Consider the following 72,089-nt stretch of genomic DNA (forward strand, 5'->3'; position numbering starts at 1 on the left):
GTGGACATTTCTCAAGCAGTGTAACAATGCAAAGTGAATGCTATTTAAAGCTCACCAATCATACAGGTGTTCACAGACAATTAGATAATGTACATTGTGCAATACATAGTTTTACAAAACATGAATAACAATCAAAAAGTGCATTTATAGTGCAATGTGCAAAAGTGCCTCAATTGATGAAAAGATATTAATCTCCGCTTAAACACCATTAATATCCAGTAATGTCCTATAATTTCAAATCAGCAGCAGCTATATTAACATATAAATGAGCATGACTCACTACATAGTAACCATTGTAAATGCACCATGTATCGGCGTCTCACACTGTGCAATGCGCAGGACCAGAAGTGCAACATGTAAACATCACATTAATCCCACTCATGCGCACTAGCACACTATCAGTGTCGGCGCCATCTTTAATGGGGGAAAGAAATCCAGCGCAAGTCTGTGTGCATCTTTTTTTTTATAAAAAATAGCATCATCTGACATCATTCAGATATAATGTATAGGCGCACCAATAATAGATAGCACAACAAATCAAAATAAGTTCAATAAAGAAAATAATAAAAAGATGAATGCAATGCCATTTTTGTAGCTTATAGCAAAAGGGACTCACGGTAAGTAGATTCATCCATGTAGGTAATGGAAACACCTCCCATTGGCTGGGATAGGCAACCTACACTTAAATTGGGGAAGAGAAGTGGTGAACCTCGCTAAAGGCCCCACACTCCACCTGTCCCAAAGAAATGGATATTCACCACAAAACAAAAAATAAAGAATAAATAAAAAATGCATAAAAAATATCATAGAAATAACAAAAGAAAATTTTAAACCAGATTTTGCGCATATAAGGCTGGTTTCACATTAGCGCATTTTCAGCGCGCGCACGGCCGGGGGTAGCTCCGCCCCCGAGCCGGCTCTCTGCCCGGCGTGCCCGCCCCTTCCTTGTAGCGCCGCCTCCTAGCGGACAGCGGCGCCTGCGATCGGCGCACCCTATCTTTAGCATAGGGTGCGCCGATCGTGCGCAGGCCGTGCGCTAGTTGCGCTTTGACCTGCGCTGCGCACTTTTGACGGTGCGCCGTGCGCGCCAAAATCCGAAAAGTTTGATTTTGGCGCGCACGGCGCACCGTCAAAAGTGCGCAGCGCAGGTCAAAGCGCAACTAGCGCACGGCCTGCGCACGATCGGCGCACCCTATGCTAAAGATAGGGTGCGCCGATCGCAGGCGCCGCTGTCCGCTAGGAGGCGGCGCTACAAGGAAGGGGCGGGCACGCCGGGAAGAGAGCCGGCTCGGGGGCGGAGCTACCCCCGGCCGTGCCCGCGCTGAAAATGTGCTAATGTGAAACCGGCCTAACATGTTTTTATTGAGAAATACATAAATTTTGTTTTCGTTCAAAAGGGGAGTCATGCATTCCAATATCAGTCTGCTGCCGCATGATCTGAAAAAAGCAAAATTACTAATAAAATAAATAACTTAAAAATACAACCCAGTATCATAAAGAAGAGAAACAGTAGCTCATAGGAGAATCTATTACAATTGGCTTATAGAGTAATCTGTAGCTTATAATTGACATTTAAACCAAAAGGTTTTAGTGTGTTTAATTTGTTAATCCATTGTAGCTCCCTAATCTTCAATAATTTAATTCTATCTCCCCCTCTTCTGAAAGGTGGAATATAGTCTATCACTCTAAACGTCAGATCCTTTGCCACATGTTTAAAATCTGAAAAATGTTTGGATACCGGTAGATCTTTTCTCTTTTCTAATGCTATGTCTATGTTGATTTAATCTCACTTTCAGCTCACAAGTGGTTTCACCCACATAGTACAAATTACATGTACATTTTAAAAGATAAATGACAAATTCCTAAGAACACTTCAAAAAATAATTTATTTTAATTTCCTTATTAATATGACTTGCGCTGGATTTCTTTCCCCCATTAAAGATGGTGCCAACACTGATAGTGTGCTAGTGCGCATGAGTGGGATTAATATGATGTTTACATGTTGGACTTCTGGTCCTGCGCACTGCACAGTGTGAGACGCCGATACATGGCATGATTACAATGGTTACTATGGGGTGAGTCATGCTCATTCATATGTTAATACAGCTACTACTGATTTGAAATTATAGGACCCTAGCTGAAGAGCCCGGCGTTGCCTGGGCATAGTAACCAACTGTGGTTAGTTATAACAAATTATAATGATTATATTGCACATAAAAACCGTGCATCTAATCCTATCCTGTGTGATACTGACTGCTGAGCCGTGTATCTAATCCTATTCTGTGTGATACTGACTGCTGAGCCGTGGATCTAATACTATTCTGTGTGATACTGTGTGCTGAGCTGCGTATCTAATCCTCTCCTGTGTGATACTGTCTGCTGAGCCGTGCATCTATTCCTTGCTCTGTGATACTGACTGCTGAACTGTCTATCTAATCCTATTCTGTGTGATACTGACTGCTGAGCTGTGTATCTAATCCTATCCAGTGTATACTGACTGCTGAGCTGTGTATCTAATCCTATTCTGTTTGATATGTGACACCCTAGAGTCCGGTTGTCACAGTGACATCATGCTTGGAGGCAGAAAGGGACCCCCATGCCAGGTAATAGATTTAATCACAATTTCCTGCTGCAGGTCAGAAAAGGGAGAAGCCTTATAAATTCTGGCCAGCAGAGGGGGTTGGTGAGTCAGCTAGAAATCAGCTGAGGGCGTTGTCATGGAAACGAAACAGCTGTTAGCTGTGAGGAGAAATGATAATGACAGTTAAACGTGAGGACGTGAGGTAAAGAGATCAGATGAAGACAGGCAGCTGATCTGTGAAGAGGGAAAGGACAAGAGCAGAGTCTAAGAGACTCTAGGGAAGCTAAAATACTGCATATAGCAGACCCCTGAGTGAAGCGCTAATAAAGAGAAAAGGGAAATCAGAGACCTAGGCTGACAGGAACTGTACGCCCTGATAGCCGAATCTGAAAGTACAGGGGATTGTAAATTCCTGTGCACATTGAACACCTGAGGGCACGTCAGCGGATAAGGAGCCCAGGGCCGATGGTGAAGAGAATGGTACCCGTGGAATAGGCTCACGCTGACAGCCATACAGGTTAGTGAAACCATCACAAATAGTGAGTCGCAGCATAATTATATACAGCGGACACCCACACACTTAGCGCAGAAAGGAAGGTCCTAAATCCCCACCTGGCAAGGTTGATCCCCTGAATGCCTCCAGGCGAGCTGGACTCATTCCATCACCTGTATGTGGTATTCCGGACTGCAACCTATTACCAGTAAAAGGTAAAGAAACTGCACCTCTCTGTGTCTTTCTCTCATTTATCTGCACCCCAACGTTTACAGCCATTTTTACTATTTATTTAACATCTTTGCCCTGGGACTACAGCCCTACTTGTGGAGGGCTACAACATCATAGCTGCGCCCAACATCCATCCCAGAGAAGCAACACCGCAGTGCTGGTCACCTCTGACTAGAATACCACAGGTGGCGTCACGTATTTCACCATCTAATAACTTTATTTTCATTTTTACCACATAAATACCACACAACTTTCCCCTATTGTATTACTGGATGCCTCTGGGCCACGGACCGGGTCGCCGCCACCGTGACACCATCCCACATGGAAGTCAATGGGCCCAGTACCGAGTACCCCCAGGCCCTGCGGGGTGCTCCAGATACTGACTGCTGAGCCGTGTATCTAATCCTATCCTGTGTGATACTGACTGCTGGGCCATGTGTCTAATCCTCTCCTTTGTGATACTGACTGCTAAGCTGTGCATCTAATCCTATCCTGTGTGATACTGGGTTCCCCCTGCAGTCTGTGTCAGAGGGTGGTCTGTGTTGGCACGGTAATGAAATGTGTTATTTCCAGCTTTACAGAAGGACAATAACACCATAGAAATGATAAGAATAATAGGCCTCAGTTACCACAACTGTATACAAAGAAATCATCCAAAAAGAGAAAAAAGCCATGCTTAATATGTAATAATCTTTATTGAAACATGATAAAAAAGTGAATATAAAAATTAATATAGTTATTAAAAGTGAGGGCACTTCAAAAAATACCACATCAAGGGTATTATGCACAGAAAAATACAAAATGTATATGCAAAAAATACTGGAAACAATGCCAAGAAGCAAATGTAAGTGCATCAAGACTGTTATATGTTTAAATAAATGCCAATGCATTCCATTAAAAGTATAAAATAGGAGCACAAAGTTTGCATATGTGAGTAATGAAGATTGAAGTGTGATGCAATTAACATACACAAATGAAAAACAAGTAAATAATGAAATCCCCTTAAGCTTTTACACAGAAGTAAATAATAATAATAATAATAATAATTTTTATTTATATAGCGCCAACATATTCCGCAGCACTTTACAATTAAGCGGGGACATGTACAGACAATAAATTCAATACAAGTTAAGACAATTCAAACAATGACATTAGGAGTGAGGTCCCTGCTCGCAAGCTTACAATCTACAAGGAAATGGGGGGACACAGTAGGTGAGAAATGCTTGTTAATTCAGGTCTGGCAATTATAATAGGGATTTTCATATAAAGCTGCATGATCCGGTCATCAGCCCGTGTGTTTAAGTGCAATAGACAAGTATCAAGTGCAGTTATGTGCATGAAGGGTGTGGAGACAGATGAATAGTAGGGTGCAGATTCAGAATAATATTTGGAAGGAGGGAACAGGGCAAAGTTAGCTTGCTGAGTAGTTGATGTGATAGGCTTCTTTGAAGAGATGGGTTTTCAAAGCGCGCTTGAATAGGTCAGGGCTAGGTATCAGTCTGATCGTCTGGGGAAGTGCATTCCAGAGAGCTGGAGCAGCACGAGAGAAGTCTTGGAGACGGAGGTGCGAGGTTCGGATTACGGGGGATGTTAGTCTTAGGTCATTTGTAGAACGGAGGGCACGTGTAGGGCGATAGACAGAGATGAGAGAGGAGATATAAGGCGGTGCAGAACAGTGGAGAGCTTTATGGGTGAGAGAGATGAGTTTATACTGGACCCTGTAGCGAATAGGTAGCCAGTGTAATGACTGGCATAAGATGGAGGCATCGGTGAAGCGGCTGGACAGAAATATGACCCTGGCTGCCGCATTCAAGATGGATTGGAGAGGAGAAAGTTTGGTAAGAGGGAGACCGATCAGAAGAGAGTTGCAGTAGTCCAGACGAGAATGAATAAGAGCGACAGTAAGAGTCTTAGCAGTTTCAAAGGTGAGAAAAGGTCGGATTCTGGAGATGTTTTTAAGATGCAGGTGACAAGAGCGACTGAGTGATCGGATGTAGGGAGTAAAGGAAAGTTCAGTGTCGAATATGACCCCAAGACAGCGGGCATGCTGCTTGGGAGTTATGGTTGAACCCTCCAGGGTTATTTCGATGTTAGGTAGAGTGAGGTTAGTAGAGGGGAGAAACACAAGAAGTTCAGTTTTAGAGAGATTTAGTTTCAGATAGAGGGAGGACATGATGCTAGAGACAGCAGACAGACAATCCTTGGTATTTTGAATTAGGGTAGGGGTGATGTCAGGGGAAGAAGTGTATAATTGGGTGTCATCAGCATAGAGATGATACTGGAACCCAAATCTGCTGATTGTTTGTCCAATAGGGGCAGTGTATAAAGAGAAGAGGAGAGGGCCTAGGACTGAGCCCTGCGGGACCCCGATAGTAAGGGGACGAGAAGAGGAAGAGGAGCCGGAAAAAGATACAGTGAAGGAGCGGTCAGAGAGGTAGGAGGAGAACCAGGAGAGGGCTGTGTCCTTGAGGCCTATAGAGCGGAGCATAGTGAGGAGGAGCTGGTGATCCACAGTGTCAAATGCGGCAGAGAGATCCAGGAGAATCAGCAGGGAGCAATGACCTTTCGATTTAGCTGTTATTAAATCATTAGAGACTTTAGTGAGGGCAGTTTCAGTAGAGTGTAAAGAGCGGAAACCAGATTGTAAGGGGTCGAGAAGAGAGTTATCTGAGAGATAGCGGATTAGACGGGAGTGGACCAGGCGTTCCAGGAGTTTAGAGATGAAGGGAAGGTTAGAGACAGGTCTGTAGTTAGCAGTGCAGTTCTGGTCCAGGGATGGCTTTTTAAGTAAAGGGGTTATGATGGCATGTTTAAATGAGGAGGGAAATATACCTGAAGAAAGAGAGAGGTTAAATATTTTAGTCAGGTGAGTGGTGACCACTGGTGAGAGAGACTGCAGGAGCTGTGAAGGAATAGGGTCACTGTTGCAGGTTGTAGGCCGAGCAGAAGTGAGGAGCTTGGAAACTTCTTCTTCTGAAACAGGCTCAAAGATGTCTAGTGAGCTTGAGGTGCGGCAGAGAAGGGGATCCAGGCACTGAGGAGATAGGGCTGAGATATCCTGATGGATGTGGTTGATTTTTTCTAGGAAATAAGTGGCTAGATCCTCACCGCTGAGGTTGGTGATGGGGGCCTGTACTTTAGGTTTCAGGAGGGAGTTTAAGGTTTCAAAAAGTCGTCTTGGGTTGTTGGATAGTGAGGTGATGAGGGTGGTGAAGTAGGATTGTTTGGCCAGATGAAGGGCAGAGTTATAGGTTTTGAGCATGAACTTATAGTGGATGAAGTCTTCTGCTAAGAGAGATTTTCTCCACTGCCGCTCTGCACACCTCGAGCAGCGCTGAAGAAAGCGTGTTTGCGTTGTGTGCCAGGGCTGCCGTTGTCTGTGTCGGGTCTTTCTGCGTATAGAAGGTGCTGCTTCATCTAGGGCATTCTTCAGTGTATTATTGAAGTGTGACAATGCTATGTCTGGACAGGAGAGGGTGGAGATGGGGGCTAAAGATGTGTGGAGATTGTCCCTAAGCTGTTGGGTATTAATGGTACGTGTATTCCGATAAGTGTGGTAAGTGGGGGTGTCCCGGGTGAGGAGACAATTCTTGACAGAGAAGGAAAGAAGGTTGTGGTCCGAGAGCGGGAGAGGTGAATTAGTAAAGTTGTGCAGCGAGCCGGGGCGGGAGAAAACCAGGTCCAAAGTATTCCCGTCCTCATGTGTAGGAGAATAAGTAAACTGTGAGAGGCCGAATGAAGAAGTTAGAGAAAGAAGATGAGAGGCAGACTGGGAGAGCGGATCATTGATGGGGATGTTAAAGTCTCCCATGATGAGGGTGGGGATGTCACAGGACAGAAAGTGAGTAAGCCAGGTGGTGAAGTGGTCTAGAAACTGGCGGGAGGAGCCTGGAGGGCGATAAACGACCGCCACTCGTAAGGAGAAGGGCTTAAAGAGTCTGATGGCGTGGACTTCAAAGGAAGGAAATGTAAGTGATGGAACCGGGGGGATGACCTGGAAAGCACATTGTGATGAAAGGAGCAAACCAACACCTCCACCCTGTCTGTTCTCAGGTCTGGGGGTATGTGAAAATTTCAGCCCACCAAACGAGAGAGAGGCAGCAGCGGTGGTGTCTGAATGCTGGATCCAGGTTTCTGTAATAGCCAGAAGGTTAAGGGAATTAGAGAGAAAAAGATCGTGAATGTAAGTCAGTTTGTTACACACAGACCGTGCATTCCAGAGAGCACATTGGTAAGTGAGAGGAGAAGGCATGCACTGAATGTTAATAAGATTAGCAGGGTTTCTATATGCAGCTGGAGGAGAGTAATGTATGCTGGTGGAGGGAGGCCCAGGGTTGGGGGAGATGTCACCTGCAACTATTAAAAGGAGAAAAAACAGAAAAAGCAGGTGGTGGGATGATTTGTATGAACGTTTTGAGTGCTGCATGGAGGTTTTGGATGGTTTGGTGTGGGTAAGAAATGTCAATAGAGCCTCAGAGTTAAACATGGGAGAGGGGAAAAGGGAGGGGTGGATATGCAGAGAGTGCACAGAATGTGTAAAAGGGCAGGCGAGTTGTTAAAAAGCAGAAGTGAAGACAAATAAGCAGCAGGTTAATATGATCAATGCATACGTAGTACGACTGACCAAGAAGCAAGCGTGCATGAAAAACTTATGCACCTTACCTGTCTCCTGCCCAACTGCATTGTCTAACTGCAAAACACTTTATCCTGTTGCACTTAATCTGTTGCACGCGTAAGCCCGCACGCGTGCTATCCCAGCCAGAGCTAAATATATATGAAATGAAATGTCTGCTAGCTTCAGCCACCAAAAGGCCACAATCAGTAATTAACCAATTAGCACAAGGCCAGAGCAGGCATTACTATGCAGGGTAAATAACTAACGCTGGACAAGGCCATCAAACTGAGAAAGGGAGAAAAGAAAAAAAACAAAAAAAAAACAAAAAAAAAAAAAAAAAAAACACCTTTCTACACTTCAAAGCAGAAACCAAATAGATAAAAAATAAAGACCCACCACAGGAGTGATGGAATGAAATACCATAAAAATATCTGGCACTATATGATGCAGTTCACACTTGTCAGACAGCATACATGGATGATGGAATGAAATACCATAAAAATATCTGGCACTATATGATGCAGTTCACACTTGTCAGACAGCATACATGGATGATGGAATGAAATACCATAAAAATATCTGGCACTATATGATGCAGTTCACACTTGTCAGACAGCATACATGGATGATGGAATGAAATACCATAAAAATATCTGGCACTATATGATGCAGTTCACACTTGTCAGACAGAATACATGGATGATGGAATGAAATACCATAAAAATATCTGGCACTATATGATGCAGTTCACACTTGTCAGACAGCATACATGGATGATGGAATGAAATACCATAAAAATATCTGGCACTATATGATGCAGTTCACACTTGTCAGACAGCATACATGGATGATGGAATGAAATACCTGTGTGAAGAAGAGAAGAGAGGAACATCAGCTTCAATGCATTGTCTAACTGCAAAACACTTTATCCTGTTGCACTTAATCTGTTGCACGCGTAAGCCCGCACGCGTGCTATCCCAGCCAGAGCTAAATATATATAAAGTAAAGTAAAGTACTATAAACAAATCACTTAGCATAAGCAGATGTAAATGGATGGGGAGCTACATAACCAGTGTGTGCTAATGCAAAAATAAGGCGGCAGCTAACCCTAAAAGAACATGTCCAAGCAAAAAGTGAATGAAAATTATCAGTGCATATTACCTCAGGAAGCGGATGGAAGGACCCCGACGCGCGTTTCGCGGCAGCTTTATCAAGGGGTGCCCCACACTTTGCTATAGCTCCCCTGATGAGTATAATTTAACCAAACGCGTCGGGAGACGCAACCTACAAGGCAGGCACACCTGGTATCATCCACCATGAATGTGTGGTAACTAGAGTTGAGCGACTTTTGGTTTTTTAGGGTCGCGTTTCGTTTCGTGAAACCCGACTTTTCCAAAAGTCGGGTCGAGCAAGATCGTCCGATTATAGGGAAAAGTCGGGGTCGTCCCGAAACACGAAACCCAATGTAAGTCAATGGGGAATAAAAGTCGGCAGTGAGAGGAGGACAGGAAACACACCAACAGTGCCCATTTGAATGCCAAAAGCATCAATTCTTCTTACTTAAGCTTGTCAACCTTAATTAACTTCATAATACAAGTTAAGCACTGAAAAATGGGGGTTATTTGGCTACAGACTGTGGGGGGGAGGGCTGGCTCCAGGTTTTCATGTGCCCTGGGCGAAAGAGCGCCCCTTTAACACATACCACAACTCATCATGCTCCGATACGGCAGAGAAATAGCGGTATAGTACAATGAAAAATACCACACTTTTTACATCTCATGACGAGGCCCATCTATTTCTCCATACAGAATCATTGGTCCCATATAATGTTTGAAACAGTATATGATGAGCTCCACATAATGCTACAGTATATGTTGGTCCCCATGGATGAAGCTCTACTGTCTTATGGGCCCAAATAATGCTCCAAACATAATGGGCCCCATTTCTAATGCTCTAGTGTATAATGGGCCCTGTAAATGCTGCTCCAGTGTCTGATGTCCACCTTTGGAATGTTCCAGTGTATGGTGGGCCCCATCTATCATTCTCAGACGGTGTTAGGCCCAGTATGGATTGCACGTGATTGCACAAAGGTTAGAAAGGGTACCGTATTCCCAGATAACATGTATGGATAGCGTACACATTCAAAATATATGTCTCAGGAGGCAGGCTCAGACGGTGTTAGGCCCAGTATGGATTGCACGTGATTGCACAAAGGTTAGAAAGGGTACCGTATCCCCAGATAACATGTATGGATAGCGTACACATTCAAAATATATGTCTCAGGAGGCAGGCTCAGACGGTGTTAGGCCCAGTATGGATTGCACGTGATTGCACAAAGGTTAGAAAGGGTACCGTATTCCCAGATAACATGTATGGATAGCGTACACATTCAAAATATATGTCTCAGGAGGCAGGCTCAGACGGTGTTAGGCCCAGTATGGATTGCACGTGATTGCACAAAGGTTAGAAAGGGTACCGTATCCCCAGATAACATGTATGGATAGCGTACACATTGAAAATATATGTCTCAGGAGGCAGGCTCAGACGGTGTTAGGCCCAGTATGGATTGCACGTGATTGCACAAAGGTTAGAAAGGGTACCGTATCCCCAGATAACATGTATGGATAGCGTACACATTCAAAATATATGTCTCAGGAGGCAGGCTCAGACGGTGTTAGGCCCAGTATGGATTGCACGTGATTGCACAAAGGTTAGAAAGGGTACCGTATCCCCAGATAACATGTATGGATAGCGTACACATTCAAAATATATGTCTCAGGAGGCAGGCTCAGACGGTGTTAGGCCCAGTATGGATTGCACGTGATTGCACAAAGGTTAGAAAGGGTACCGTATCCCCAGATAACGTATGGATAGCGTACACCGTCAAAATATATGTCTCAGGAGGCAGGCTCAGACGGTGTTAGGCCCAGTATGGATTGCACGTGATTGCACAAAGGTTAGAAAGGGTACCGTATCCCCGGATAACATGTATGGATAGCGTACACATTCAAAATATATGTCTCAGGAGGCAGGCTCAGACGGTGTTAGGCCCAGTATGGATTGCACGTGATTGCACAAAGGTTAGAAAGGGTACCGTATCCCCGGATAACATGTATGGATAGCGTACACATTCAAAATATATGTCTCAGGAGGCAGGCTCAGACGGTGTTAGGCCCAGTATGGATTGCACGTGATTGCACAAAGGTTAGAAAGGGTACGTATCCCCAGATAACATGTATGGATAGCGTACACATTCAAAATATATGTCTCAGGAGGCAGGCTCAGACGGTGTTAGGCCCAGTATGGATTGCACGTGATTGCACAAAGGTTAGAAAGGGTACCGTATCCCCGGATAACATGTATGGATAGCGTACACATTCAAAATATATGTCTCAGGAGGCAGGCTCAGACGGTGTTAGGCCCAGTATGGATTGCACGTGATTGCACAAAGGTTAGAAAGGGTACCGTATCCCCGGATAACATGTATGGATAGCGTACACATTCAAAATATATGTCTATACATCAGGAGGCAGGCTCAGACGGTGTCAGGCACAGTATGGATTTGACGGCCCAGATTACACAGCGGAGGAGCAGGGAGAGGTAAAGATTGCAAATGCTGGGGCCCTGCCCAAGCAAGGGGGGCCCACTCGTGGGCGTCGGTACTGGCACTGGGCCCCTCATAGTACAGCGGTGTGTCTGACGGCGGGTGTGCACCACCACCGTCAGAGACACTTGATTGCACTATGAGGGACCCTGTGCCAGTGCCCGCGCCCAAGAGTCGGCCTACCCACCTGTCCAGGGCAACGGCACTCGCACGGTGTCGTGCGCTAGGTGGTGATGCCGGCCATGGGGGGGAGGCAGCACAGTTAGGGAGTTTTAGAAAGTGGCATATGTTGTTGTTGGACATTCAGCTGATGCAAAAGGCGAAATAGGTGAAGTACCAGGAAGAGGTGGACCAAAGCAAGCCATTTTTCTGTCACCCTATGTGTCATCAGGGGAAGGTGGGACAAAATCCTTGGAAACCCATGCGTGGTTCATTTTAATGAAGGTTAGATCATCCACATTTTGGGTTGACAGACGGATCCTTTTTTCTGTCAGGATTGATCCAGCTGCACTGAAGACTCTATCCGATAGCACACTTGCAGCTGGGCAAGCGAGCTCCTGTAAGGCATATTGGGCCAATTCAGGCCAGGTGTCCAGTTTAGCGGCCCAATAGTCAAAGGGGAATGACCTGTGTGGGAGAACATCGATATGGGAGGAAAAGTAGTTTGTAACCATAGTTGACAACTGCTGCTGTCTCCTGTCACTTTCCATCGATGCAGTATTACCAGTTGTGTGAGCGGTATTTGAAAAATCAGTCCACAACATTGTCATGAAACCCCTGTCTCCAACGCCACTTCTGCTGTGTGCACCACGAACACCTCTGCCAAGCTGCCCCCGGCCCGTACGGCTCGTGTGAGAACCATCACCGCTGCTGTGTGCTGGGAATGCCTCAAGCAACCGATTTACCAGAGTTGCTTGTTTATTAGCCAATATTAGGTCAAGGTTCTCCTGTGGCATGATGTTTTGTAATTTGCCTTTATAGCGTGGATCCAGGATGCTGGCCAACCAGTAGTCGTCATCGTTCATCATTTTGGCAATGCGGGGGTCCCTTTTTAGGATCCGCAAGGCATAATCTGACATGTGGGCCAATGTTCCCGGTCTCAATGATGCACTGCGAGTGCTGGGTGGAGGAGCACTTTCTGGCAAATCCACATCCCTCCAGTCATGCACAAACCCTGTACCAGACCTTGCCACGCCAACATTTTTACTTGCCCCACGAGATGCATCCTCCTCCCCTAAGTAATCATCCCCATCATCATCCTCCTCCTCCTCTTCTTCCTCCACCTCGTCCAGGAGAGGTCCCTGAGCAGACAATGGCTGAATGTCATCAAGGATTCCCTCCTCCTCTTCCTCCTCATCAACATTGGCTGCAGACGCCTGCTCCTTAAGGTGCGTCAAAGTTTGCATGAGCAGACGCATAAGTGGGATGCTCATGCTTAGGATGGCGTCGTCTGCGCTTACCAGCTGTGTGCATTCCTCAAAACACTGAAGGACTTTACAAAGGTCTTTCAGCTTCGACCACTGCACACCTGTCAACTCCATGTCTCCTCTCAAAGTGCCTGGCCGTGTATCCTCCCACAAATGCATTATGGCCTGCCTCTGCTCGCACAGCCGCTCCACCATGTGCAGGGTGGAGTTCCACCTTGTTGCAATGTCGATAATGAGGCGGTGGTTGGGAAGGTGGAGCAATCGCTGCAGCTTCTGCATACGAACGGAGTGTACAGGCGACCGGCGGATGTGCGCACACAGTCTTCGCACCTTCTGGAGCAGGGCTGTTAACTCCGGATAATTTTTGAGGAAGCACTGCACCACCAGGTTCAAGGTGTGAGCCAAGCAAGGTATGTGGCTGAGTTTTGAAAGGGCTATGGCTGCCACAAAATTCCGGCCATTATCACTAACTACCTTGCCTGCCTCAAGATGTACACTGCCCAGCCATGACTCAGTTTGTCGCTTCAAGTACTCGGCCAGCACCTCGGCGGTGTGTCTGTCGCCCAAACACATCATCTGCAACACAGCCTGCTGACGCTTTCCACTAGCTGCTCGATAGGGGGACACATCGTGTGCAACAGTGGCAGCTGCAGATGGAGTGCTCGTACGACTGCGCTCTGTGGACGAGCTTTCGCTTCTGGAGGAGGAGGAGGAGGAGGAGGGTCGAACGCCTACAGCCAACTGTTTCCTATACCGTGGGCTAGGCAGCACTGTCCCACCACCGCTGTCCCCTGGGGACCCTGCATCCACCACATTAACCCAGTGCGCAGTGATGGACACGTAACGGCCCTGGCCATGCCGACTGGACCATGCATCAGTTGTGAGGTGCACCTTTCCACTCACTGACTGCTTGAGTGCATGGACAATGCGGTCTTTCACATGATGGTGGAAGGCTGGGATGGCTTTGCGAGAGAAGAAGTGGCGACTGGGTAGGTCATAGCGTGGTACTGCATAGGCCATGAGTTCGCGGAAAGCTGTGCTTTCCACCAGCTGAAAGGGCATCATCTCAAACGAGATTAGTTTGGCAATGTGGGCGTTCAAACCCAGTGTACGCGGATGAGAGACTGAGTACTTTCTTGACCTACTCATAGTGTCTGGGAGGGTGAGCTGGACTTGAGAGCTGCATATGGTGGAAGTAGCGGTGGACAGGGCGGACTGAGAGAGGGTTGATGATGGTGATGGAGTTGGTGTTCTTTCTGATGGCCTAGAATCAGTCTTTCGTTGATATAACAGTGGGATTCCCTGACTGCTGTGGTCTTGCAACGACACCTCAACATTTGCTGCTGTGCTAACTGGTGGGCTTACAGTGGGGGAAACAATGTAGCGTTGCTGACTACCTTCGTTGTGATCAGTTGCACATGTGGCACTTGAGGTTTGGTGTTGTGTCCACGCTTGCAAGTGCATGCTGGTTAAATGTCTAAGCATGCAACTGGTATTCAAATTTTTCAGATTTTTCCTTCGGCTAAAGGTCTTTGCGCACTTCTTACAGATAACCTTGGCCTGATCATGAGGATTTTGTTCAAAAAGGTGCCACACTGCACTCTTCCTACTTTGGCAGACATTTTGCGGCCTAGTACGCTGTGATCTTTTGACCCTCTGGACAAGCTGTCCAGCAACTCTTTTGATGTTTGGAACCTGTCTTTGGAGTGCTCCGGGCCTGCCAGATAACAGCTGTTGCGATGTCGATGTATGCTGTGGATGCTCCTCATCTGAGCTATTGGAAGCAGCACCCTCTTCCCCCAATGGATGTCAATCTGGGTCAACAACTGGGTCATCCATCTCCTCCTCTTCTATGTCATGTGCACCTTCCTCTGTGTCACCGTGTATGGTGGTATAGTGTGCGGGAAGGGGCACCTGAGTCTCATCAGGGTCAGAATCTGGCTCTGTACACTGCGAGGACAATGTAGTGCTCTGAGTGAATGTACCAGCAGAATCATCCATCAGCGGCTGTGCATCAGTGCACTCCATGTCAGATTCATCTTGGCCTGGGTAATTCACCATTTGACTTGATAATCCAGGCATGGTATGTGAAAACAGCTCCATGGAGTAATCAGTAGTATGGCCTGCGTCATCCTTCAATCTTGGTTGGGGTGAAGGACACAAGGAAAGGTGTGGTTCATGAACATGAGCCTCCAATGACGACTCAGTGCTTTTACTTTTTACAACTGAAGAAGAGGAGGCGATAGAGCTGGAGGCTGAGTCAGCAATGTAAGACAAAACTTTTTCCTGATGCTCTGGCTTTAAAAGCGGTTTGCCAACTCCTAGAAAACTAAGCGTTCGAGGCTTTATGTAGCCAGACGATGACGCAGGGTCAGCACCTCCTGCATTCGGTCCTATTTTGATCTTGCCACTACCATCAGATCCACCACCAACACCATCATTACCAGCTGCCAACCCCCGCCCAATTCCACGGCCTCTTCCACCAGCCTTCCTCATTTTTGGTAGAAATGTAGACAAAATCCAACAAACTATATAGTAATGTAAAACAAGATACAAGGTGTCTATAGGACAGGGGAGATTTTGAATTTCTGCAGACACTTGTGGACACTGGACACTTTTGGATTGTGTGAGGCCCACTGATATCTGAGCGCTATGTGACAGGCTCGATGGCACAGCTGTGACAAAAGTGACTAGAGGATAAGGGAGATTTTGAATCTCTGCACACACTTTTGGACACTGGATGGACACTTTTGGATTGTGTGAGGCCCACTGATATCTGAGCGCTATGTGACAGGCTCGATGGCACAGCTGTGACCAAAGTGACTAGAGGATAAGGGAGATATTGAATCTCTGCACACACTTTTGGACACTGGATGGAAACTTTTGGATTGTGTGAGGCCCACTGATATCTGAGCGCTATGTGACAGGCTCGATGGCACAGCTGTGACCAAAGTGACTAGAGGATAAGGGAGATTTTGAATCTCTGCACACACTTTTGGACACTGGACACATTTGGAATGTGTGAGGCCCACTGATATCTGAGCGCTATGTGACAGGCTCGATGGCACAGCTGTGACCAAAGTGACTAGAGGATAAGGGAGATATTGAATCTCTGCACACACTTTTGGACACTGGATGGACACTTTTGGATTGTGTGAGGCCCACTGATATCTGAGCGCTATGTGACAGGCTCGATGGCACAGCTGTGACCAAAGTGACTAGAGGATAAGGGAGATTTTGAATCTCTGCACACACTTTTGGACACTGGATGGACACTTTTGGATTGTGTGAGGCCCACTGATATCTGAGCGCTATGTGACAGGCTCGATGGCACAGCTGTGACCAAAGTGACTAGAGGATAAGGGAGATTTTGAATCTCTGCACACACTTTTGGACACTGGACACTTTTGGATTGTGTGAGGCCCACTGATATCTGAGCGCTATGTGACAGGCTCGATGGCACAGCTGTGACCAAAGTGACTAGAGGATAAGGGAGATTTTGAATCTCTGCACACACTTTTGGACACTGGACACTTTTGGATTGTGTGAGGCCCAATGAATATCTGAGCGCTATGTGACAGGCTCGATGGCACAGCTGTGACAAAAGTGACTAGAGGATAAGGGAGATTTTGAATCTCTGCACACACTTTTGGACACTGGACACTTTTGGATTGTGTGAGGCCCACTGATATCTGAGCGCTATGTGACAGGCTCGATGGCACAGCTGTGACCAAAGTGACTAGAGGATAAGGGAGATATTGAATCTCTGCACACACTTTTGGACACTGGATGGACACTTTTGGATTGTGTGAGGCCCACTGATATCTGAGCGCTATGTGACAGGCTCGATGGCACAGCTGTGACCAAAGTGACTAGAGGATAAGGGAGATTTTGAATCTCTGCACACACTTTTGGACACTGGACACTTTTGGATTGTGTGAGGCCCAATGAATATCTGAGCGCTATGTGACAGGCTCGATGGCACAGCTGTGACAAAAGTGACTAGAGGATAAGGGAGATTTTGAATCTCTGCACACACTTTTGGACACTGGATGGACACTTTTGGATTGTGTGAGGCCCACTGATATCTGAGCGCTATGTGACAGGCTCGATGGCACAGCTGTGACCAAAGTGACTAGAGGATAAGGGAGATTTTGAATCTCTGCACACACTTTTGGACACTGGACACTTTTGGATTGTGTGAGGCCCAATGAATATCTGAGCGCTATGTGACAGGCTCGATGGCACAGCTGTGACAAAAGTGACTAGAGGATAAGGGAGATTTTGAATCTCTGCACACACTTTTGGACACTGGATGGACACTTTTGGATTGTGTGAGGCCCACTGATATCTGAGCGCTATGTGACAGGCTCGATGGCACAGCTGTGACCAAAGTGACTAGAGGATAAGGGAGATTTTGAATCTCTGCACACACTTTTGGACACTGGACACTTTTGGATTGTGTGAGGCCCAATGAATATCTGAGCGCTATGTGACAGGCTCGATGGCACAGCTGTGACAAAAGTGACTAGAGGATAAGGGAGATTTTGAATCTCTGCACACACTTTTGGACACTGGATGGACACTTTTGGATTGTGTGAGGCCCACTGATATCTGAGCGCTATGTGACAGGCTCGATGGCACAGCTGTGACCAAAGTGACTAGAGGATAAGGGAGATTTTGAATCTCTGCACACACTTTTGGACACTGGACACTTTTGGATTGTGTGAGGCCCAATGAATATCTGAGCGCTATGTGACAGGCTCGATGGCACAGCTGTGACAAAAGTGACTAGAGGATAAGGGAGATTTTGAATCTCTGCACACACTTTTGGACACTGGACACTTTTGGATTGTGTGAGGCCCACTGATATCTGAGCGCTATGTGACAGGCTCGATGGCACAGCTGTGACCAAAGTGACTAGAGGATAAGGGAGATATTGAATCTCTGCACACACTTTTGGACACTGGATGGACACTTTTGGATTGTGTGAGGCCCACTGATATCTGAGCGCTATGTGACAGGCTCGATGGCACAGCTGTGACCAAAGTGACTAGAGGATAAGGGAGATTTTGAATCTCTGCACACACTTTTGGACACTGGACACTTTTGGATTGTTTGAGGCCCAATGAATATCTGAGCGCTATGTGACAGGCTCGATGGCACAGCTGTGACAAAAGTGACTAGAGGATAAGGGAGATTTTGAATCTCTGCACACACTTTTGGACACTGGATGGACACTTTTGGATTGTGTGAGGCCCACTGATATCTGAGCGCTATGTGACAGGCTCGATGGCACAGCTGTGACCAAAGTGACTAGAGGATAAGGGAGATTTTGAATCTCTGCACACACTTTTGGACACTGGATGGACACTTTTGGATTGTGTGAGGCCCACTGATATCTGAGCGCTATGTGACAGGCTCGATGGCACAGCTGTGACCAAAGTGACTAGAGGATAAGGGAGATTTTGAATCTCTGCACACACTTTTGGACACTGGACACTTTTGGATTGTGTGAGGCCCAATGAATATCTGAGCGCTATGTGACAGGCTCGATGGCACAGCTGTGACAAAAGTGACTAGAGGATAAGGGAGATTTTGAATCTCTGCACACACTTTTGGACACTGGATGGACACTTTTGGATTGTGTGAGGCCCACTGATATCTGAGCGCTATGTGACAGGCCCGATGGCACAGCTGTGACAAAAGTGACTAGAGGATAAGGGAGATTTTGAATCTCTGCACACACTTTTGGACACTGGATGGACACTTTTGGATTGTGTGAGGCCCACTGATATCTGAGCGCTATGTGACAGGCTCGATGGCACAGCTGTGACCAAAGTGACTAGAGGATAAGGGAGATTTTGAATCTTTGCACACACTTTTGGACACTGGACACTTTTGGATTGTGTGAGGCCCAATGAATATCTGAGCGCTATGTGACAGGCTCGATGGCACAGCTGTGACAAAAGTGACTAGAGGATAAGGGAGATTTTGAATCTCTGCACACACTTTTGGACACTGGATGGACACTTTTGGATTGTGTGAGGCCCACTGATATCTGAGCGCTATGTGACAGGCTCGATGGCACAGCTGTGACCAAAGTGACTAGAGGATAAGGGAGATTTTGAATCTCTGCACACACTTTTGGACACTGGATGGACACTTTTGGATTGTGTGAGGCCCACTGATATCTGAGCGCTATGTGACAGGCTCGATGGCACAGCTGTGACAAAAGTGACTAGAGGATAAGGGAGATTGGATTGCTTTTAAAAAAGCAGTTTGCGGAGCAGTGGGTAAACAGCAATGCAGGAATGTCAGGAAGCCTTAGAAGGCAGCCCAACAACCAACACCACTGATTAACCACTATATAGCCTCCCCTTGCACTGCCCACACAGTGACTGGTGTGTTGTGCAGGCCAAATTGCTAGCAGCACAAGCAGTTTTTTTGTCTTCTCAGCAGGACAAAAAAAAAATTGGGATTGCTTTTAAAAAAGCAGTTTGCGGAGCAGTGGGTAAACAGCAATGCAGGAATGTCAGGAAGTCTTAGAAGGCAGCCCAACAACCAACACCACTGATACACCACTATATAGCCTCCCCTTGCACTGCACACACAGTGACTGGTGTGTTGTGCAGGCCAAATCGCTAGCAGCAGAAGCAGTTTTTTTGTCTTCTTCCCTGCCTAACGCTCTCCCTACAGAATCAGCAGCAACCTCTCCCTATACTAAGATCGGCAGAAGTAAGATGGCGGTCGGTGTGCACGCCCTTTTATACCCCCTGTGACGCCCACCAAAGCAAGCCAATCACTTGCATGCCCTTCTGAAAGATGGTGGTGACCCGTGCCTATGTCATCACGTTGCCCACAGTGTCCGTGGATCCTGATTGGCTGAAAAAGAGCGCAAAACAAACTTTTGAACGCGACTTTGGCGCGTAAGTCGCCGACCTCGTGGCCGACCTCATCCTAGGGTCGGGTTTCGTTTCATGAAACCCGACTTTGCCAAAAGTCGGTGACTTTTGAAATTTTTCGACCCGTTTCGCTCAACTCTAGTGGTAACAATAGAGGATAGAGGAATGAATGACCTCCTCAAGACTGGGTGAGATCTAACAAGATAACAGCCACATTAGTATGTGATAACGCGGCATTGTTGTCTTTGAGCTGGTTATGGCCACTTGGAATGCTCACTGATATAGTGAGGTAGATTGGTTCCTCTAATGTGATTTGTCATAACATATTGTTTCCATCAGTGCCTTATTAGCTGCAATTTTATAAATAACATTGGCCTCCTGATATCCATTGTTTGATTCCTTTTACTAATAGCAGTGGCCATTTAGGAACTCTTTACATATGCAAATACATGTTCCATTGGTTCATTATCACTGTCTATTTGGTTCAATGGTATAATCATCTTCTATTGGCATAAGAATTGATATGTTTTCTTGGTATAGCTGTATTAGGCTGCACGATTAATTAACCATTGAAGAATTTATATGGAATATACTGTGGCCTTTTTTGATACACTACAGATAAACTATTCATTATTGCCAAGAGGCCTATACTCAATACAGGCAGGACAAACCTGCGAGTATTTTTACCTGTGTGTCTTCATGGTTTTGTGGTTTTAGTTTTTTTCACTGGGTAATCATTGTTATTTTATGAGACTTTGAATAAAAGTTATATTTTATCCATTGCTATCTACTACAATTTGCCTCCAACACTTTTCCTTTCACTTTTTCCCCATTATGTAGATAGGGGCAAAATTGTTTGGTGAATTGGAATGCGCAGGGTTAAAATTTCGCCTCACAACATAGCCTAGGACACTCTTGGGGTCCAGACGTGTGACTGTGCCAAATTTTGTGGCTGTAGCTGTGATGGTGCGGATGCCAATCCCGGACATACATACACACATACATACATTGAACTTTATATATTAGATTACTAGATATTAATGGTGTTTAAGCGGAGATTAATATCTTTTCATCAATTGAAGCACTTTTGCACATTGCACTATAAATGCACTTTTTGATTGTTATTCATGTTTTGTAAAACTATGTATTGCACAATGTACATTATCTAATTGTCTGTGAACACCTGTATGATTGGTGAGCTTTAAATAGCATTCACTTTGCATTGTTACACTGCTTGAGAAATGTCCACAACTCCCAGGACCGAAATGTCGCTGTATGGGCAACTAGCCAGATGGGCTAATAAATAGCAATTTGACTGGATTTCTTTTGGTGTGCTGCTTTCATCTTGAGGACTATATATATATATATATATATATTTTTTTTTTTTAATATACTGTACATACAGTGGGGAAAAAAAGAGTTTAGTCAGCCACCAATTGTGCAAGTTCTCCCACTTAAAAAGTGATGCCAAGTTGACACTATTTAATCATTTTTTTCAATTGTATATATTTTTTGCACATACTGTGCGTGTGTATTTTTGTGAATTAAAAAATTATTCAGACTCTGAAAGTGTGTATGTATATACAGTGGGGAAAAAAGTTTTTAGTCATCCACCAATTGTACAAGTTCCCCCACTTTAAAAGATGAGAGGCCTGTAATTGACATCATAGGTAGACCACAACTATGAGAATCAAATAAGAAAACAAATCCAGAAAATCACCTTGTCTAATTTGGCAAGATTTATTTTGCAAATAATGGTGGAAAATAAGTATTCCAATTTGCTTAACTCGAGCAACGAGCACCTGAGCATTTTAGTGCTCGCTTATCATTAGAGACAACCTATCTTGCAAATACTGTGAATATTTCCCTTAAGGGCTAATACTCACTTGAAAACCTGGCACTGCCTCTGGCACTGGGACCGGAGCATGCATCCACATGTATTTCTATGCAGCCGCACGCTCCGGTCCAAGTGCCAGGTTTTCATGCGAATATGAGCCCTGAACACTATATCCTTACCTATTCCCTAGCTCCATTGAGGCAACCAACTGCCACCAATGTACTAAATGCACTTATTTATTTACTTAGAAAATGTATATGACCAGGCGATGAAGAATCCGCTGCACCTTCAGAGGTCTTGTATGTAAAACTTCAGTTTATTGGAAATATTTAAAAGACATAAAAGAGCACTCCAGACCCACTCCTGGAGTGAGACGAGGAGGGTGAGCTGACTAATTTTTTTCTTTTTTCTTATTTCTTTACTTGGAGCCCTTTTGGGTATGTATTAGCCTCATTTAAACCCCTTTTTCTCCCTTTTTATACTTTTTTGTTCCTTAGCATTTCTTCTTATACTTGGTCAGTATGTCCTATTGTATATGTCAGATCTATAAATACCTTTTTCCATATGAGTGTGAATGACTCTCTTTCACTGATTTATAAACCTCTCTTCATGAATATCTCTTGTTGCTTACAATGTTAACCTGTGAGACGTTACCTTGTTTCCCTTTTTTACTAGATTGAAAGTTAAAGGGTGTTTTATTTATGATGCTTCTGTCACTATTCTATATTTATGTAATTGTTTGTGAATTATTGTCACCTCTGGTTTTATAGAATACACTGATCAATGTTGTTTTTACTTTTGGCGTATTTGAAAAAGACCCAAGCTCGGGTCAAAACGTTAAAGAAATCGCTTGAAACAATTTTTTGGCCTTTCCTTCACTGTATTGAAATTTACCACTGAGGTGAACTGTTGTGCAGAAGAATAAAACTGTATACTTTGAAATATCACTCTTGAGTGCGGCTGTTAACCATGTACAGAGAGCACATACAGACAAACACACACAGACAAAGAGCAACGAGCCCAATGTTAGTATATGGGAAATTCAAGCTTTTTTGCACCCTCCGGTAGGTCTTTCTAGTGTGAAAACATTGGAAATGTATGGGGAAAGTGCACAAACGACATGGAAACATCATGGGGAAGACCCCTGGAAGCATTTCTGACTTCTAGGTCACTGCTGTGACCAATGTTGTCAGAGTGTGATGCCACTTTTATAAGCGCACAGTAAAACATACAAAAACAAAATCAAAATGGATTTTACAGGGAAATATGTTAACCTCTTTCTGACATTTGATGTACTATCCTGTCCATGTGCCCTGGGCCTTAATGCCCATGGACGGCATAGTACGTCACAGCGATCAGCTGTGCTCACGGGGGCAACTTTATCAATTTTACCACACACGGAACGCTATAAACACCCCCCCAAAAGAAATTAATGAAATGCTGGTTTTTGTTCATTATGCCTCCCAAAAATCATAATAAAAAGCGATCAAAAAATGTCATGTGTCCGAAAATGGTACCAATAAAAACGTCAACTCATCCTGCAAAAAATAAGTCCCAGCATGACACTGTGGACCAAAATATGGAAAAATTATAGATCTCAAAATGTAGTGATGCAAAAACTATTTTTTGCAATAAAAAGCATATTTTAGCATGTGACAGCTGCCAAACATAAAAACCCACTATAAATAGTAAATCAAACCCCCCTTTATCACCCCTTTAGTTAGGGAAAAGTGATAAAATTTTTAAAAAATTTATTTATCTCCATTTTCCCATTAGGGTTAGGACTAGGGTTAGGGCTAGGGATGGGATTAGGGTTAGGGGTGTATTGGGGTTCGGGTTGGAGTTAGAATTGGGGTTTCCACTGTTTAGGCACATCAGGGGCTCTTCAAACGCGACATGACGTCCGATCTCAATTCCAGCCAATATTGAGTTGAAAAAGTCATGCGGCGGTATCACATTTCGTGTATTTTCTATCATATATAGTAGACCCCTCAAAATGACTTCAAATGTGATGTAGTCCCTAAAAAAAAGGTGTTGCAAAAATGAGAAATTGCTGGTTAACTTTTAACCCTTATAACTTTCTAAAAACAAATCATTTTGGTTCCAAGATTGTGCTGATGTAAAGTAGACATGTGGGAAATGTTGCTTATTAAGTATTATGTGTCCCATATGTCTGTGATTTAAGGGCATGAAAACTCAATGTTGAAAAATTGCAAAATTTTCAACATTTTCACCAAATTTCCATTTTTTCACAAATAAACGCAAGTCATATCAAAGAAATTTTGCCACGAACATGAAGTGCAATATGTCACGAGAAAACAAAGTCAGAATTAACAGGATCCATGGAAACATTCCAGAATTATTACCTCATAAAGGGACAGTGGTCAGAATTGTAAAAATTGGCCCGGTCACTAACATGCAAACCACCCTTGGGGGTAAAGGGGTTAAGGTACATCCTTTCCAGGGTAATAATTTGTTTGTAAGGCAAAAGAAATAACCCCTAAAAAATGTTCACATGCAGCGTTTTTGATGCATTTTTCAACGTTACCATTGCTTTCAACCAATACAAATGCATTTACTGGGAAATCTCATTGTAACATTTACCAACCCTAGCTGGCCATGTGGTGTGTGACACATCATCAGACACATCTTGTTTCATTTATGAAGGAGTGACTCTTAAAGTCACAAAGCCTATTTTTATAGGGGCTTCAGTCAGCATTACTATTCTTAAGAGCCATTATAAAACAGTGGGTCTCCTATACTGATATTGCCTATGCATTGAGTGGCTGGGCTGTCAAAAATTAGGACCCACCAAAATACCCCTTTAACAAGATGTTCCCATTATAAGAAAGTAGGTCTCCCATAGTGTTTGCCTATTCATTGAATGCAAGGGCTGCCTTGCCCCAAAGTTACACCCACCCCAATAACACTTGGAACAGACGTACTGGATGGCCACATGAAACCAAAGTTCCCATTATTTTTCATTTGGTACTGCCATACATCCTGTTAGCCTATGCATTGAATGCAAGGCCCGCCCTGCCACAAAGTCACATTCTCCCCAATTAGCCTTTAAACCCACAAACTGGAAGGCAACAGGAAAACCAAGTTCACATTATTCTTTTGGTACTCCCATACTGTTTCCTTAAGCATTGAATGCAAGGCCTGCCCTGCACCAAAGTTACAAGCATCCTAATAAGCCTTTGAACCAACGTAATGGAAGGCGAAGGGAAAACCCACTTCACATTATTCATTTGGTACTTCCATACTGTTTGCTTATGCACTGAAGACAAGGCCTGCCTGCACGAAAGTTACATGCACCCCAATAAGCCTTTGAACCCACGTACTGGATGACCACAGGAAAACCAAGTTCACATTATTCTTTTGGTACTGCCATACTGTTAGCCTAAGCACTGAATGCAAGGCCCACCCTGCACCAAAGTTACATGCACCCCAATAAGCCTTTGAACCCATGTACTGGATGTCCACAGGAAAACCAAGTTCACATCATACATTTTGTTCTTCCATACTGGTAGCCTATGCATTGAATGCAAGGCCCGCCTTGCCACAAAGTTACATGCACCCCAATAAGCATTTAAACCCACAAACTGGAAGGCCACAGGAAAATCAAGTTCACATTATTCTTTTGGTACTGCCATACTGTTAGCCTATGCATTGAATGCAAGACCTGCCCTGTACCAAAGCTACATGCACCCTAATAAACCTTTGAACCCACGTACTGGATGGCCACAGGAAAACCAAGTTCACATTATACATTTTGTTCTTCAATATTGTTAGCCTATGCATTGAATGCAAGGCCAGCCTTACCACAAAATTACATGCACCTCAATTACCCCTTTGAAATGACATACTCGATGGCCACACGAAAACCAAGTTCATATTATTCTTTTGGTACTGCCATACTGTTAGCCTATGCACTGAATCCAAGGTCCGCTCTGTACCAAAGTTACATTCACCCCAATAAGCCTTTGAACCCACGTACTGGATGACCACAGGAAGAATAGGCTCACATTATTCTTTTGGTTCTGCCATACTGTTAGCCTATGTATTGAATGCAAGGCCCGCCCTGCAACAAAGTTGCATGCTACCCAATAAGCCTTTGAACCCACGTACTGGATGGCCACAGGAAAACCAAGTTCACATTATTCATTTGGTTCTGCCATACTGTTAGCCTATTCACTGAATGCAAGGCCTGCCCTGTACAAAAGTTACATTCACCCCAATTATCCTTTGAACCCACGTACTGCATGGCCACAGGAAAACCAAGTTCACATTGTTCATTTGGTTCTGCCATACTGTTAGCCTATGTATTGAATGCAAGGCCTGCCAAAAATTAGGAGGCACTCTAATGACCCTTGAAAGTGACGTGGAGGAAGTCATCATAAAAAAAGTTCACATTATAATGGAGCGGGTGTCCTATACTTGGAATGTCCATACACTAAGTGTATTGGCTGACAAACATTTCCCCCTGGGGGGTTCATATTTTTTAAAATTTTTTAACAGGCATCATAAACACCCTTTCAAAAAACTAGAGTGGCAGTGGCATCATGGAACACGTTCACCCTCAAGTTTTAGTGGTGGTGGATGATGAGTATAAGGAGAAGGAGGAGGATGACATCAAATAGCCAAAATCTGGAAGCGTATACCCTTGTGTGGGTGTGAAGAGGTGCATGGGAATACACCTCCCAAAAAGACACTGTATTGGAGGTTATGTTTTGCTGTTATCATTCGGTGGTGTAGAGAAGTCTGGCCCTTTTTATAAGAGTCAGCCTGTCTGCATTTTCAGTTGACAGGCAAATGCGTTTATCAGTTATAACTCCACCAGCGGCACGAAAAACCAGCTCTGACAAAATGCTAGCTGCAGGGCAGGCCAGGACCTTCAAGGTGTAGAGAGCCAGCTCATGCTACGTGTCCAGCTTGGATACCCAATAATTAAAAGGCACAGAGGAATCACAGAGGACGTTGATACAGTCAGCAAGGTCCTCCCTCAGCATCTTCCAAAACATTCCATTCCTTGTGACATCACCCCATGCCTCTTGGCCAGGGCGATGGAAGGGACTGAGAAAACTCTCCCAGAAACTTTGCCAGTGTTCCCCTGCCTCTGCTTGATTTTAGTTGTGTCTCTCTCGCCTGTACTCCTAGGTTGTCCAACGAACTGTGACCTCTGTCACCAGCATTTTCAGATGGGAATTTTTTTAATAATTCCGCAACAAGGGCCCTCTGGTACTGCACTATTTTAATAGACCTGTCTGCTCCTGGAAGAAGAGATTGAAAGTTCTCCTTGTAGCATGAGTTTAAAAGTGTCACTGTAACTTTTCATAATGCAAGTGTCATGGAAAAGGTAGTGCAACATAATGTCAGCCATGTGTGCCAGACTGGTAACAGGCAAGCCTTCCGTGTCCTAACTAACAGGACGACTGACCATGAAGTCCTCCTCCTCTCTGTCCTCAGGCCATCCACACTGAACAGACAGTATGACAGTTGTGCTTGTAGTACCATCTATAGCACATGAAAGTAGCTCCTGTTCTTCCTCCTCCTCCTCTTCATTGTCAAACAATCCATGTTGGGATGACATGAGGCTGTTCTGTGTGTAATTACCCTGCACGCTTCCTTACTCCATGTCATCTTGCTCTGCCTACAATGCATCCTCTTTCATTTTGAGCAGAGAGCTTTTCAGAATGCAGAGAAGCGGGATGATGATGCTAATTATGGCATCATCACCGTTGACCATCTTTGTTGATTCCGCAAAGTTTTGTAGGATGGTACATATGTCTGACATCCATGTCCACTCCTGAGGTCTTATGTGTGGAGTCTGACCTGAATAATTATGGCCTTGTTGATGCTGGTAGTCAACAACTGCCCTCCTCTGCTCACAAATCCTTTCTAGCATATGCAGTGTAGAGTTCCAACGCGTGGGGGCATCACACACCAGTCAGTGAGCTGGAAGCTGAAAATGCTGCTGAAGCACGGCAAGAGCGGTGGAAGCTGGAGATGATTTTCGAAAATGGGCATACAGGCGGTGTACTTTCACAAGCAGATCCGTCAACACTGGTTAGCTTTTGATAAAACGTTAAGCACATGGACCAGGTGCCTCACCTCAGAGCCGCGATCAGGTTACGGCCATTGTTACACACACAACCAGACCTGGCTGTAGGTTCAGTGATGTGAGCCACAAATCTGCCTGCTCTTTCAGAGCTCTTCTCAACTCTTCAGCATAATGAGTTTTGTCACCTAAGCACATTAGCTTCAGTACAGCCTGTTGACGCTTGGCTTAGGCTGTGCTGCAATGCTTGCAGCTTGTGACTGATGTGCTCATTTCAGAGATGGAGGCTAAAGAGAAGGAGGAGGAGGATGGAGGTGCAGGTGCTGTCGACTGTGGGTGCAACCCTGATTGACGTAGGGCCCACACTATGTTAACCCAGTGTGCCGTCAGCAAGATGCATTCCTACCCATAAGCACTTGTCCTTGTGTCTGTGGTAAGGTGGACTTTCCCAGTATCAGCATTGTTCAGGGCATGGATAATGTTGATTGACACATGCTTGTGTAATGCCGGGACAGCACACCGGGAGAAATAGTGGCGGCTGGGGACTGAGTACCTTGTGATGGCCGCTGCCATCAGGTTGCAGAAAGCTTCCATCTCCACAAGTCTAAAAGGCAACATTTTCACCACAAGCAGATGAGTAATGTGTCAATTTAGTGCTGTGGCCTGTGGGACGTTGGCTGCGTATTTACACTGTGCTCCAATGACTGGGGTATGGACAACTGAAGGCTGTGCTGGAACAAGGACATGGTTGAGCTTGATGATGGTGGTAGTTGAGTGTGGGCAGCGACAGGTGCAGGGCAGGAGGCATCTTTGCATGCACCATGGTCAGGGGATTATCGTGCATGCACAACAGTGGAAGAAGCAGTCTTTTTACCATAGACACTGTTCCTGGAGCCTGGGGTTCAGCCCATAAAATGGGGTGCTTTGCTGCCATGTGCCTGATCATGCTAGTGGTGGTCAGGCTGATAGATTTGCTACTCCTGCTGATGCTGGCATGGCAGGTGGTGCAAATGGCCTGTTTGGTGTTATCGGCAGAGTCTTTAAAAAAACAACCATACTCGGGAAGACCTAACAGTTGTACAACCAACTTCCGTTATGTTGGTGTTACGAGGAATGGTTGCCCACGTTCTGTCTGTGGCCACGAAACTGCTTCTTCCTGCCTTTTGGGGTGCTTTGCCTCTCTCCCCCTGTGTGTTGCTGTCCTCGCTCTGCATGTCCTCCTGCCTGGTTGGGTCAGTTACTATATCATCCACCACCTCGTCTTCCACTTCTGCACCCTGGTCCTCCTCCTAACTTGCTGGCAATTATGTCTCCTCATCGTCCACCTCTTCTGACACGTTCCCACCGTTGCCTTCGTGTGACTGTTCAAATATTTGGGCATTGCTGCATACAATCTCACCTTGTCCCACTTCACGTGGCCCGAATCTAAAAATGGAAAAGTGAATAGCTCTTTGGAGTGTCCAAGTGTGGGATCAGTTGTCTCTGGGCACTTGGCATAGTGGGAGGAAGGAGAATCAAGGTGAGGAATATGCGGTCCCTACTCACAGTTTTCAGACTTGACCATGTGAAAGACAGGGTGATAGTGGTGGTCGTGGCAAACTGACCCAAAGCATTATCCACTAACCAACCAACAGCCGTTGCACACTGCGCTGATTTCAATAGGGATGTCCTGCTGCAGGCCTCTAGTAATTGGGTCATGAAGGGTGGGTGAAAAGATGTGGGTGTTTGTTGTGGCACAATTTCAGCTTGCCCACAGCCTCGGCGTCTGCATGCACAATCACCATCACGTCCACTTCCCCATTCCTTGCCACGCGCCTTGCCCATTTTCAATGAACTACAATATTTTCCACGCTCACTACAAATGGCTGAATTGGTAGCGAACTTGTGTGTGACTCGTGTGAGGGAAAACCACATTTTAAAATATCTGGACTGTAGGTAAAAATCTATTTTTAGTTATCAAACTGGTGTCAATAACTAGGATAAGACACAGCAAAAACAGTAGAATGTAGCCCTGAAATGACACAATTTGTAGGCCACAGATAGATCTGGCGTTTGACGGAGATACCAGACTGTTCAATATGTGGCCTATATTTTATAAATTTGTACCCCAAAATACTGGTAAATAGGGTAACAGACAGCAATTACAGTGGAATGTAGCCCTGAAATGCCACAATTTGTAGGCCACAGATAGGTCGGGCATCTGACGACGATAGCACACTGTTAAATGTGCTGGATTTTATTTTTGGCCACCAAAATTGTGTCAATAAGTAGGCTATGACACTACAAAAAAATTATTTGGAGGACTAAAATTGTAAAATATTTAGCGCAATGATATGCGATGCGAGTGGCGGACATAACACATTGTTAACTATAGGAACAGATGGCAGATAAATATTTTAGGCAAGCTAAATATTTTTTTGGCAGCTAAATTTTTTTGGGCAGATAAATATTTTTTGAGCAGTTAAAATTTTTTTTGCCAGACTAAATTTTTGGCAGTTAAATATTTCTTTGTCAGATAAACATTTTTTTGGCAGCAAAATGGTGTCAAATTTTTTTTATAAGACACGCCAAAAAAATACTACAGTGTTACAAAAAATGACAGAATTTTCTGTGCACTCAGATGTGATGCCTGGGATGGGCAAAGCCATTTAAAATTGCTAGATTTTCACACTGTAGTATTAAAAGGATCTGGCTGTAGTTTGCAGTTTCAACAAGCAAATGGAGAAAAAAAAGGGCTCTGGATTGCTTTGTATTAGAATAATCAGGATTGAGGGGCAAAAAACAATTATTCCTAGCCACTGATTTCTGGAGCTAGGTATATATGTAATAGGCAGCAGCAGACAGTAATGGACCCTTTTGATGTAGGCAATGTGTATATATGCACATAGACTCCCTGCCTACCTAGCACTGCAATCTTTACACCCCGTAATTAGTCCTTAGAAGAACTGTTGGTTTAGCTGGATTTGTGGATTCTATGATGGTATACCCACACTAACTAATAAATGCATAAATATGTCCCTATCTCAGCTGCAGCTCTCCCTACACTGTCTGATTCCGGATGTGACTGTGACAAGCAGGGCAGCAGCAGGTCTCTTATATACCTGATGACACTGTTCGGCCAGCCAATCACTGTAATAGCACAACAAAGATGGCTGCGGCATTATAATGCATGGCAGACAATCCCTGCATGTTGACTGGCGCTCTAAAGAGCACCAAAATTGCAGGGGGAGACCTGAGCTCCCACCGACTAATCCCAGAAATGCTCAGTGCTCGCCGAGTACCGATAGCGATACTGGGGCGAGTACCGAGTAGTGGAGAGCATGTTCGCTCTTCACTAGTTGTCGCACAAAATACTTACCAGATGTCACCAGGTGTAATCAGGATAATGCTGTAGAGTGTGGAGCGTCACTGCGGAGTGAGGAAATGCATTGGTGGCAGTGGTTTAAATAGGACACCACCACGGGTGGTTAGTGGTGTTAAAACCTGGAAATAATCAAAGTACACCAGGCCGAGGAACTGAGCAGCTCTTCCTGTGTCAGGAAAGCGGCTGTCAAACCGAGGCTTGGAATGCATGGAAGTCTACGCATGCGCGGAGTCCCTGGCCATGTTATTGTATATACTAATGGTAGAGCGCTATTTGTGGACATCTCCATGTGTGATCTAGGGGAGTGAGGCAGAGACAAAATAAAGAGTAACTGTCCACCCTATGGCATAATGAGAAGTAAAATTTACTAGAAATTAAGCTAATGTAGTGTAATGTGTGGAAAAAGAAGTGATTTTTAATAATGAATGAAAAAGCAATGGTAAAAGTGATCCAGATCATGTAATAATTATATCTTTTCCTGGTATATTGGTGGGTCATATCACTCCCCTTTGTGACACTGGAACATGTGGCACACCCCAGGCCAGGGAAAGTTCCCCACCTTTTACTTCCTAATAAGCTCTGTATGGGTTGTTTGATGAGGCTACCAATGTCAGCCCTAACTAGGTCATCCCTGATATTCCGAGGTCTCCTAATGCAAAGTCCTTTTTATATATAGCCTATACTCAACTTCTCTGAACAAAGTTTGCCATCAAAATCAAGTCTACCCAAAAACCTCATGCAGTGTTTATCTAAGCTCCATTTCCTCAAGATGGCTGGACTATCAATGGAAATAAACACTTGTACTTTGTGTCACCTCCACCTCATTGTAGGTTGTAAGCTCTGAAGAACAGGGTCATCATTATTTTTGCTTTAATTATTTGATTATTGTTAACTTTGAAACTTTTGACTGTTTTATATGAACTGCTAACTTGTAAATCTCTGCCGAACATGTTTAGGCTAAATTAATAAAGGTTATTATTAGTAGATTGAAGATGCTGAAGTTCAAGCTCTTAGCTTTGTCATGTGTAGGAGGAAACAATGATTTATGTAATCACAACTGCACAAGTGAGGGCTGGCTTCTGTGCTAACACAGGGTAGAGTAGTGTGAACACGATAAGCTGCTGGACTGTGAGAGGTGCAGGCAGAGATGTTATGGTGGATTGATAAAGTTGGGGTGTGCTTGGTATGCAAGATCAGTCTGAAACAGCAGGCATGTCCATTTCCTTAACAGCTGACGGGTTCACTCACCTTGACTATAGGGGTTAAGCAAGTGAATGTTCTGCAGCCGAAGACCTGTGTGACAGCACTTGCCATGATGTGGGAGGAGGAAGAATCATATGTAAATTGATGGGGTGGATGGTGGTTGGTGGGGCCCACTAGTCTGCATTTTAGCACAGTGAGATTCCCAGATTAACTCATGTTAATCGCGCATGTGCCAGTTCGTGCATGAAGTATTCAAATTATTGCATTTTTTAAAATATTCTCTGTCATCTTTAACAAAGATGGCAGATAATGTGATTTGTGATATGTTTAGTGATCTGAAAAATGACCCAAGCTAAGCAAGTGCAGCCCCATGAACGTTGCTTGAAGCCACAACATAACCTCCTTGTTTTCCTCATCTTTCTCTGCTGAGCTACTCAGCTGCATGCCTCTGGGTTTACACCAGTTGGGATCTACTACCTCATAGTCATCCTCTCTGTTCTCCCACTTCTTGCCCTGAGAGTTACCCTACTTTTCTTCCTACCTTGACTGCATAGAAACTTGAGGCGCATGAGGACTGTACTGTCTCTTCAGAATCTGCTCCTCCCCCCAGAGTTAACGTCATCTGATGAGGGTTTGGATTCTGCTGAAACCCTACTTCCTCAAGCCCTGGTTCTAATCGAAAAAAATATGGGCATCAGTGCTTATGATTTCCTCTTCTTGAGTCTGTGATTCTTTGTAGAACACTTCTCATGACCATGGCATAGAATGTGTGAACAGATCTGCAGACTCAGCCATCTGTAGTTCCCTACAGTCAGTTGGGCAGTTAGAAATTTGTGACACAGAGGAAAACAATCTTAATTGGGGTGCCTCCTCTGAGGACTGTACTGTGTGTGATATGGTGGAGGAAGAGGAGCAGAGGATACTTGATGCAGCGCTTGACATCTACTAGAGAACATGCCCTTTGTGGTCCTCATCTACAAAGCATACCTCTGTGCGTCTGTCAAATAAAGGTAGTGAAGTAGCCTCACATGCAACAGAAGTTGTAATAATGCTGCGCAATTGCTTACTACAGCAAAACAAATCTACTTCTCATTTCTCATATCATATCTGTCTCACAAACCTAAACAGCTATTCAATACTTTCAATTCTTTCCTTCATCCACCAGCTCCCCCTCCCTCTAATCTCATCACAGCTGAAGACTTTGTCTCATTCTTCAGGCAAAAGATTGACAATGTAAAGCAACATTTTTGATTAAAGTCCCCACAGTCCCTCCAAATAAGGACTCAACTCTCCTCTTCCAAAACCAACTTCTCCATCACAGAAGATCATCTTTCCTCTTTACTCTCCAAATCATTTCTTACCACCTGAGAGCTTGACCCAGTACCGTTCGACCTCATTCCAAACCTTTCCACAGTCTTCATCCCAAGCCTAATCCACCTCTTCAAGCTATCACTAACAACTTTTCTTCCGTTCGTGGTTTAAACAAACTTACATCACACCCATTCTCAAAAAGCCCTTCCTTGAATAATCCTCTGTGTCTAGCTATCTCCCCATGGCACTTCTCCCCTGTGCTTCCAAACTACTGGAACATGCCCATTTTGAACTCTCCTCCCACCTCTCTTGCTCCCTCTTTGACTGCTTAAAATCTGGCTTCCGACCTCACCATTCCACTAAAACTGCCCTGACTAAAGTCATCTACTAACCACCAAATACAAGCAATGCTAGTTTGTCCTCCTTTTCCTGGACCTGGCATCTGCCTTTGACACAGTAGACCATTCACTTTTACGACAGACTTTCTGATCTCTTTCCATTACAAACTTGGCCCTTTGTTGGATCTCCTCATATTGAACAGACAGGACATTCAGTGTCTCCCACTCACACACCACCTCCTCATTTTGCCCCCTATATGTCTGTGTACCCCAAGGTTCAGTTGAAGGCCTGGGCACTATGCTTCGGGTGCACGCTCCCTCCCTCTTAAAGGGACCGTGCACATCACCATAAGGAGTCCCAGCCAATAGCTAGACGACACCTTCTATTTAAAGATCTTTCTCCAATATGGAGAAATGTTGTTAGTTTGCCTTGCATGCTTGCTAGCTGTCAGGTTCCTCAAGTACGCCCATCTGCTTGTCTACCCTATACCCATCTGCTTTACCTGTATGGCTCTTCTGTCCATCTGCCGGTCCATCCAACACCTGCCAGTGCCCATCTGTTCAACACCCGGTCCAGTCTGCACCTGCCAGTGCTTCTCTGTCTAAAAACTCCTGGTTGGGTGTCCTCCATGTGTATTGCCTGTAGCAGTATGCCTCAGAGAGCTGCAGGCTTCCACTTGCTTTGAGTCAGCTACCCGCATTACTATCCTTACATTTTTCTGACAATAGTAGTCTACGAAAATGATATCAGTGTCACCTAAGTGTGGCTGAGCATAATAGCAGGTTGAGCTGTTGCATGTGATGTCGGGGCTCCCAGCACAGCAGGCCAACACTCATGCCTCACTCACCTTGTCTCAATTTGAAGTTCAACGCAAAGCAGTAAATGCTGGCCTCGACCCTGATACCTCATGCATGGCTGATTGCTGTTGTGCCATTCTAAAATTTGTACTGTGGGTGAATTGATGCCACTTTCCTGGTGTCTGCCCCCAAATTAATGTGTTTTAGCAGCTTTGGGGTCCGTTTGAAGGTTTTGTGTATGCATTAGTTATTGTCTCCTATTGACTCTATTGACATTCAGCGAACATTTGATGAATAAATGGGTGAATATTGCAAAATCCGCGATCGTAATCCAAACCGAACTTTGAAATATTCACTCATCTCTAGCTCTGACCACATGAAATAATGATCACAAACAGAGCGATGTGGTACGTGGAGTCAAGGTAAAAAATAAGAAATCAGTAGTAGTGTTGAGCGATACCACCCGATACTGAAAAATATCGTATCGGAGTGAATCGGCCGATCTAAAAAATGTATCGGGTATCGCCGATTCTGATCCCGGAAGTCCCATTCAAGTCAATGGAACTGAAATATCGGAATTAAAAAAACCCTTTCTTTCCCTGTAGGTTAATTCTACATGAAGAAACACAACTAATAATAATGTAGAATGTATTGTGGGAGGAGTAGGAGACATTAAAGCCATAGAATTTAGCCCAATCAAATGGAATAGCAGGAATTAATTTTTTTTTTTTAAAGACTTTTGGAGTTACAAAGATATTTACTATGTTAACCTCTTTTATATTTTGTCAGATATGTATGTTTCACTACTTCCATGCTCTTCACCTTCTTTTTACTTCTCCCACACTTTCTCCATCATCCTCAGCAGCATATTTTTCATCAACTTTTTCTTCACCTTATTCATCATCTTCTTCTTCTTCTTTTTCACCTTCTTCCTATTTTTTTTTTTTTTACATTCTTCATATTCTTCTTATTCAACTATTATTCTTCTTCATATTCTACTTCTTTATCTTCTTCCTATTCTTCTACTTCATCATATTCTTATTTGTGTCAGGCATTCCTGTAGTTGTAATCTATAAAAGTTTGAAGATTACACCTTCCGTTCAGCCTGTGACAACAGATTTACAACAGGATTTGTCCGCGTTCAGTTTGGCCTGCAGTAGCAGGCCTTTTCCAGGGGCACCACGAGGAGGAACGGACTCACCCCCATACACTGCTTAGTCTTCTTCTGCTTATAAATAAGATTATATCATTTGCTCTGATTTTTAGTCTTATGCTTAATGTTCTTCTGCTTTTGGTTTTTATGCTTCTTGGTCTTCGGTCTCTTGTTGTTCTGCATCTTGGTGGTTGTCTTCCTGTTCTTCGTCCTCTTAGTCATCTTCTTCAGGGTCATCTTTTAGGTATTCTTCTGTGTGGTCTTCAGGGACGTCGTCTTCAGGGTCATTGTCAGGGAGATCCAGAGTGAGAATCAAAAACCATTTCCACAAGCTTGAACTTGGAAAAGTAGCAGAAAGTACAAGAAGGCTGAGGAACTGCCGAGAACCAGCTGACGGTACTGGAACCCGGAGGGGCAGCAGAATGAACAAGAGCCAATGGCACAACCGTGGACCAGCTGACATTGCTGGAACACGGTTACTAGGCAGGAGGTACCTGTGCTCCAAAGCACTACCAAGGACCAGCAGACATTGCTGGAACTCGGATACCAAGAGGGAGGCACCTAGGCCAAAGGCACTGCCGAGAACCAACTGACGGTGCTGGAACCCAGATGAGTAGCAGAAGTTGGAAGAGCAAATGACACTAGCGAGGACCAGCTGACGGTGCTGGAACCCGGTGGGGCAGCAGAAGGAACAAGAGCCAATGGGACAACCGTGGAACAGCTGACGGTGCTGTAACACGGTTTCTAAGCAGGAGGTACCTGTGCTAAAAAGCACTACCAAGGACCAGCAGACGTTGCTGGAACTCGGATACCGAGAAGGAGGCACCTAGGCCAAAGGCTCTGCCGAGAACCAGCTGACGGTGCTGGAACCCGGATGGGTAGCAGAAGGTACCCATCATCAATAAAGTTGCAAAGCCGTGAGCAGGACGTAGTTTCCGAAACCCACAGTCCTACAGGGGGTGCTTGTCCTATTGGCACTACGGAACCAGCCTTTATTACCAGAACCCACAGCCCACATAGGAAGCACCAAAACTGCAGGCACCATAGACTCAGCTAACCCGACCGCAACACGACATGACAACGTATTGGTGGCAAAGTGACGTTGACACTACCCGGAAACAGCAGGCGTGCTGGAACCAGGCTGGGCAGGAGGGAGTGCCCGTGCCAAAGACACTTCCGAGAACCAGCTGACGGTGCTGGAACCCGGATGGGTAGCATTAGCTACAAGAGTCAATGGAACTACCGAGAACCAGCAGACGGTGCTGGAACCCAGAGTGGCAGCAGAAGGAACAACAGCCAATGGCACAACCGTGGACCAGCTGACGGTGCTGGAACACGGTTACTAAGCAGGAGGTACCTCTGCTACAAAGCACTACCAAGGACCAGCAGACGTTGCTGGAACTCGGATACCAAGAAGGAGGCACCTAGGCCAAAGGCACTGCCGAGAACCAGCTGATGGTGCTGGAACCCAGATGGGTAGCAGAAGCTACCCCTGAAAAACAATGCTGCAAGGCCATGAGCCGGCCGCAGTTACCGAAATCCACAGTCCTACAGGGGGTGCTTGTCCTATTGGCACTACGGAACCAGCCTTTATTACCAGAACCCGTAGCCCACAAAGGAAGCACCGAAACTGCAGGCACCATAGACTCGGCTAACCCGACCGTAACACGACAGGACAACGTATTGGTGGCAAAGTGACGTTGACACTACCCGGAAACAGCAGGCGTGCTGGAAACAGGCTGGGCAGGAGGGAGTGCCAGTGCCAAAGACACTTCTGAGCTGCAACTGGTGATGTTGGAGCCCAAGGGTGAATCATGCAGCAGGCTGAGGCCTACTTGGAGCGAGTTTTATATTGGTTGTACACAACTACTGATATTAACCGGGCTCCACTTAGGCCTCTGGCTCTACTGTCTCTAGTATTTCCCCTGGCCTCCAACCCCACCAGTCACTGCTCTGAAGTGGCGTGTGCACAATCCACACTTGTTCCTGTGTGACTGGGGCTCATTTACGTCAGTTGATCCACTGATGTGTGTCTGGCAAGGTCTCCTGCTCTGTCCACATTCCCACTACTAGTAATGGGAAAGGGGACAGAGCAGGAGACATTGCCGGACGCACATCAGGGAATCAATTGACGTGACTGAGCCACAGTAACTCAGGAACAAGTGTGGATTGTGCAGACGCCACTTCAGAGCAGCGACTGGCGGGGTTGGAGGCCAGGGGAAAAACTAGAGACAGTGGAGCCAGAGGCCTAAGTGGAGCATGGTTAAAAATCAGTAGTAGTGTGAGTTTGGAGGCAGCAGGAGACTTTGCCATCCACACAGCAGGGGAACAGCTGGCGCTCCTGAACCCCACAGACACCAGAGCGAGTGTTTCAATCTGTGCGGACGGCACTTCCAGGCTACAACTGACAGTGTTGTAGGCCAGGATCAATGCTCCGAGCAGGCTGAGGCCTACTTGGAGCGAGGAGAAAATACGATGTAGTGTGAGTTTGGAGGCAGCAGGAGACTTTGCCATCCACACAGCAGGGGAACAGCTGGCGTTACGGAACCCCACAGACACCGGAGCGAGTGTTTCAATCTGTCTGGACGGCACTTCCAGGCTACAACTGGCTGTGTTGTAGCCCAGGATGAAGCATGCAGCAGGCGGAGGCAAACTTGCAGCTGGTTTTATAGAGGTTGCATACTACTACTGATTGTAACCGTGCTCCACTATGGCCTCCAGCTCCCTATCTCTAGTATTTTCCCTGGCCTCCAACCCCGCCAGTTGCTGCTCTGAAGTGGCGTCTGCACAATCCACACTTGTTCCTGTGTAACTGTGGCTCAGTCACATCAGTTGATCCCATGATGTGTGTCTGACAAGGTCTCCTGCTCAGTCCTCATTCACACTACTAGTAAAGTGAATGTGGACAGAGCAGGAGACCTTGCCGGACACACATCAAGGGATTAACTGACGTGACTGAGCCCCAGTAACTCAGGAACAAGTGTGGATTGTGCATACGCCACTTCAGAGCAGCAACTGGCGGGGTTGGAGACAAGGGGAAAAACTAGAGACAGTGGAGCCGGAGGCCTAAGTGGAGCACGGTTAAAAAACAGTAGTAGTTTGCATGTGGATGGGGCAGGAGACTTTGCCATCTACACAGCAGGGGAACAGCTGGCATTACTGAACCCCACAGACACAGGAGCTAGTGTGTTTTGCTCTGTGAAGACGGCACTTCTGAACACCAACTAACGTTGTTGGAGCCCAGGATGAGGCATGGAGCAGGCTCAAGCCTGATGTTGTTGGCATGTGGAGGCAGCAGGAGACATTGCCGTCTACACAGCAGGGGAACAGCTGGCATTACTGAACCCCACTAACACAGGAGCAAGTGTGTTTTGCTCTGTGAAGATGGCACTTCTGAACACCAACTAGCGTTGTTGGAGCCCAGGATGAGGCATGGAGCAGGCTCAGGCCTGATGTTGTTGGCATGTGGAGGCAGCACTAGACTTTGCTGTCTACACAGCAGGGGAACAGCTGGCATTACTGAACCCCACTAACACAGGAGCTAGTGTGTTTTGCTCTGTGAAGATGGCACTTCTGAACACCAACTGGCGTTGCTGGAGCCCAGGATGAAGCACGGAGCAGGCTGAGGCCTGATTGTTTTGGCATGTGGAGGCAGCAGGAGACATTGCCGTTTACATAGCAGGGGAACAGCTGGCATTACTGAACCCCACTAACACAGGAGCTAGTGTGTTTTGCTCTGTGAAGACGGCACTTCTGAACACCAACTAGCGTTGTTGGAGCCCAGGATGAGGCATGGAGCAGGCTCAGGCCTGATGTTGTTGGCATGTGGAGGCAGCACTAGACTTTGCCGTCTACACAGCAGGGGAACAGCTGGCATTACTGAACCCCACTAACACAGGAGCTAGTGTGTTTTGCTCTGTGAAGATGGCACTTCTGAACACCAACTGGCGTTGTTGGAGCCCAGGATGAAGCACGGAGCAGGCTGAGGCCTGATTGTTTTGGCATGTGGAGGCAGCAGGAGACATTGCCGTCTACATAGCAGGGGAACAGCTGGCATTACTGAACCCCACTAACACAGGAGCTAGTGTGTTTTGCTCTGTGAAGACGGCACTTCTGAACACCAACTAGCGTTGTTGGAGCCCAGGATGAGGCATGGAGCAGGCTCAGGCCTGATGTTGATAGCACGTGGAGGCAGCACTAGACTTTGCCGTCTACACAGCAGGGGAACAGCTGGCATTACTGAACCCCACTAACACAGGAGCTAGTGTGTTTTGCTCTGTGAAGATGGCACTTCTGAACACCAACTGGCGTTGTTGGAGCCCAGGATGAATCACGGAGCAGGCTGAGGCCTGAATGTTTTGGCATGTGGAGGCAGCAGGAGACATTGCCATCTACACAGCAGGGGAACAGCTGGCATTACTGAACCCCACTAACACAGGAGCTAGTGTGTTTTGCTCTGTGAAGACGGCACTTCTGAACACCAACTGGCGTTGTTGGAGCCCAGGATGAAGCATGGAGCAGGCTGAGGCCTGATTGTTTTGGCATGTGGAGGCAGCAGGAGACATTGCCGTCTACACAGCAGGGGAACAGCTGGCATTACTGAACCCCACTAACACAGGAGCTAGTGTGTTTTGCTCTGTGAAGACGGCACTTCTGAACACCAACTAGCGTTGTTGGAGCCCAGGTTGAGGCATGGAGCAGGCAGAGGTCTGATGTTGTTGGCATGTGGATGGAGCAGGAGACTTTGCCATCTACACAGCATGGGAACAGCTGGCATTACTGAACCCCACTTACACAGGAGCTAGAGTGTGTTTGTCTCTGTGAAGACGGCACTTCTGAACACCAACTAGCGTTGTTGGAGCCCAGGTTGAGGCATGGAGCAGGCAGAGGTTTGATGTTGTTGGCATGTGGATGGAGCAGGAGACTTTGCCGTCTACACAGCAGGGGAACAGCTGGCATTACTGAACCCCACTAACACAGGAGCTAGTGTGTTTTGCTCTGTGAAGACGGCACTTCTGAACACCAACTAGCGTTGTTGGAGCTCAGGTTGAGGCATGGAGCAGGCAGAGGTCTGATGTTGTTGGCATGTGGATGGAGCAGGAGACTTTGCCGTCTACACAGCAGGGGAACAGCTGGCATTACTGAACCCCACTAACACAGTAGCGAGTGTGTTTTTCTCTGCGAAGACGGCACTTCTGAACACCAACTGGCGTTGTTGGAGCCCAGCATGAGGCATGGAGCAGGTTGAGGCCAACTTGCAGCACGTTTTATAGAGGTTGTAGACTACTACTGATTGTAACCGTGCTCCACTTAAGCCTCAGGCTCCACTGCCTCTAGTATTTCCCCTGGCCTCCAACCCCACCAGTGACAGCTCTGAAGTGGCGTCAGCACAATCCACACTTGTTCCTGTGTTACTGGGGCTCAGTCCCATCAGTTGATCCCCTGATGTGTGTCCGAGACCTTGCCGGACACACATCAGGGGATCAACTGATGTGACTGAGCCCCAGTAACTCAGGAACAAGTGTGGATTGTGCAGACGACACTTCAGAGCAGAAACTGGCAGGGCTGGTGGCCAGGGGAAATACTAGAGACAGTGGAGCCAGAGGCCTAAGTGGAGCAGGGTTAAAAATCAGTAGTATTTTGAATGTGGATGGAGCAGGAGACTTTGCCCTCCACACAGCAGGGGAGCAGCTGGCATTACTGAACCCAATAACACAGAAGCTAGTGTTTTTCTCTGTGCAGACGACACATCTGAGCCACAACTGGCTGTGTTGTAGCCCAGGGATTATAGTTCAGGTGGTAGAAACATGAACACAACAGGAGACCTGGATACAGTTGCCAACCAATAATTTTGTAAAGCACTAGCACCACTGCTGTCGGGTGGAATGGAAAACATGATGGACTGCACCAGTGTGTCTTGGTACTCCCGCAGTTTACGCTCCCGGTTCAACGTTGGTATGAGGGTTTGCAAGTTGTCCCGGTAGCGAGGATCTAGGAGGGTGTACACCCAATAATCAGCCGTGTAGAGAATGTGGGCGATGAGGCGGTCATTTCTCAGGCACTGCAGCATGAAGTCGACCATGTGCTGCAGACTCCCAACTGCCAAAGAACCACTGTCCCCTGCTTGAGGCGTGATCTCTGCCTGCTCTGCATCACCCAACCCTCGCTTTACATACTGACTAGAGCTTTGTGTACCTCCCTCCTCTGGAGAGATTTCTTCCTCCTCCATCGACTCCTCATCATCCTCCTCACAAAGTGTCCCCTGCCTAGGCCTTTGCGAGGAAGCACATAGCGCAGACTGTCCAGAAGCAGATGGCATTTGGGACTCCTCATCCTCCACCTCTTCCAAAACCTCATCCCTTAGTGCTTGCAGTGTTTTTTGAAGCAGGCAGATAAGGGGGACAGTCATGCTGACTAGTGCATCATCTGCACTCGCCATCCGCGTGGAATCATCGAAGGCACGCAAAACGAGGCAGATGTCCTTCATAGAGGCCCACTCAGTGGTGCTGAAGTGTGACCGGCGCACAGTGCGACTTGTTTGCGCCTGATGCAGCTGGTACTCCATGACTGCTGCCTGCTGCTCACACAACCACTCCAACATATGTAATGTAAAATTCCACCTGGTGGGTAGGTCACATATGATGCGATGTTCCGGAAGGCGTAATCGGTGCTGCAGAGCAGCAAGGCACGACCTTGCCGTGCTGGAACGCTGCAAGTGAGCGCACTCTATGCGGACCTTGTGCAGCAGTGCATCAAGATCCGGATAGTCCCTCAGAAAGCTCTGCACGACCAAATTGAGCACATGTGCCAGACATGGGATGTGAGTTAGGTTGCCAAGGCCAAGAGCTGCCACCAGATTTCGGCCATTGTCACACACTACCAAGCCTGGCTGGAGAGTCGCTGGCAGAAACCACATGTCGCTCTCCTGCTTGATGGCATTCCAGAGCTGCTGCGCTGTGTGGCTTCGATTCCCTAAAGAAATTAATTTCAGTATGGCCTGTTGACGTTTGGCCACGGCTGTGCTCATATCGGTCGTAACAGGCTCCTGCTGCACTGTTTCAGAGGAACTTGAGTAGGAGGAGGAGTCAATGTGTACAGACTGGATTCCTGCAATACATGGAGTTGGCAGAACATGTAGAGCACCACACTTCAGATCTGTACCCGGCTCCACAACATTGACCCAATGGTCAGTGAGGGAAAGGTATCGTCCCTGTCCATGGTTACTGGTCCACTCATCGGTGGTCAGGTGGACCTTGCTACTGATGGCGTTTAGTAGCGCATGTTTTATGTTTGCCTCCACATGTTTCTGCAGGGCAGGGACGGCTCGCCTGCTGAAATAAAAGCGGCTGGGCACGGTGTATTGTGGGACTGCCAATGCCATGAAGTCCCAGAAGGTGTCAGTCTCCACCAGCCTGAATGACAGCATTTCAAGTGCCAGTAGTTTGGCAATGCCAGCATTCAGAGCCTGTGCTCGGGGATGGTTTGCCGAGTATGGCTGCCTTTTCTCCCATGCCTGTGCTACCGATGGCTGTCGAGTGGCCTGGGAGTGTGAAGATGACTTGGAACGTGGTGCTGTGGGTGGAATGTCATAGAGTCTCCGGACAACAGTGCCAGAGGTTCTTCCTTGACGATCCTGTGAGGAAGCCGAACCAGCTGTGTGTGAGCTGGAGGAAGAGGCCCCAACACGAGCTGAAGAGGTGGTAGGTGGTGCTGTACGTTGGTCTACGTCTTCAGTGTGTCTGTGTAACTCCACCTCGTGCTTGGTCCGCACATGTTTCCACATATTAGTGGTATTGAGGTTGCTGACATTTTTCCCTCTTTTGACTCTCTGATGACACAGCTTGCATTTGACAAAGCAAGTGTCATCTGCAACTGTGTCAAAAAAGGACCACGCACTGCAAGTGTTGGGAGCTCCCGTTTTGCCTTTTGAAAGTGGAATGCTCGTAAAGGTTGCCGAAGTGGAGGCTACAGGCAACCAAGTCTGCCCCCTCCCTCTCCCTCTGGTTTTGGCCATTTGGGGAATCTCTTTCTCAGAGCTGCTCCCACCACCTTCCTGTTCCTCACGCCATGATGGGTCAAGGACCTCATCATCTACACTCCCCTCTTCAAACACCTGCTTCTCTTGGGTTGTCTCGCCAGCACCGTACGTAACAGAAAGTGGCAACTGTGTCTCGTCATCATCTGATGCGTACTGAGGTGTGCTCACCATAGGCACTTGCCCACCCACCTCTTCAGATTCAGAGGGACAAAGAAGTTGCGCATCACTCATACTCCCTATTCTTCACATTCTGGAATGCTGCTTGGCTGGCCCTCTCTTTCCAAACCAACAGATTCCGAGAACAGAAGTAGAGACTGTGATGGCTCCTGTCCAGGGCTCTCTGACTGCCTGGGCACTTTGGCAGGTGGTGAAGAGACAGATGGTTGCTCTTCAGTGCTCTGGCTCTGAGAGGATGTGGAAGTAATTGAAGTCGATGCGTTAGCTGCCATCCATCCCACAACGGCTTCAATTTGTTTCTCCTGCAGCAGTGGGGTACGGTGAGGTCCTACAAAGCTGCACATAAAGGACTATTGCCTGCTAAAACTGGGGGATGCTGACTCACTGGTGCCAAAAGCAGGCACAGAATCCCCACGTCCTCTCCCTGCAGAATCCCCACGTCCTCTCCCTGCAGAATCCCCACGTCCTCTCCCTGCAGAATCCCCACGTCCTCTCCCTGCAGAATCCCCACGTCCTCTCCCTGCAGAATCCCCATGTCCTCTCCCTGCAGAATCTCCAAGCCCACGCCCACGTGCCTTACTCCCTGTCTTCTTCATCTTGCTAGACTGAGAAAGATAGGCAGAAAAGTACAAAGGGGGGGCTTAGTGTGCTTATTCCTGAACAGCTGGTTACAGGTTTAAGAAACACTAATTTTATGCAGTGTGTGTGTCGACTACACTTTAATGGGAGCTAATGTGGCCTACACAACTTTCAAATGTAATGTTTGGTGAACTTTGCTTTTTTTTTTGGGAAAAAAAAACTAAAAGAATGTGACCAAAGATTTGAAAGTGAGAGTATCACCAACTTTTTGGAGCTATTACAATGCAGACAGGTAACCTACAATGCAAAAGATGAGGCTCCAAAAAAATTGGGTAATACTAATCTGGCTGCAGCTGAAGGGCACAAGCCAGAAAAAAGGCTCCTCTATCTACTCCTATATAGTGTTTGCAACCAACCAATGTAGATGGATATGGATGGATGCACACTAATAGGAGAAGAAAAAATGAGCTGCAATTAAAGAAAAATATGTGTGAGGCAGTGACACGCTGAGTGGCCAACAACCAGACGTAGCTGCAGGACACACTACTAAGCGTGAGCTGCACTCACACAGTCAGAGACCTCTCAGACAGCCGTGAACAGTGCAGCTAAGTGGGCACTAGCACTGAAAGGCTGCAGAATGGCTCCACTGTCTACTACTAGTGTTTGCAACCAACGTATATGGATACGGATGGAAGCACACTAAATATAATTTTTTAAAAATAAGCAGCTCAAAAAGAAAAATATGTATGAGGCAGCAGTGAGGCACGCTGGGCGGCCTACAACCAGATGTGGCTGCAGGACCCACTCCACAGTGTGAGCTGCACTCACACAGCCCTTGCAGACAGCTGTGAACACTGCTGCTAGGGAAAAGAAAGCTACAGTGGTGGTTTATGTAGCCTGGGTAAAGCACAATATTGTTTTGAGAATCGCTATTTCTAACTGTCCCTCACAGTCTTCTACAGCAGCCTTTCGCTAATTGAATTCACAGCAGAGTGACCAGAAATGGCGGCGATGGTGGCTTTTATAGTGCATCATGACATCATTTCAGCAGCCAATCACAGCCATGCCAATAGTTAACATGCCTACATGCCTAACAGGATGTGCCCACACTTCTGAGGATCCCCATGGGCTGAATCAAAGCGAGCGGGCTGATAGCATTATGGGAACTTCCGATTCCGGTATCCGATATGAAAAAAGTATCGGAAGTCAGTATCGGAATTCCGATACAGCTAATATCGGCCGATACTCGATATTTGCGGTATCAGAAAGCTCAATACTAATCAGTAGTTATAGAAGTATGGCTTGGAACAGATCAACATAACAGGACAGATCTAAGAGACAAATACACCACCCACAAAGAGAAAAAGCATATACAGTAGATTATATAATCAATCCAGCCATAATACAGCACCCCAGAGCTATTGTGACGGACTCAGCTTCTGCTGAGCCCATCTTTTGAGAAAGAGTGGACCCTCTGGGCCGTGGCACCCACCCACCTAGGGCGAGCTGACCTAGTGAGAACCCACCCCCTGTACAGGGAGTGTCAGGGGCAAGACCAAGGGGGTGAGCCACCACGGCAGCTGGACCAGACGGCCGGCTCAAGGAGACACTATTGAGTGTCTGACAACAGGATGGACAGGATACCAAACATAAAGCGAAGTCACACAGTTTCTTCCTCAAACGTGGATTCACACTTTATTCAGGTGCAAGGTATAACAGGGAATCAGGTGCAGGGCACAAACAGTGAAACACGGCAGGATGCGTGCAAGGGCACGCCAAATGTTCCAGGCATAGTACGTGCACGAAAACATACCAGAGTCCAGGACAGGATGCATGATAGGGATCACACAAGAGTTCCTAGAAGGGATGCATGCTAGGACACGCCAGGATCCAAGACGGGGTGCGATGGCATCGGACTCCGGACTACTGGCAACGACCGACAGGGTCCAGGCATCAGGCTGCGGACATCAGCTCCGGACATCAGGCCGCAGTCATCTGGTTCCGGACCTCTGGCAACAGTCGGCAGGTTTCGGGAATCCGGCAGGCAAGCCAGGGTTCAAGGCAGGGTGCATGCTTGGAGACACGCCAGGGTTCAAGGCAGGGTGCGTGCTTGGAGACACGCCAGGGTTCAAGGCAGGGTGCGTGCTTGGAGACACGCCAGGGTTCAAGGCAGGGTGCGTGCTTGGAGACACGCCAGGGTTCAAGGCAGGGTGCGTGCTTGGAGACACGCCAGGGTTCAAGGCAGGGTGCGTGCTTGGAGACACGCCAGGGTTCAAGGCAGGGTGCGTGCTTGGAGACACGCCAAAGCACAAGGCAAGACAGAGCGCGTGTGTAGAGACATGCCAAGACACAAGGTCACAAAGCAGAGTCCTGCGCGTGCAGAGAGGCACGCCAGGATCAGGCGAGGCAGAGTCCTGCGCGTGCAGAGAGGCATGCCAGGGACAGTGTTCCAGGACAGGGTTAGGGCCTGTGCGTGCAAGAAGGCACGACAGGGGACATGGCAAGGCCAGCGCGTACTTTTAAAGAAGCACGGGGAGGTATGCCATGGGCAGGCGAGGCCTGTGCGTGCTATAGAGAGCACGGAAGCACAGTGCGGAAACAGCATGAAGTGCAAGGAAGCACAGAGAGCACGGCTGGGGCACTGGCTAGCTGATCGGGCTGCGGCACTGACAGACGGGCAAGACTCCAGCGAACCCGACTGAGGCATGGCAGGCGACACAGCTGTCACTGACCGACGAGCACGGCTGAGGCACAAGCAGGCGGGCACGGCTAGGGCTGGCACAGCTGAGGCACAAACAGGAGGCTAGGAAGGCCAGGCGCATGCAAAGAGCATACGAAGCAGAAAGGGAAGACAAGAAACCAGGCAGAGCTTAGGCACAGTACGGAACCAGGAACGGAAGCATAGGCAGAAACACGGAACAGAGCAAGAACAGAGCTAGCAGCGGAGCGTAGGCCGAAGCCCAGAGGCGGGCCAAAGGAAAACCTTGGGACTAGCCTAGAAACGTGCAAGAGAGCAAAATAGTTAAGAGTCTAGCAGCGGAGCGTAGGCGAAGCCCAGAGCCGGGCCAAGGCAGAGCCTTGGGACTAGACATGGAACGGAGCACGAAAGGAAAGAAAGGAGGGATGGTGCGTGTGCCAGGGAGCACTACAGAGCACCATAGGAGAGAGCGAGGCAGAGCAAGCAAAGACTGAGACCATAGGGAGGAACAAGGCAAAGCAAGGCAAAGTGCGAAACAAGGCATAGCGAAAACAGGCAAGGCAGAGAAACAGAAGGACTACAAGTCCAAGCAGGACAATGACGAACATGGCACAACAGACAAACATAAGACAAGGCACGGAACAAGAGATGGAGTATGAGCACGGAGCGTGTGCAGAGATGCACGACAGAGCAGAGTGCAAGGGCACAGAATAGAGGGAGCGCCCCACAGACCAAGCAGCCATGCAGGGACACCACACAATACTCAGGCCCTGAGCATAGGAAGGGGCGGTCTAATATAGGGCATAGCACCTCCTCTTCCGGGTCAGGACCAGGGGAGAACTTCCTAGTTCAGATGCTCCAGGATCACAGAGTGCAGTCACATGATCAGGGTTTCAGACATGACGAGATGATCACAGAACCAGACAGTGCAGAATCTTAGGAAACGTCACATGATCAAAGTTTCAGACATGACGAGATGATTGCAGAACCAGACAGTGCAGGATCCCAGGAAACGTCACATGATCAGAGTTTCAGACATGACGAGATGATTGCAGGACCAGACAGTGCAGGATCTTAGGAAACGTCACATGATCAAGGCTTCAGACATGACGAGATGATTGCAGAACCAGACAGTGCAGGATCCTAGGAAAGACATGATCAGGGATTCTAGACATGACGAGAAGATCACAGAACCAGACAGTGCAGAAATGCAGGCATCTTGCAGCCCAACAGTCACAAGGCAAGTGTGCACACAGCTCCAGGGATCACACATGATAGCAGACATGATATGCGCGTGCAGGGTCATGAGGCAAAACAGACATGGCAGACATAACAGACATGGCGAGCATGACAGCTATATATGACCATCATGGACTTCTTAAATCTTTTCTTTTTATTTATTATATTAAAATGGAATTAACATATTGTAAAGAAATGCATATCTATTGAAGCTTCACAATGCCAAGTACAAGGACTACTGCTATTCTCTTCTATCTAAGCAATACACTGCCAAAACATCATCAGTGTTTAGCAGTTCACTGGTTAGGAGCAGCAGGAAAGTGGTTTGTGAGCCTATTACAATCCATCCAAATTAAGTGCCTGCTGCTGGGGCCTTGAAGTGCTAAAAGCTAACTTACTTTCTAGAATTATGCTTAACATTATGCATCACAACATGAGTAAATGAAAACAAAAAGGGATTACATTTGACTGTCTGTGATGAGGCTTTCACCCTGGAACAGATTATCCACCATCAATTCAACTTTAAGGAATACAACATTTTCCATATGAATGTGATCACAATTTTTCAGGTCAATCTTCGTTGCCCAGTAGACCTTTTAATTTGCTTAACTTTGTATGCAAGGATACAGGGACTTGCAGTTGTATCATAGCTTCTTTAAAGAGGACCTATTACTTACCACATATTATGGTATGCTGCAGTAACCAGACTGTAAACATAAATAAACATGAAATAAATTACCTTTGGAATAATTACTAAAAATTACTGTATTTTTCGGACTAAAAGACGGACTTTTTTCCTCCAATTATGTCGAGGAAAATGGGGGGTGCGTCTTATAGTCTGGATGTACCGGCCATAGGGATAAGAGTGGCGTGCATACCAGGATGAGGGAGCCATGCATAACAGAGTAGGGATGAGGCGATCCATGCATACCAGTGTAGGGATGAGGGAAGGCTATGCAGACCAGTGTAGGGATGAGGGGGCCATGCATGCCAGGGTAGGGATGAGGGGGCCATGTGTATCAGGATGGGGATGAGGGGACCATATATACCAGAATAGAGGATGTTAAGCACAGAATTGACCACATTTCTTGCTTCAATTATTTTTTCCTAATTTCCTCCTCTAAAACCTAGGTGCATCTTAAGGTCCGGTGCATATTGAATAGTGATGAGCGAGTATACTCGGTAATGCAGGTTACTCGCCTGAGCATCGCTGTACTTGCGGTACTCGGCGAGCGCCGAGCATTTCTGGGTTTGCTCGGCGGGAATTCGGGTACCTGCCCTGCATGTATGGCCCTCTCTGGAGCGCCAATCATCATGCAGGGATTGTCTGCCATGCACTGTAATGCCGCAGCCATCTTGGTTGTGGTATTACAGTGATTGGCTGGCCGCACATCGTCATCAGGTCTGTAAGGGACCTGCAGCCTCCCTGCTCGTCGCATTCAGCTCTGGAATCAGACAGTGTAGGGAGAGTTGATGTCGAGATAGTCAGATTTGTGGGTTTAAAAGTTAGTGTGGGTATACCATCATAGAATACACAAATCCAGCTAAACTAGCAGTCCTTCTAAGGACTAATTATGGGGTATATAGATTGCAGTGTTAGGTAGGCAAGGGAGTGTATGTGGCTATATACATATCAGTGCAAGGCATGCATGCATGCACTGTATGTAGGTATATAGATATCATTGCATACATCAAGAGGGTCCATTCCATTACTGTCTGCTGCTGCTGCCTATTACATATATTGACCATATATACTGTACCTAGCCCCAGGTATCAGTGGCCAGGAATATTTTTTTTTGCATCTTAATCCTGATTATTTTTTTCCAAAGCAATCCAGAGCCCCCTTTATTTTCTCCATTTGTTTGCTGCCACTGCAGAATACAGCCAGATCCTTTTCATAGTACAGCATGAAAATCCAGCTATTTTAGACAGGTTTGCCCATCCCAGCCATCACATCTGAGTGCACAGAAAATTCTGCCATTTTTTGTGGTACTGTAAAATTTTTAAGATGTGGCCTGGAGGCAAATATTCTTTGCCAGCAAACTGTTGTCAATAACTTTGCTAACACACTGCAACAAAATTTAAAGGGAGGGCAAAAATAGCAGAATTTTGAGCATAGTTATATGTGATTCGTGTGACGGACAAACCACAGTTTTCAAAAGCTGGTCTGTAGGTAACTAGTTTTACCATCAAACTGTTTTCAATAACTTTGCTAATACACTACAACAAAATTTAAAGGGAAGGCAGAAATGGCAGAATTTGGCATGCACTTTTTATCTCTGATCCGTGTGACAGACAAACCAAAGTTTTCAATATCTGGCCTGTAGCCAAATTTTTTTGCCAGCAAACTGGTGTCAATAACTTTGCTAGCACACTGCAACAAAATTAAAAGGGAGGGCAGAAATGGCAGAATTTTGAGCACAGTTATATGTGATCTGTGTGATGGACAAACCACAGTTTTCAATAGCTTGCCTGTAAGTAACTATTTTTACCAGCAAACTGGTGTCAATAACTTTGCTAACACACTGCAACAAAATTTAATGGGAGGGCAGAAATGGCAGAATTTTAGCACAGTTGTACAGCTCTGGCAAAAATTAAGAAACCACTGCAAATTTTCAGTTTGTCTGAATTTTCTCTTTATAGGTATATTTTTGAGTAAAATGTAAATTGCTCTTTTATTCTATAAACTACTGACAACACGTCTTCGAATTTCCAGCACTAAATTTTGTATTTATTTTCAGAAAATGAAAAATGGTCAAAAGAACAAAAAAAATGCCGTGCTTGCAGACCTCTAATAATGCTAAGAAAACAAGTTCACAATCCTTTAGAAACAACAATAGTGATGTTTTAACTCAGGAAGAGTTCAGAAATCAATATTTTGTGGAATAACCATGATTTTTAATCACAGCTTTCATGCCTCTTGGCAAGCTTTCCACCAGTCTTTCACACTGCTTTTAGGTGACCTTATGCCACTTCTGGTACAAAAATTTAAGCAGTTCTTCTTTGCTTGATGGCTTGTAACTATTCATCTTCCTCTTAATTAGATTCCAGATGTTTTCAATTGGGTTCAGGTCTGGAGATTGGGCTGGCCATGACAGGGATTTGATGTGGTGGTCCTTCATCCATACATTAATTGACCTAGCTATGTGATATGGCACATTTCCTGCTGGAAAAAAACAGTCCTTAGAGTTGGGGAACATTGCCTGAGCAGAAGGAATCAACTGTTTTTCCAGGATAGCCTTGTATGCAGCTTGATTCAAACGTTCTTCACAAAAATTAACCTGCCCAATTCCAGCCTTGCTGAAGCATCTCCAGATCATCACTGATCCTCCACCAAATTTCACAGTGAGTGCATGACACTGTGGCTTGTAGGCCTCTACAGGTCTCCGTCTAACCATTAGATGACCTGGTGTTGGGCAAAGCTGAAAATTAGACTCATCAGAGAAGATTACCTTACTCCTGTCCTCTGTGGTCCAAAACTTATGGTCTTTGGCAAACATCAGCCTGGCTCTCCTTTGCTACTCATTGATGAAAGGCTTTTTTCCAGCTTTACATGACTTGAGCCCTGCCTCTAGGAGCCTGTTATGAACTTTTCTTGCCGTGCACTTCACCACAGCTGCCATTTGCCATTCCTTTTGTAGGTCACTTGATGTCATCCTCCATTTGCTGAGTGACATTCGAATAAGATGACTTTGTTGTCCCCAATGTCTGCTGCTTGACCTTGTTTTAATGGACTGCCATCTTAGAAATTGTAAGGATGGAGGCATCATGATGCTCACTGTATCCATCTGCTAATATACCAGAATTGAGCCCTTCTTTTCCTCCCTCAAGACTTTTCTTTTCAACTCATTGGGCATGGTTAAAAGTTATTTATTCATTCCTATTACTTTTGGGATATTACTAGCACTTGTTTTATCATCCTGGTTGTACTATTGCAAGAGGATTATGAACACCGCACCAGGGTTTTTTATACTTTCCTTCATTAAATAAGATTTGGGGTACTCTGGTTGGCAGGAGGGCAATACAGTTATCTTTCCAGATGTTTGCTTATTCTTCTGCTTCTTAGCGAGGCTGGGGGAATTGCCTCCATCTGCTTCCTGGAGCCCGAATCCCAAGTGCATGGGCTGTAAGTGACTTAGGGTAGTGCCAGAGCCCCTGACATGTAGAAATGGGAGATGATGGGTCGAAAACTTTTTAAAGGACCTGCATCTCTGCTGCCTATCATATGTATTGACCTCCCCAAGGATGCCAACTGTTTGTATCTCGTGGCTAGCGGGCCCTCTAGCTTGTCTCCAGCTCTGGTCGTGGCTCACCTACTTCTTTCTTCCAACCAGCCTAGGCCTCAAAATCCAATCACTAGTTGATGGATCTAGGCTCTCTAGAATGCAGTCCACAAGAACCCCAGGGGTGAAGACTGCATCCTGGGTTTTGGGCCTCGGTGATTAGGGGAAAGTGACCAGTTCTGGATTATAGGTTCCTTCCAGCTAGTCTGTTGAGCCAGATTGGTTTGGCTTTGATATTCCTTTGGTCTGTCAGAAATCTTGTGGGATTCTGCCATGTTTGTTGCACACTAAGCATGTAATACCCTACGCATGACTAATTCAATCTCGAAAAATTTGTGAACATGTTTTTGGAGTGTTATATAGCACTGAAATATATCAAAGATCACATAATACTCTGTGGATGAGTAATTGAATGCAGAAAAAATTTTCAACGCTTTTTGGGACTGATATACAACACTGAAATGTACCACAAAGTATGTAACACTCTATGAGTGACAATATAGTTAACTTTTCATTCACCCTAAAAAAAATGTTGTAAACCGCCACATCTATATACACTGCTCAAAAAATAATGGAAACACTAATATAGCACATCCTAGATAGCTCTGCATGAAATATTCCAGTTGCAAACTTTTATTCATTGCATAGTGGAATGTGTTCAGAACAATAAAACATAACAATTATCAATGTAAATCAAAATGAATATCCCATGGAGGTCTGGATTTGAAATGATACTCAAAATCAAAGTGGAAAATCAAATTACAGGCTGATCCAACTTCAGTAAAAATACCTCAAGACAAGGAAAATATGCTCAGTATTGTGTGTGGCCTCCACGTGCCAGTATGACCTCCCTACTGTACAATGCCTGGGCATGCTCCTGATGAGGCGGCGGATGGTCTCCTGAGGGATCTCCTCCCAGACCTGGACAAAAACATCCACCAAATCCTGGACAGTCTGTGGTGCAGCGTGACATTAGTGGATAGAGCGAGACATGATGTCCCAGATGTGCTCAATCGGATTCAGGTCTGGGGAATGGGCGGGACAGTCTATAGCTTCAATGACTTCATCTTGCAGAGACTGCTGACACACTCCAGCCACATGAGGTTTGGCATTATCCTGCATTAGGAGGAACCCAGGGCCAACCGCACCAGCCTATGGTCTCACAAGGGGTCTGATGATCTCATCTCGGTACCTAATGGCAGTCAGGCTACCTCTGGCGAGCACATGGAGGGCTGTGCGGCCCTCTAAAGAAATGCCACCCCACACCATTGCTGAACCACTGCCAAACCGGTCATGCTGAAGGATGTTGCAGGCAGCAGATCACTCTCCACGGTGTCTCCAGACTCTGTAATGTCTGTCACATGTGCTCAGTGTGAACCTGCTTTCATCTATGAAGAGCACAGGACGCCAGTGGTGAATTTGCCAATCCTGGTGTTCTGTGGCAAATGCCAAGCCTCCTGCACGGTGATGGGCTGTAAGCACAACCCCCATCTGTGGATGTCAGGCCCTCAGACCATCCTCATGGAGTCAGTTTCTAACCGTTTGTGCAGACACATGCACATTTGTGGCTTGCTGCAGGTCACTTTGCAGGGCTCTGGCAATGCTCCTCCTGCTCCATCTTGCACAAAGACGGAGGTAGCGGTCCTGCTGCTAGGTTGTTGCCCTCCTATGGCCCCCTCCTTGTCTCCTGGTGTACTGGCTTGTCTCCTGGTAGTGCATCCAGCCTCTGGACACTATGCTGACAGACACAGCAAACCTTCTTGTCACAGCTCGCATTCATGTGCCATGCTAGATGAGCTGCACTACCTGAGCCACTAGTGTGGGTTGTAGAGTCTGTCTCATGCTACCATGAGTGTGAAAGCACAACCAACATTCAAAAGTCACCAAAACATCAGCCAGAAAACATTTGTACTGAGATGTGGTCTGTGGTCCCCTCCTGCAGAACCACTCCTTTATTGATAATTGCCAATATTTTCCATCTGTTGTCTATTCCATTTGCACAACAGCATGTGAAATTGATTGTCAATTAGTGTTGCTTCCTAAGTGGACAGTTTGATTTCACAGAAGTTTGATTTACTTGGAGTTATATTCTGTTGTTTAAGTGTTCCCCTTAGTTTTTTGAGCAGTGTATTTTTAAACAGACTGCAAAGCCCTAAGCCTTGTCTAGATAGAGTTTTAAGCCAGTCTCACTGCCCCTGCAACTGTCCCTCCTTTGGATAAATGCAGAATATATCTGATACAAACACCAAAGCACAAGATTATTCCATAGAAGAACTGTTAGTTTGATGAATCAGCATCAGCGCAAGTATCAACACTACAGGACTCTTTTTAATTAAACTGTGCACACAGGCACTTTCTCCCTCCAATAAGAACTCTCCCTGAGTTTTGCAATAGTGTCAGTGAGCCGAGCACGGTGACGTCGGTCTTTTTATAACCTCTGATGAGATAATGCGGCCAGCCAATCACAGTAATGCCACTACCAAGTTGGCTACGACATTAGTGTGACTCGTAGGCAATCCTTGCATGCATATTGGCTGTGTAACAGGCACCAAACATGCAGGGCGGGGATTCGAGCATCTGCTAATGCTTGCCAAGATCCAAGCACATCTGAGCACCCAATTTCTTGAGTGGAATCCGAGTATCCCGATGCACGTTCGCTCATATCTATCAGAGCATATTATTATAAAGAGTGATATTTTGAGTAGATACAAGACATCTCAAACATCATATTTGCTTCTGTTTGCCTACCCCGAGATTTTACTGCAAGCTGATTAAAATGTTGACCATTTCAGCCCAAAAAAATTGTCAAATACCCCATTTGCGCCCACCTGCAATATAGTAAGTTGACATCCACTTTTCTGTGCTTTTTTTCACGTACGAGTAAGTGATAAATACTTAGTAGATGTAGATCTTTAAATTATTGTGTGTCGGTTTACTTATATTAGTTTGAGTTTTTCTTTTTGTCTACTCTTGTAAAGAAGGACATTTCTGATTTATGCTGTGTTTGTTTGATACCTTAATAACAAAACAAGGATGTATGGAATGTCTAAAATTCAATGAGTTTTCAGGCATAAGCTTTTGCTTTCATTAAATTATAACTACTGTAGTAGTCTATTAGTTAGAAAACCAGCAAAAGTGATATTAAAATGAAAATATGTGTATAATAGCAAGGTTAAAAAAGTCTAAAACAATGGAAAGGTTGTGGGGAAAAAAGCTGATGTGTTCTGAAGCTTTTTAAATGTTTGGCTGAATTACCCGGCTTATGTGTAAATCATTTAAATGAACTATGAGTCAGGGCCTTTAAGTAAAGGCAATCTCAATAAACCAATTATTCCTGCATTTTAATGTTGGAAATTCACTGGCATTTTGTTTTTCATAAAACCTGCTTGAATTTAAATGCAGGCACAGACTTGGCAGATGAATGATCCACAGTTAACTTAAACATTTATGTTTATGAAGTTTGCTTCTTCAGAAACGTGTCAAAGGGGACTTTTTAATGAACAATCCCTATCTGACATTGAGTCAATTTGTATAATGCAGGGATTAGCTTTGGATGTCCCTGTTCTTAACATTTAAGACAATAACAAAGCACTTACATATTGGTGCTTGTCATTAATTAGGACCCAAAGCCGAGCAGAAATATAAAGGTTTTTATATATATATACTGTATACCTTGTGATGTGAAGCATAGGATGGTAGAGTTTGACAACCTAGAGTTAAGTCAGGCCACACAGTTCATCATTACAGATAGGGAAAGAAGGGCCAAAATTTAGAATGTGGTTTGCTACTGCAGCACTAAAGAACATATTATATAGTCTGTAAATAATACCCGGATTCAATTGATAGGCAATTCAGGGTTGATGTTAACAGATTCAAAATTTGGCAATTTCCCAGGGACCCTATCCCCAATACGTCCCCCAGCATAGGATGCCTTTAAATACTAGACATACTTTTTGCTTGCAAGTGCATGTTATTCTTTAAAAAATCAGTCTTATGAGCAGTATGAAACTGAATGTGGCAAAAGGAGATAGGAGCTGTAAGACAATTGTTCCGACACAAGGCAGGAGATAGTTTTAGTTACATGCAGACATTCTTCACAGTTAGCAGGTACTGCACACAAAGTCTGAAATTATTAGCAACTATACTACAGAGACACAGTGAACTCCGGAGAATTTGCTGAGAGTTCGGTATCGGTAGTTCTTTTTAGTACAGTTGCTAATAAATCTATAAGCTAACAGAAAAGAGGCATAATCAGTGAGGAAGGGAGTGACTAGCATGGTGCTCATTTCTCTGAGTGAAGCATGCACATATTGGAGAAGCAGCACTTAGTATTGTAGAGGGTCCAGGTGTACTGCTTCTCCAATATGTGCATACTCCACTCTCAGAGAAATGAACACCATGCTACTGTCTAGCTTTGTTACCACTGACTCAGCTCATTATCAGTTTTGACTATGCTGCTTTACTCTGTTCTGCTTTTTCCATGTTGTGCATAGATAAAGACTGCCCTATACATTTTAAATAGCTGTTGGCCAAACAATGGTTCAGTCGGCAGCCATCTCCAATTTCTTTCTCAAGCACAAGAGGGCTCATTCAGCTATCCTGGCAACACTGAGTGCTAGCTGACATGGTTACAATCCGAAAAGTGGGAAACCAATTTAAGAGTTATTGTAACCTTTAGTAAAAATTTGTATTGCAATAACAAAACAAGAGACTGTTTCCTGTTCTTATCTTAAATGGTTTGTCTAATACTGAGAACATTTTTGACAAGGGCAATGTAAGTCATATTAACAAACTGCTCTGGCTATTCAAGCTTTAAAAAAAACTGTCCAAAAATTATCCCACTTAGTATTTTGTAATTAAGCACATTTAGTCATTGTCTGTAAGTCAATGAGAATGACTGAAACTTTCTGCAAGGTGGGTCAGCTAAGAATTCACATGTTGCTTGTACAGATGCTGTGAATTATGCAGTGGTAAATTTCATAATGCTGCAAATTTGTAGAAATACATCTTTTAAGAAGACACGCCAGCTAGCATTCACTGACTCCGATGCCGCTAAAGAGTTTAGCATTAAGGAAAGTATCTCATGTTTTACTATATGAGTTATTTACCTAATTGAATGCCCATGTAAAAAAATTATGCGTTGGTGACACCAAAAGGCAATGTATGGTGTGGGTAAAAGAGCACCTGACAAACATTCAGAAAGGCTACATGGGGCATACACTTTCACGCCATTTTAAAGAAAAACACAACAAATAAGCAAAAGGTGTTCGTTTTCTCGGTGTCCACAGAATTCGTCATAACCCAAGGGGGTGCAATCTTATAAAAGCAATACCCAGGGTTGAATCACAATGGATATGTACCCTGGACTGTCTGGCACCAAAGGGTTTGAGTTATTAGCAAGAGCTATACGCATTCTAAATATGCCTGAAGAAATAAGGTGATATTAATAACTTGGCCATTATCCCCCTCCTCCAATTGTATATCTTGCATTATTTTATTTAGGTGATCGGGGAATAATAGAAAGGTTGTTATACTGCAAACTAAGTCAGTCTTTTATGGTCTTCTAATAGCACATACGAACACAAAGGATCTGGCCGAATCCATGCACACATTTATAGTATATCTTTATGTTATTTTTATGTTATTTACAGTAGTCAAGGCGATATAATTTTATATTTATTATTGCCTATTTTTCTTCTATTTTAATAATTGTACTAATTAAATGGTTTTAAAAGTAGTTTTATATATACATTCTTCCTATTGGTCTTAAAATTTTGTCTGAAGCCAAAGTGCATCTAATCTAAGTTTAAATTTAATTAACTCAACTTTAATTCTACCTTTACATATTTGTTCATATCTACTTGGTCTTGCAGCAGTCTCCACTTGATGCACATATATATGTGTATGTGTAGTGTGGTGCAGTGACCGTTGTGACAGTTAGGGGGCGCAGTATGTGTTATGCACACAGGCATATCCATTGTGGTAATGAAGATAGGATGAACGACAGGATAGTAAATGACCATTATGTATCCCAGGGTGGGTGGCCCTGGGATGGAGGCTGGAACATGTGCTGATCGCCAGAGGTACTGCTGAGGGTTTGCTGCAGTGTATCAGGGAAAGCTTCCAGGTAACTTGGTGAAATGGGTGGGACCAGTCACCTACAAACCCACCCAGGGGCTTGTGTCTAAACGCCTATATTAAGCCTGTATATGTGTGTATGGCTGGATGTCTGAAATAGGACCTGCGATGAGGTCATAGCCATGTGATCCATATCTCACTGGTGGGCGTGGCTACGGACCATATAAGGTGACCAGGGTAGGTCACATGGGAGAGTGCCTGGATCTGATTGGTCCAAGTGGAAGGTCTCGGACGGCCGACGTGCTGGAAGGTGTGCTGCCTTCCTGAAGTGCATATGCGGACGCCGCTGACCGTGTGAGGCCTACGTGTAATGGCCTGTGTGTATCGGACAGTCCCCAGGAGGGAAAGGATGTCTAGAGTGAAAAGCAGCTAAGAGGTAACCCTGTAAAGGGGGAATTAACTGAGAGACTGTAAAGCCTGATTGCTGGACAAAGCACAACCTTTGTGACCGCAGGGCTAAGGGAGCAGAGCTCCACTATGAACATTCGTGTGGTCTGCTGTAAGACTGTCATCGATTTCTTCATGCTGCTGTGGTTTATTCCGTGTACAATAAACCGTATAGACTGTGTTATGTGAAAAGCCTGTGCCGGACCTGGTTTATCTGCAGCCAAGAGAGTGTCCCCCAATACACTCAGTGAGCGCTACCTTACAGTAGCTATTCAATAGGCATTACAGATAATGGGCAATGGTAGGCATTACACAGTTCCACCAGTTAAAACAATGGTACACACCTGTTGATTAAACAATGGCGCAAGCTGAGGAGATGCCGGGGGTTAGATGGACAGGCAAGGAGTACAAATAGTTAGGGTTAGTCAGGGGGGTGATAACCCTGATGAAGAAGGATGCAGTTCCTTTGAAAGTCATTGGTCATTCTGTTGGTCCCTGCGTCGCTCCATAGCCTCTGTGACGTCACACGCTAGTAATCACTGTCAGCCATCTTTCCTAGCTGGTATCCAGGGATGCCACCGGCCAGGGCATCCCTGGCTCTATGCAGCTCCCCTGCACCCTTGCTACACCACAGCTGACAGGAGCTCACCTCTTTGCCTGCCATCTGGATGCAATTCTATTACAACCAATTTGAGAACAGCATGCAACTCGACCTAGCAGGTACTGTTTCGCTACATCCAAGCAACAGCTTTGGCATAATCTACTTCTAGCCGGGCCATCACACACAGCTTTTCTACATCCAGACAGAGACTTACCAAGCACCGGGTGAGTGATTAACCAGTTGGGCCGGTGTATATATATATATATATATATTTTTACTCTATAATATAAATATCTTTTTTGGGCACTGTTCATTCCAATGGACTTTCCGCAATGGTAAAGTTATTTTTAATTTGCTTACACATCCCATAGTGTGACACATCTAAGTGGGAGCAAACACCACAAAAAAGATTGTTCAATCCAGGGCTCCATTTTATACAGGGACCGCATGAAGCAATTTAACTGTTTCGTATGAGGATCCTTTCATTGTGAAACATGCCAAATTAATAGGTGGATTTTTCATTGCATTTATTTGCTTAATATATACTTTTCTCTTTGTCATACCCTTAAGCGTGGTTTCAGATATTGCTAGTGTTTAAGTCATATTAACAAACTGCTCAGACTATTCATGCTTTAAAAAAACTGTCCAAAAATTATCCTGCTTAGTATTTTGTATTTAAGCACATTTAGTCATTATCTGTAAGTCAGTGAGAATGACTGAAACTTTCTGCAAGGTGGATCAGCTAAGAATTCACATGTTGATTGTACAGATGCTGTGACTTATGCATTGGTGATTTTCATAATGTTGCAGTATTGCAAATCAGATGGTAGCTCTGTAATTCCAGCACGCATGCTTTGCCAATTAAGAATGGTTGGTGTGCCCGAACACTTTTCTGACAATGAGCACACGCTTAATACAATGGGTATATTTTTTCCTTAAAGTTTCATCTTTAAATTGAGGGCATGTGAAGTTTGTAAAAATAATCTAGAATCAGAATTAGATTAGTAAAAGAAATCTAGTGGACGCAAAGCTTAGAAAGCACAAGATATCCTTCCCTATTGCTGGTCTCTGTACAAAATGAAAATCAGTTTCACCCAACTCACCCAACTACTTGCACCAGTGACCCATTTCCGTCACAGCTCCTTCAGTCCCTTTCCCCTGCTGTCACCCCTCACCTAACTAAAATATTTAACCTCTCTCTCTTTTCTGGTATTTTTCCCTTCTCATTTAAGCATGCCATCATACATCCACTACTTAAAAAACCATCCCTCGACCAAAACTGTGCCGCTAACTATAGACCTGTCTCTAATCTTCCCTTCATCTCTAAACTCCTGGAACGCCTGGTCCACTCCCGTCTTATCCGCTATCTCTCAGAAAACTCTCTTCTCGACCCTCTCCAATCCGGTTTCCGCTCTTTACACTCCACTGAAACTGCCCTCACTAAAGTCTCTAATGATCTGCTAACAGCTAAATCAAATGGTCATTACTCCATGCTAATTCTCTTGGATCTCTCTGCAGCATTCGACACTGTGGATCATCAGCTCCTCCTCACTATGCTCCGTTCCATTGGCCTCAAGGATACCGTTCTCTCCTGGTTCTCCTCCTATCTCTCCGACCGCTCCTTTACTGTATCTTTTGCCGGTTCCTCCTCCTCTCATCTTCCCCTTACTGTTGGGGTCCCCCAAGGATCGGTTCTAGGTTCCCTCCTCTTCTCCTTGTATACTGCCCCTATTGGTCAAACAATCAGTAGATTTGGTTTCCAGTACCATCTCTATGCTGATGACACCCAATTATACGCTTCTTCTCCTGACATCACGCCAGCCTTTCTAGAAAACACCGGCGATTGTCTAAACGCTGTGTCTAATATCATGTCCTCACTATATCTGAAACTGAACCTGTCAAAGACTGAACTCCTGGTGTTTCCTCCCTCTACTAATGTACCTATACCCGACATTGCCATTTCTGTGTGTGGTTCCACTATTACTCCCCAGCAACAGGCCCGCTGTCTTGGGGTCATACTTGATTCCGAGCTTTCCTTTGCCCCCCACATTCGATCACTGGCTCGCTCTTGTCATCTGCACCTCAAAAACATTTCTAGAATTCGACCTTTTCTTACCTTTGACTCTGCAAAAACTCTTACTGTTTCTCTTATTCATTCTCGTCTCGACTATTGTAACTCTCTTCTAATCAATCTCCCTCTTACCAAACTCTCCCCCCTCCAATCTGTCTTGAATGCTGCAGCCAGGATCATATTCCTCACCAATCGTTACACTGATGCCTCTACCTTGTGCCAGTCATTACACTGGCTACCCATCCACTCCAGAATTCAGTATAAACTTATTACCCTCACTCACAAAGCCCTCCATGGCTCAGCACCACCCTACATCTCCTCCCTTGTTTCAGTATACCACCCTACCCGCGCCCTCCGTTCTTCTGATGACCTGAGGTTGGTATCCTCAATAGTCAGAACCTCCCACTCCCATCTCCAAGACTTTACACGTGCCGCACCAATTCTTTGGAATGCACTTCCCAGGTCAATACGATTAGTCCCCAATCCCCACAATTTTAAGCGTGTCCTGAAAACGCATTTATTCAGACTGGCCTATCGCCTCAACACATTAACCTAATCTATCCCTGTGTGGCACAGCCAAAAGTTTTACCATAACCAGGTTCCCCGCATCATGTTCCCACATGCTTTATGCCTCCATTAGCCCTCTGTGTCTGTACTGTTACACACTTAACATTATGACTGGTCCATACAATCAGGGTAACTGTTACCACCCACCTTTCGTGTCTCCCTCTTTCCTCATAGACTGTAAGCTTGCGAGCAGGGCCCTCTTTCCTCTTGGTATGTGTTATAATCTACTGTATGTGATTATTGTTATGCTGTAATGTCTATTGTCTGTACAAATCCCCTCTGAAATGTAAAGTGCTGCGGAATATGTCGGCGCTATAAAAATAAAATTTATTATTATATTATTATTATATAATATGACAATCATTAAAATAAATTAATGCCCATATGCTCTTCTGAAACCCGGACTGCGTTCATTTTTCTCAGTGCCATTTAAAAGTGATGAGTGAATACCAAAGACATTGAAACACTATTATCCTTGCAATATAAAGTTAGCTAGGTGGAGATATGGTAAAGTCATTGTACAGCATTTTAATAATTGATGTCTACCAATTCTCTGGGAAGTAAATTGAGCATTTTCTTTGTGTTTATTTATCTATGTTTTCAGGCACCAATAAAATCAATTTGCATATTTCCTTATATGAGAGAACTTACTTAAAAACAAGCCCTATAAGAGTTGTTTGAAATTAAAACCATTTGTAGTCCCATATGTTTACAATAAAAATCTATCTTTGCTGAATTTTATGTAAAAGTTTAAATGAGAAAAGTTTTTGATTTTGACCATAACTGATTTTACTAAATATCTGACGTCAAATAAGGAAATATACCTGTACAGTAAAAAAGAAAAGAGAAAAAATAGAGTAGAAAGCAAGGCAGAATAACTGTCTGATTCTCTGTAGACTTGTGTAGGGTATGTGCTGTAGTGCTGCGGTAGCACGCTGTGCAGTGATGAGGCAGTGACCCAACAACCTTCCCACACAAAAGTGTCTTTAATGTGTTACGTCACAGCATTAAATGTTCAATTCAGACAAGTGCATTGCAATTAATGTTCAGTTCACACCAGTGCATATCTTTAATGTCCCATTCATAGCACTACATAGTAAACAGTATCCTCTGTATTGCAGCCGGGCACATATACTCTGGGATACCCCATCACTTCACACGCCGGTCTACCTTCATGACCGGTTTCTGTGGGTGACTGCACCGCTTTGTCGATGTCTCTTTACTCACAGAATTTCCACAGTACACAATATCTCTCAGTTTGGAGCCATTACACATTCTTGTCCTCCTTCTGGCACAGGACAGTCTACCTCTGGTTCACCTTTGAGAACAATGCTGTCCACCTCCAAGACCAGTTACCTTGGGCGACTGCACCGCTGTGTAAGCTGTGGGTGCCAGGCTTTTTAGCTGCCTTTGCCATTTTGGCTCTGCTGGCCTGTGTTGAGATTTTAACTGAGGACTTTCACCTTCAGCCACATGGAAAACTCAGCCTGGAATGAAACGGACAGCACAACCATCATCCTGTAGTCTGCTTCAAAACACAACAGCCCAGAGCAGGTTTTCCCAGTTCTGCCCTGGACACTGACATGCCAAAAACTAACACTTATTTTTAGTCCGCATTGCAATCACAGCCACGCCTGTGAGTGCCATGCAATCTTATGGCCTCCATACACCTCCATACACATCCCAGGGAGAATACACAGTGACCCCTATGTGTGACATCAGACACTGCCTCACCATTACAATCACAGCTACACCTGTGACTGCAATGCATCCCCATGGCCGCAACACGCCTCCGTGCGCATCCTTTGGGGAACACACAGCGACCCCTACATATGACACTGGTCACTGCCTCACAGCGCACGTTAAATATGTGCAAACAACACTGCAGAAAAATGCAACATAACATTTTTAGAGTTTTTGTCACATGCCACTTTATTAGGTCTTATAAGGCAAAGCATTCCTCTAGGCTTTGCAAAAAACAATAGGTTTCCAGAACACAAACTGGTTTGCGATGTCGCTACAAGCTTGAATTCCATGCTGTATATATTGCATTGTTTGTTCAAACAGCATAAAGCAGTGACAGACTACATAATGCAGCAAACTGGAGTGTGAATTACTTTTAGCAGCAAATTAGGGATGTCTGTCACCTACTAAAGCAATTTGAAGAGGCGACAAAATATGTCTATTAGAGGCATGTGTACAATCAGCTCTGTAATCCCCCTAATATTTATCCAAGAAAAAACATTCACCAGCAAGCAGGAGAAAATAGAGGAAGAACATCAATTTACAACTGTTTAGCATCACCCTTTACATGTTGGAGACAAAAAGTTCCACATCATATTCTGCAAGATTTGGAGGAGGAGGAAGAGTAGGAGCAGATGGAAGTGGAGAAAGACACATACATGCAGGAGGCAGGGGATAAAGCAGACTGTTAAAGCAAAAATGAAGATGACTATGATTCTGGCCTTGACAAGCACCCATAGAAATGAAGTTATGAATAGTGATACACAAATTTGTTCAGAATGCAATAGCAAAACATAAATAAGGCTCAAATATGGCACATTCGGATTCATGATTGGAAACACGAGCAAATTTATATAGAATCGGAAAAAAGCTAACATTCGGTAAAAGTGTGGGAAAATATTTGCGTTGCCACAAAAGTATTGTCACAGCTGTTTTCATTCTGATTCAAAGTCAGACATACCAGATCACCAGTGAGGCCAAATTAGGAGTTTACGCCCTTAATTTACAAGCGCTTGGAGAAAAAGAAAACTGCACACAGATTGTGAGCAAGTCACTTAATCTGACGTAATGAAACACAAGGCAATCTTTTATACCATATACAGCAAATATGTAACTCTATGGAGCTCATGTAGCCCCTACCGTTTACCCAGGGTTATACCTTGTTTACCATGTACCCAGAACACATTGTGGCTGACTATTGAGAACATATATGATAAGAATCATATTTTCCTTGAAGAGGAGACTGGCAAAACTGCTGTGTCATCAGAATAAATTCTAGCAATGAAAGGCAAAAGGCAATTGAAGAATTAAAGGCAGTTAAATGCAAACCATTAACCCTTCTATATCAATTTCCACCTTTTGGAAATGGTATAATCTTTGCCACAGGGTCAGCTGATGTCCACAAAGGAGCTACTGTCTCATGGGTCTAGTACCCATAAGGGGGCTTCCTACCTGCTTCGCCCATCCACCCTCAGTGTGGACACTCACTTTCCCCATCAGCAATGGCTATCTTGGGTCTATGATACACTACAGAAGGTTCAGCCTTAGATACATTTTTCACACATACATTATTCAGTAGCTTAAGTAATACATATATTAGCACTTTTAAGGCTACATAAAACAATAAGAAAAACAACAAAATTTGCATACAAGTCTGTATAATGCCAAAAATCCATACTGCTAGGCCATTAAACCAATTTGCTGAATTTAACCCCAACAAGAGTCTCTGTTTGCACCGTATTGTTTTAACCATTGGTCTCTAAGTTCACCTATTTTGTCTATACTTGCCCTGATCTGGAGATTGCCAGCAGGGTCGATATAATTACAACAGGTGGGACCAATTATTTGACATATTCCTACTTCTTTTTCTGTCAGGTAATCTAGTACTATAGTAAGTTGGTTAGTAACTATGATTAATTGTCTCTGTATTGTATTAGTTTCATTTGTTATTCCAATTTCTACTAGATGCGGCCTACCATTTGACGTGGCTTATTGTCAGCAGCCCTTCTATACAAAGTATGAATTGGAACTGCTGCTGTGTCTATTTTACTATGAGGAACTATGAAAGTGTCTGGTGTTAGTTTGGCAAGAGTGCAAACCCCTCTTATGTCTGGGTTCACCCACCTGTAGGCACGATGTCCTCAAACCAAGAATACTCCTTTGGGGAGAACACAAACGTAACCAGGGGTCTGTATACATTGGTATAAACTCAAAGGCCCTGACATAGGCACACCAAGTATTAGTCAATAGTTTTCCGCTTATCCCAAATGTACTTTTAACCCTTTCTTTCCTTATTATTTTATCCATAGATGCTTTACAGCCTTCAGCACCATCTTGGTACACCGTCTCATTAACCTGTGTTTGATCATGAGTGTACATACGGAAGCAATTATTGTCCTCACCACAGGTATTTGCTTATTTGCTCTTGTGTGTTGAAGACTGAACCACAGTCCATCATTGGGAATGGTGTCTGAGTGAGGGATTTCAGTCCTCCTCCTGGTGACCATATTTCCAACGTCTGAATCACATTCCAGCCACCACATTTGTACCCTAGGCCGCGTTATATTAAACTGAAACCAGGGATTAGTGGCCCATCTGATTATAGCCAATGAGGCAGATGTATCACAGGGCACATCTTTTCACCAAAACCTAGATTGAGCCCAAGTCTCATTGTGTATGCAGTGTGGGGTTAATACCTTCCATGGCTCCAGAGGTAAGGCTAAGTACGGCAAAGTCCTTGCAGATACTGGGCTGTGTGTACAGATCCAACAGTCTTTCGGTTTCTGTCCTTCCATGTCCTTTATAAGAAGAGCACGATGTCGAATAAATTTGTTGTCCCAGTCAGCATTTAAGAGTTTATCCTGTGTCTCTGTAGAGTGCAGTAATCCTGTCACTGTCAGCAAGGTGATTAGGAGAACAATCATTCCCTTGTTGAAAGGACCTTCTTGCAGTGACTGGCGTGGATCCAGGTGGGCTTTCCCTCAAGTTTTACTGAGGTAGATGTGGTCAGCTGGACATGGAAGGGGCTGTCAAATCGTGGGTTCAGGGTCCTTCTCACGTGACTGCGTATAACCACCCAATCACCTGGATTCAGCTGATGCACATCTGCACTTTCATTAGGATCTGGAATGGATGAGAACACATGCTTATGTACCACATTAAGTCTTTCCTGTAAGGCCTGGACATAAGCTGTCATAGAACCGTGTTGCATTTGTAGCACCTGTGGGAAGTACAGACCAGTCTTTGGTGCGCTACCAAACAGGACTTCAAAAGGAGACAAGCCTGTCTTTCCATTTGGAGTGTGTCTGACTGAAAAGAGTGCAAGAGGCAAGCACTCTACCCAGCTCTTTCCTGTCTCTGCCATGGCCTTTTGAATTTTCAGTTTAAGTGTCCCGTTTAGTCTTTCCACTTTCCCACTACTTTGTAGCCTATATGGTGTATGAAATGAAGTGTGTACCCCTATCGCTTTCTATGGTTTCTGGGACACCATACCTGCAGATCAGTTCTTTCATCAGTTTGTCTGCAGTCGTTTTAGCATTTTCACATTTTACCAGATAGGCTTCCGGCCAACCAAAGAAGAGATCTACACATACTAGGACATTTGCATACACTCCTACCTTGGTAGCTGTATGTAGTCATTCTGCAGTCTCTGTAACGGGTAGAGAAGCCTAGGTGTCGCTTTCTTAGGGACTTTTACTGTTTTACCTGGGTTGTGCTGTGCACAGATAAGGCATAATTGTACAAGTTTCACAGCTGCGTAACTGAAACCAAGAGCAATCCAGAAGGCATCTACCATGGCACACATGTGACTTTTTGAGGCGTGAGTGGGACCATGTGTTGCTTGCGCCATAATTGGGAACAGGGACTTCAGTAGGTACAATTTATCCTTATTCTCCCATACTCTAGTTCAGCTCAGCTCCCAGTCTCCCCCAGTGTTCCTTCTCTATTTGGGCAGCCTGTTGCTGGAGGGATTTCAGGACATCTAGGCTCAGTGTGGCTGGAATATGCTGACTCCCTGCCACCGTCCACTGCTCCCTAGGCTGCCTTGCTGCTACGTTAGCAGCCTCGTCCACACTTCTGTTGCCCTCTACCTCCACGGAGTCACCGTTCATGTGTGCTTTTACTTTGACGATGCCAACCTGGACTGGTAACATCAATGACTCCATTAATTGCGTCCATTCACCAGCTCTGCATTCTTAATGGGCTTACCGGCTGATGTAAGAAACACTCTGCTACTCCAGATAGGGCCATAATCATGGGCTATTCCCCATGCATAATTCGAATCTGTGTAAATATTAGCGACTTTACCTGCAGCGGCTCTACATGCCTCAGTGAGTGCCTTCAACTCTGCCTCCTGTGTCGACATGTGGTTCAGCTCGGATTACCTCATGTGAGGATACTACTGCATATCCAGTGTAGAATCGCCCATCCAGGTGGTATCTGGAGCCATCTACAAAAAAACTCAAAGTTGTTGTGCAATTTTTCCTGAGTACACTGATACTCCATATGTTGGGGTAAACCACTGTTTGGGCACATGTCGGTGCTTGGAAGGGAGGGAGCACCGTTTGACTTTTTGAACGCAAAATTGGCTGGAATCAATGGTTGCACCATGTCGTGTTTGGAGACCCCCTGATGTGCCTAAACAGTGGAAACCTCTCAATTATAACTCCAACCCTAACCTCAACACACCCCTAACCACAGCCCTAACCCCAACACATCCCTAACCCTAATCCCAACCCTATCCATAACCCTAACCCCAACACACCCATACCCTATCCCTAACCCTAATTCCAACCTTAACCCTAATTCCAACCCTAATATTAAGGAAGGACTGGAAGAGAGGAGTTTATTGGAAAAAAAAATCACGAATATAACAGTTGAACCTGTATTGTATGGAGCAGGGCTGTGTAGTTGGTAAGCCAAACCTCCGACTCCAACTCTGACTCCTCAGTTCCCATGACACAGACTCCACCTCCCTCATACATGGCTCATGTTTACGTTTAAGTGAAATATTTCCTGTAGCAAAATGGTAACATCAGGCTTTTAATCTTTATTATGATACACTACTCAAGCCATTGAGTACATAAAATATATCTATTGGAATACATCTTTAGAACAAAACAAAACTTTGCATAGGAAGTGTTTAGGAACAGGTTTTTCATGAACGTGTGCAAACCCCACTGTCTCCTGACTCATCAGTTCTATGCAGTCATGTTCATGCGTCATGTCAAAGTATTCTTCTTCACTTGCTAATACGGTCACCAATTCCCCCTTTTCTGAATCCACAGACAGGAGGGTAGCGAGATTCAGAACGTTACATCTTTTGAGGGTGACATACTCAGGAATTAGTAGAGCGTATTCAAGTTGGAGCTGTCTAGCCATAGACAGATGTTTTGGTTGAACTTGTATGAGTATGGAATGGATGTCATGAGGGGAATAAATTGTCGAAGGAAAAGTCAATGTGATCTCACATGCCTTTCCTAGTAGTAGTGCAGCTGCTCCTACCACATGGACACATGTAGGTGACTCTCTGATCACTGGGTCTAATTGTACTGAGTAATTAAGCTATTGGTCTCTGTTTCCCTCCATGATGTGTCAGTACTGCGGTAGCATGTCCTAGGCAATGAGAAAAAACTTTATCCAGCTCCATGATGTAGTGAAAAATATTCTTTATTCACTCAATAGAAATGAGGTTTAAAAGCCAGCATGAGTTACAAGGCATGCGATCGATCTACGCGTTTCGAGTGGCTAAGCACTCTTAATCATGATACGCAGCTTTGTCCATGGGTAGATCTTATATACTCTATCCGGTCTACACACCGGTTAAATAATTAATTAAAACAAATATAAAACAAATAAAGAAAAAACTAACAATCACAATTAAATATAACAATTTGATTTGTTAAGATACAATATTATTGCCTTCAGTAGTATTTTATCTTATTTCTTATTTTTTATTCATTATTCACTTGTTATTATCCATGAAAAAATGAAGCAAACTTCTGAAATAGAAGAGAAACATAACAGATCTCAATGTTGCAACCATTCACAACAGCAGCAAAATTCACATAGATACAATTTTTTTCAAAATGCATGCGGTTTTCAATTACATGTCAAATTTTTATTTCTTTTTTGTGCAATGTTAATTTTAGCACAACAAACCATTTTTTTAGTATACACATTTATACAAAGAGAGAAAAAAAAAAAGGGAGTCAAGATTAGAAAGATTTTTTTCAGGGACTATTTCAGTTAGCGCACCAAATGTGCACACAGCCATAATATATTCGTTTAAAGAGAAGATAGAAAACTCCAATTTGCACTGTTCTAAAGAATTTTTTTCGGTGTATATGATTTTTTCGTTTATATACACAGCCAAAAAAACATTTAATTCTTTTATTCCCCATCATACACCAATCATAAAAATCCGTTCTGGTACATTTATTGAAAAGTCGCTATCATAAACTTTGTCAAGACAGAAAGATGGAAAACTTCAATTTGCACAAAAAAAAAAAAATGTTGTTATATTTAATTTTTAGTTTATATCTGTAACCCCAAAAAAAGGGGGGGGGGAGCATTCGGTTATTATATTTCCCCTTCATGCACTGAAAAAAACCCGTTCTAATGCATATATAGAGAGATTATTATCATAATGGCCTAATGGAGAGAAGACCGTAGCAGAGGTGAGTGCAGAGCAGGTATAGCAGCAGAGTCCTTCCGTGGTATATAGATACGGGAACAAGCGGGGTATCCCGAAGAGTAGAAGGTGCAAACAGGTTGCTAGTCCTTCCGGCTTGGCAGCAACTAAAGAACAAGATACACAAGCAATGCATAGTGTGCAGAGTTTCCTTATGTATACAGCAAACAGGAAACAAGGAGTCTCAGACAGGAAACAAGATGGCCCCCGTGAAGCCAGCAACTCCATCTTGGTTAAGGGCAGAATCCATCAGAAGTAAGGGCAAGAGCAGACAAAACAGATAAGCAATCCCAGTCCTTACATTACTCTCCTCTTTAAAGATGTCCTCTGGATGATCTTACATCTGGTTTATTGGGGTATCTGCTGTGGAACTGGCTGATCAGACGAGGAGCGTGAATATTCTACAGAGGTTCCCAGGATTTCTCTTCAGACGAGTATCCTTGCCATTTTACCAGATACTGGAGTCGTCCCCAATGGATCCGAGAATCAATGATCTTCTCCATGAAGAATTCCTCCTGCCCGTCAATGAGAATTGGACCAGGAGGAGGAGAGGTGCGCCCAGAGAAAGGATTTGCCACTACCGGTTTAAGCAGAGAGACGTGAAAATCAGGATGTATGTTTAAAGAGCTAGGCAACTTGAGTCGACAGGCTACAGAACTCACTATACTGCTGATCTTGTACGAACCAGCATATTTCTGCCCCAGATTTAATGTTGGAACCTTGTGTTTCAAGTTCTTCGTTGAAAGCCAAACCATGTCTCCTACCTTGTATGTGGGTACTGGTTTGCGGAATCTGTCTGCTGCCAGTGTCTGCTTCAGAACTTCCAGATTCTCCTGAAGAGATGAAGTGCGGTTGGCTACCGCAGGCACAGACATGTTTATCAGAAGTCGAGGAAGAGATTGCAATAGTCCAGTAGGTGAGAAGCGAGGACCTTTTGATCTGGCACATACCTC

This window comes from Dendrobates tinctorius, unplaced genomic scaffold (genome assembly GCF_039654945.1).
Source record: "Dendrobates tinctorius isolate UK_male_01 unplaced genomic scaffold, ASM3965494v1 ptg000103l, whole genome shotgun sequence".
Taxonomy (NCBI): Eukaryota; Metazoa; Chordata; class Amphibia; order Anura; family Dendrobatidae; genus Dendrobates; species Dendrobates tinctorius.